General features: G+C 55.4%; 2 protein-coding genes and 1 pseudogene across 3 annotated transcripts; all 3 read right to left on the bottom strand.

The window, feature by feature from the left end:
- Window positions 1-20,059: 20,059 nt before the first annotated feature.
- Window positions 20,060-24,005, bottom strand: NCR1 (natural cytotoxicity triggering receptor 1). The gene is made up of 7 exons (XM_079118238.1): window positions 23,604-24,005; window positions 23,502-23,537; window positions 23,044-23,328; window positions 21,466-21,744; window positions 21,248-21,298; window positions 20,456-20,503; window positions 20,060-20,355 (listed from the first exon to the last, which is right to left on the bottom strand). Exons 1-7 carry the CDS (start codon window positions 23,635-23,637, stop codon window positions 20,141-20,143), a joined length of 948 nt encoding a protein of 315 aa, XP_078974364.1. The 5' UTR covers window positions 23,638-24,005; the 3' UTR covers window positions 20,060-20,140.
- A 4,614-nt stretch (window positions 24,006-28,619) lies between these two features.
- On the bottom strand, window positions 28,620-39,066 carry FCAR (Fc alpha receptor; the record flags this gene model as incomplete). Its single annotated transcript, XM_079118276.1, has 4 exons — window positions 28,620-29,193; window positions 30,939-31,226; window positions 33,467-33,751; window positions 39,039-39,066. Coding segments are annotated over 4 exons (816 nt in total), but the record flags the coding sequence as incomplete, so codon positions are not given.
- Window positions 39,067-46,069: 7,003 nt separating this feature from the next.
- On the bottom strand, window positions 46,070-63,049 carry LOC306648571 (leukocyte immunoglobulin-like receptor subfamily B member 3; annotated as a pseudogene). The gene is made up of 20 exons (XR_013766956.1): window positions 62,969-63,049; window positions 62,265-62,348; window positions 62,074-62,109; window positions 61,616-61,900; window positions 61,177-61,479; window positions 60,675-60,971; window positions 60,097-60,399; window positions 59,849-59,899; window positions 59,197-59,310; window positions 58,825-58,900; window positions 58,719-58,756; window positions 58,444-58,496; window positions 57,512-57,658; window positions 57,313-57,434; window positions 52,476-52,654; window positions 51,579-52,302; window positions 51,077-51,373; window positions 50,500-50,802; window positions 46,667-46,717; window positions 46,070-46,527 (listed from the first exon to the last, which is right to left on the bottom strand). The product of XR_013766956.1 is annotated as a leukocyte immunoglobulin-like receptor subfamily B member 3 (transcript).
- Window positions 63,050-63,849: the final 800 nt, after the last annotated feature.

The raw sequence follows: 63,849 nt of genomic DNA, 5'->3' as shown, positions 1-63,849 counted from the left end.
CTCCTCCAAGCCGGGCAGGTCAGTTCCTTAGCCGATCGTGCGGGAATCTGTGGATCAGAATCCCCGCCGGTTTCTTGCTGGTGGCCTCTTCCACTCACACCGCGAGCTCCTCTGTAGGTCGTCCTCTGGCTCAGGGAGGATCCTTAACAGATTTAAAACTCCTTAACTCACCCTCGTTCAGCCTCTGCAGAAGGGCCTGCAGGCAAACCTCTGGCTGCAAAGAGGCAGGAAGCAACTCGGTGGCTATGGCCTGGGACTGCAGCGCCCGTGGACACCACCTGGCTGCTCCGCCTTCCCTTCCCTCGAGCAGAGTCCCACAGGGGTGGAGCGTGGGACCCGGACCTGTGACCTCCGTGACTGCGCCACCCGAGTCCTGGGGAGCACCACCCCAGTTGTAGACTCAGCCCCAGCTCAAAGCTACAGCAGGTGCGTCCACTGCAGAGGGGCTGAGGGACCTTCTCTGGGAGGCGCAAGTGCTGTCTGATCAGGTGGGGGTGAGACTCGCTCCACTGGATAAACCTACTAGAAGTTACTCTTCATTTAAAGTGGGTGAGTTTAATGGGATAGAAGTTACAGCCTAGAAAACTCAGACAAATCAGTTTTAGGAGGAAAAACCTCAGAGGCGTTGGGGGCTCCCTCTCCAAATCTGTACTTACCAGGGAGAGCCCGGCCCCAGGCCCCTGCCAGTCCTCCAAGGCTCACAGCAACGCTCCAGGCTCAGGAAGTTCCAGGGCAGAATCCCACCAGCAGAGAGGTCAGCCTAAGTAACGCACCCGGCTGCCTGGGGCCAGGACCAGCTCCTGTGCCCGGTGCAGAGGATGGGGCTATATGAGGCCCTCCCACTGGCCTGGCTCTGCGATTGGCCCTGGGGTGGGGTGGGGTGGGGTGGGGTGGGGCAGGCCTTGCTGCCAGGGCGGAATGGGCTGGGGATAGAGTGGGTGGTCCTCAGCCTCTGATGGGGACTCATGGGAGGCACCTGGTCTGTCCTCAGCCGTTGTGACTTAATTGATCTGGGGATTGGGAATCAGTACCCCTACAAGACCACAGGTGACTCTAAGGGGCAAGCCCTTTCTGGATCACCTGGGTCAGGTGGACGGTCATGATACAATGGGAAACATACCCTTTGAGTCCTGTGCAGGGCCCCTGGCTCCGAGCTGCAAAAGCCCCTTTAGGATTTTCTAATAGGTGCATCTTTTGTTAACTATTTGGTCTTTTGTCCTCCCCCTTCCTGAAATAGCTCCAGAGGATGGACAAAGGTGAGAGAAGCCAGCCATGGTGAGCCAGGAGAGTCACAGGTTCAAGGCCAACCTGGGCAACTTAGCAAGACTCTGTCACAAAGATAAAAAGGCCTGGGTGAGGTTCAGCAGTAGAGTGCTTGTCTAGTGTGCAGGAGGCCCTGGGTCTGATCCCTGGCCACACACCCACACACACAAAGTGGACGGTGCCCGTTGCTCTTCGTTAACACGCTCCTGCAGGCACACCTGAGTTTGTGTTAATGGGTGGTATTTTGGAAAATCCCGAGGTATGCGTGCCACGGTGGGGGGCGGGGGCTTATGGCCAGGGAACCAGTGGTAGAAAATTGGGAAATTTCAGTCCCACCCATCTGGCCTCCAGGAAGGGCTGGACTCAATTGGTCACTAATGACCACTAAGTGGTTAACCAGGCCCACCTGAGGAAGCTCCAAAACACCGGTCTCCTTGCTGGTGAAAAATCTCACCTGCATCCAGGGGGTGCAGCACCCCAACTCCCTGGGCGCAGGAGCTCCAGGAGCCCCTTCCCGGCACCTGTCCCCCTGGCTGTCCACCGTACCCTTAAAACAGCCTTGTAAGAAGCGGGTCTGTGTGAGAACGTGTCCCTGAGTTCTGTGAACCAATCCAGCAAGTTAACACCAGGAGGGGTCACGGAAGCCCCCAGTTCAGAGGCAGGTGGTCAGATCCAGGTCAGAACCCGGGACCGGCGACTGGCATCTGAACTGGGGTGGGGAGGTGAAAAAGATTCTCTGACCAAACTTTTCAGGCCCCTGAACCTCCCCCGAGGCCTGTCTGTACTTCCTGGAAAACCCGGTTTTAGCAGGTCAGTCTAGCCAGAGCCCCACCCACGATATCTGCTCACCCTCCCTGTCCCATCCTCCACCCCCAGGCGACATGGGGTCACCCCTGCCTTCAGCAAGAACCCGCCAGCTCAATTTAGTGAGAACCCCCTGGTCCCTAATGCTGCCTCCTATTTTCCATCCACTGCCTGCCCCCACCCCATGGGTGACTCTAAATCCGCCTGCCCATGCTGTGGCCCCTGAACCTGTCAGTGGTCCTGAATAAAGTTCTTCTCTTCACATCTTGTTTGTCCCAGTGCTGCGGATCAAACCCAGGGCCTGGCACATGCTGGCAGGCGCTCTGCCACTGAGCCACGCCCCAGCCTACAGTCTTTTTAACAAAAGCAGAGACGGAGAAATTGTCTGTGCTCTTCTTCCTGACTTCTCTTCTTCCCAGGAATAGGGCTGAGTGTTAGGTAGCAAGCCCACATTGCACGATTCCCTGGGGAGAACGACAGGATTAAACAGACTTCTGCTGGGATAAGTGAGCTGGGATGGGGTAGACAGCCTGCAAGGATGACCGACTGTCGAAGAGGACAGTGTGGCCCGGCAGAGCTTTGCAGAACTGGTAAGAAGCACCATCCAAAGCAACCCACGGGCCGCGGGGAGGCTCGGTGGCAGAGCGCTGCGTTTCCAGGCCCAGCGGGCAGCTGGGCAACAGAGCGCCCAGGCCTTTGGAAGTTACCCAGCTCGGGGCTCCATGAGCAGGCGGCGGGATGTCCTGCCTGGAGGGAGAAGAGAAGCCCTGTCTAGACTAGGGTCTTAGACAGGCTCTGGAAGCCAGGAGCGACTCACGGGGGCTCTGGGGAAACAGCAGCAGCTGGGCGGGAGCCCCGAGCACAGGGTTCGGGTGAGATGAAGCTGTCCCCACTGTGTGCAGACCCCTGAGAGGGTGTGGGGCCGTGCCTGCCTCCCGGCTGATGTGACCCTGGCACATAGTAGGTGTGACCTATCTTAGGGGGTAAATAACCAAAAGCACACCGTCCTGAGTTTTTCTTTTTTTTTTTTTTTTAATTTATTTTAATTGTAAACAAATGGGACACGTTGTTTCTGTTTGTACATGGAGTAACAGCATACCATTAGTATAATCATACATTTACATAGGGTAATAGTTTTTTGTTCATTCTGTTATTTTTTTCTTCCTCCCACCCCTCTCACCCCTCTTTTCCCTCTATACAGTCCCTCCTTCCTCCATTCTTGCCCCCTTCCCACCCCCCATATGTGTCATCACCAGCTTATCAGTGAGATCATTCGTCCCTTGGTTTTTTGAGATTGGCTTATCTCACTTAGCATGATATTCTCCAATTTCATCCATTTGCCTGCAAATGCCATAATTTTATCATTCTTTATAGCTGAGTAATATTCCATTGTATATATATACCACAGGTTCTTTATCCATTCATCAATTGAAGGACATCTAGGTTGGTTCCACAATCTGGCTACTGTGAATTGAGCAGCTATAACATTGATGTGGCTGTATCTCTGTAGTATGCTGATTTTAAGTCCCTTGGGTATAGGCCGAGGAGTGGGATAGCTGGGTCAAATGGTGGGTCCATTCCAAGCTTTCTGAGGAATCTCCACACTGCTTTCCAGAGTGGCTGCACTAATTTGCAGCTCCACCAGCAATGGATGAGTGTACCTTTTTCCCCACATCCTCGCCAACACCTATTGTTGCATGTGTTCTTGATAATCGTTGTTCTAATTGGGGCGAGATGGAATCTTAGTGTAGTTTTGATTTGCATTTCTCTTATTACTAAAGATGGTGAACATTTTTTCATATATCTGTTGATGCTTGTAGATCTTCTCTGAAGTGTCTGTTCATTTCCTTAGCCCATTTGTTGATTGGATTATTTGTATTCTTGGTGTAGAGTTTTTGAGTTCTTTATATATTCTGGAAATTAGTGCTCTATCTGAAGTATGCATGGCAAGGATTTTCTCCCACTCTGTAGGCTCTCTCTTCACATTGCTGATAGTTTCCTTTGCTGAGAGAAAGCTGTTTAGTTTGAATCTATCCCAGTTGTTGATTCTTGCTTTTATTTCTTGTGCTATGGGAGTCTGTTAAGGAAGTCTGATCCTAAGCCAACAAGGTGAAGATTTGGACCTACCTTTTCTTGTATAAGATGCAGGGTCTCTGGTCTGATTTCAAGGTCCTTGATCCATTTTGAGTGAGTTTTGTAGAGGGTGAGAGATAGGGGTTTAGTCTCATTCTGTTGCATATGGATTTCCAGTTTTCCCAGCACCATTTGTTGAAGAGGCTATCTTTTCTCCATTGCATGTTTTTGGCACCTTTGTCTAGTATGAAGAAATTGTATTAATTTGGGTTTGTGTCTGTGTCCTCTATTCTTACCATTGATCTACCTGTCTATTTTGGTGCCAATACCATGCCATTTTTGTTACTATTGCTTTGTAGTATAGTTGAAGACCTGGTATTGCAATACCCCCTGTTTCACTCTTCCTGCTAAGGATTACTTTAGCTATTCTGGTTTTCCTATTCTTCCAGATGAATTTCATGATTGCTTGCTCTATTTCTGTGAGCTACATCATTGGGATTTTAATTGGAATTGCATTGAATCTGTATAGCACTTTAGGTAGTATGGCCATTTTGACAATATTAATTCTGCCTATTCAAGAACATGGGAGATCTTTCCATCTTCTAAGGTCTTCCTTAATTTCTTTCTTCAATGTTTTGTGGTTTTCATTGTAGAGATCTTTTACCTCTTTAGTTAGATTGATTCCCAAGTATATTTTTTTTTGAGGCTATTGCAAATGGAGTTGTTTTCCTCATTTCCCTTTCAGCTGTTTCGTCGCTTGCGTATAAAAATGCTGTAGATTTATGCGTGTGATTTTATGGCCTGCTATTTGCTGAATTCATTGATGAGGTCTAGAAGTTTTCTGGAGGAGTTTTTTTGGATCCTCTAAATATAGAATCATGTCTTCAGCAAACAGTGACAGCTTAAGTTCCTCTTTTCCTATTTGTATCCCTTTAATTTCTTTAGTCTGCCTAATTGCTCTGGCTAGAGTTTCGAGGACAATGTTGAATAGACGTGGTGAAAGAGGACATCCCTGTCTTGTTCCTATTTTTAAAGGGAATGGTTTCAGTTTTTCTCCATTAAGAATGATGTTGGCCATGGGCTTAGCATAAATAGCCTTTACAATGTTCGGGTATGTTCCTACTATCCCTATTTTTTCTAGTGTTTTGAGCATGAAGGGGTGCTGTATTTTGTCGAACACTTTTTCTGTGTCAATTGAAATAACCATATGATTCTTAAGAATAAGTCTATTGACATGATGGATTACGCTTATTGATTTACAGATGTTACACCATCCTTGCATTCCAATATTTTGTTAAGGAGCTTTGCATCTATATTCATCAAGGATATTGATCTAAAATTTTCTTTCCTTGATGTGTCTTTGCCTGGTTTGGGTATGAAGGTGATATTAGCTTCATAGAATGAGTTTGGTAGGGTACCCTCCTTTTCTGTTTCCTGGAATATTTTAAGTATTGGAATGAGTTCTTCTTTGAAGGTCTGGTAGAACTTGGCTGAGAATCCATCTGGTCGTGAGCTTTTCTTGGATGGTAGGTTTTTAGTGGCTTCTTCTATTTCATTGCTTGATATTGATCTGTTTAAATTGTGTATGTTCTCCTGGTTCAGCTTGGGAGGAACATATGTCTCTAGAAATTTGTCAATGTCTTCGGTAGTTTCTATTTTGTTGGAATACAGATTATCAAAGTAGCTTCTCATTATGTTCTGTATCTCAGTGGTGTCTGTCGTGATATTTCCTTTTTCATCACGAATTTTAGTAATTTGAGTTTTCTCTCTCCTTCTCTTTGTTAGTGTGGCTAAGGGTTGTCTATTTTGTTTACTTTTTCAAAGAACAACTTTTTGTTTTGTCAATTTTTTGAATAGTTTCTTTTGTTTCAATTTCATTGATTTCAGCTCTGATTTTAATTATTTCCTGTCTTCTACTACTTTTGCTGTTACTCTGTTCTTCTTTTTCTAGGGCTTTGAGCTGTAATGTAGGGTCATTTAGTTGTTGACTTTTCATTCTTTTCTGGAATGTGCTCCATGCGATGAATTTTCCTCTTAGTACTGCTTTCATAATGTCCCAGAGATTTTGATATGTTGTATCATCATTCTCATTGACCTCTAAGAATTTTTTTATCTCCTCCCTGATGTTTTCTGTTATCTATGTTTCATTCAATAGCATATTATTTAGTCTCCAGGTGTTGGAGTAATTTCTGTTTTTATTTTGTCATTGATTTCTACTCTCAGTCCATTATGATTTGATAGAACACAAGGCAGTATCTCTATATTTTGCATTTCCTAAGGGCTGCTTTGTGGCATAACATATGGTCTATTTTCGAGAAGGTTCCATGTGCTGCTGAGAAGAAAGTGAATTTGCTTGTTGATGGATGGAATATTCTATATATGTCTATTAAGTCTAGGTTATTGATTGTGTTATTGAGTTCTGTGTTTTCTTTGTTTGGTTTTTGTTTGGAAGATCTATCTAGTGGTGACAGCGTTGCGTTAAAGTCACCCAGAATTATTGTGTTGTGGTCTATGTGATTCCTGAAATTGAGAAGGATTTGTTTGATGTGCAGGGATGCACCATTGTTTGGGGCATAAATATTTACTACCGTTATGTCTTCCTGATTTATGGTTCCCTTAAGCAGTATGAAATGTCCTTCTTTATCCCTTCTGACTAACTTTGGCTTAAAGTCCACTTTATCTGATATAAGGATGGAAACCCCTGCTTTTTTACTGAGTCCATGTGTGTGGTAGGTTTTTTCCCATCATTTCACCTTCAGTCTGTGGATGTCTTTTTCTATGAGATGAGTCTCTTGCAGGCAGCATATTGTTGGGTCTTTCTTTTTAATCCATTCTGCCAGTCTATGTCCTTTTGATTGATGAGTTTAGGCATTAACATTTAGGTTATTATTGAGATATGTTTTGTATTCCCAGTCATTTGGGCTTATTTTTGGTTTTTAAGTTGGCTTGGTTTCTCCGTTGAGTGGGTTTTTCTCTAAGGTAGTTCTTCCCTTTGCTGACCTACATTGTTGTTTTTCATTTCCTCCTCATGGAATATTTTGTGAGAACATTCTGTAGTGCAGGCTTTCTATTGTAAATTCTTTTAACTTTTGTTATCATGGAAGGATTTTATTGCATCTTCAAATCTGAAGGTTAGTTTTTGCTGGGTATAGAATTCTTGGTTGGCAACCATGTTCTTTCAGAGCCTGAAATATGTTGGTCCAGGTCCTTCTAGCTTTTAGAGTCTGGGTTGAGAAGTTGGCTGCTATCCGTATTGGTCTCCCCCTATATGTAATCTGATGCTTTTCTCACGTGGTCTTCAAAATCCTATCTTTATTTTGAATGTTAGGCATTTTCATTATAATGTGCCTTGGTGTGGATCTGTTGTGATTCTGTGCATTTGGTGTTCTGTAAGCCTCTTGTATTTGATATTCCATTTCATTCTTCAGGTCTGGGAAATTTTCTGCTATTATTTCATTGAATAGGTTGTTCATTCCTTTGGTTTGTATCTCTGTGCCTTCGTCAATCCCAATAATTCTTAAATTTGGTCTTTTCATGATGTCTCATAGTTCTTGGAGATTCTGTTCATGATTTCTTACCATCTTCTCTGTTTGGGCAACTTTATTTTCAAGATTAAATATTTTGTCTTCGTTGTCTGAGGTTCTGTCTTCCAAGTGGTCTAGTCTTTTGGTGATTCTTTCCATTTAGTTTTTTATTTGGTTTATTGTCTCCTTCATTTCATGGATTTCCATTTGTTTTTTTTTTTTTTTTTTTTTTTTTTTTTTTGAGAATCTCTATCTCTTTGTTGAAATGATCTTTTGCTTCCTGCAGGTGCTCTTTCAGCTTATTGGTATTATCATTCATTGCCTGCATTTGCTCTCTTATCTCATCCTTTGCTCTGCAAATCATCTAATCATGTATAATCTGAGGTCCTTTTCTGACATTTCTTCTACCATACTGTCATTGGATTCTATTAATATAGAATCTAGGTTGCCTTTGTCTATTCCAATAAATCTTAAGTTTGGTCTTTTCATGTTGTTCCATAGTTCTTGGCAGTTCTGTTCATGGTTTTTTACCATCGTCTCTGTGTGGTCAACTTTATTTTCAAGAGTATGTGTTTTGTCTTCATTGACTGAGGTTCTGTCTTTCAAGTGGTCAGTTGGTGATACTTTCCATTGAATTTTTAATTTGGTTTATTGTTTCCTTCATTTCGAGGATTTCTGCTTGTTTCCTTTTTATAATCCCTGCCTCTTTATTGAAGTGATCTTTCACTTTATATTTTCTCTTTAATATCATCCTTTATTTTGAAGATCAACCTAACTATGTATTTTCTGAACTCCTTGTTTGATATTCCTTCTACTGTGTGTCTGTGGATTCTGTTGTTGGGACATCTTCGTTTGTTTGAGACGCTTTGTTCCCTTGCTTTTTCATGTTGTTCATGTGTCTTCTCGTCTAGTGGTATGGAGCTGAGGTGGTACAGATTCTACCCTGTCGTCTTTTAGTGTCCCTGAAGGCTTCTAGTACCTCATCTGCAGGTCCTGGATGTTGTCCCAAAATGGCAGCAGCCACGTGTAACCAACCCTGCAGGTTCTATGACAATGGACTTCCAGGCAACAGCGGGCAACAGGTGATCCGCTGGCCTTCTGTGGGCAGTCTACAGGTTAAGGGTGGGTGATCGGCAGGTGGACATCAGATGGTGGGTAATGCGTAGGTGAAAGGCCGGTGATGGGCAGGCAAGAGGCAGGAAAACAGGCAAATGGTGGATGATAGGTGGCAATCAGTGAGCCATCTGAACTCAAAAGCAGGTAGGCTGGCAGATGGTGGGTGATTGCAGTGGACCAGGGGGTAAGCAGTAGGGGATGGGCGGGCAGTGACAACTGCCTCACAGAGAAACAGCATTTCTTCTGCTTGAACCTGAGTCCGCAGCCACAAGGACTGCAGCCTCCCTCTAGTCCGCCATCTTGAATCTCCTAATTCTCACATAATTCTGCCTCCCAGTCAAGTCCACGTGCTGTGCGTGGTCTTCCCGCCTTGAAGGTCGTTCTCTCAGGTACTTCCTGCCCGCTCTAAGTAAAACCCGCACCCCCCCCACTCTCCTGCTGGTTCTGTTTCAACACCGTGGCCCCCGCTCCACGGCACACCCCATGGGGCCGATCCATGTCCCCATTTCTCACTGCTGACCTGGGAAGGCTGCTGCGCTTGGCGGCACCATGGGTTCTGGGAGGGTGAGCCGCTCTGCCCCTCCACAGGCTCTCGGGGTGCTCCCTCACCCCTCTGTACTGTCAGGGGCTGGCATCTGCCCTCGCAAGCAACCGGACGCTGGAGACGCTGGACCTGGGCCAGAACGCCTTGGGCTTGAGCGGCGTGGCTGTGCTCCTGGCGGCGCTGAAGGACGGCGGCGGGCCCCTGAGGACACTCAGGTACCCCTCGGAGAGGTCGGAGCATGGGGGCTTGGGCGAGCACGCCCACAGAAACCTCTCGAGGCACCTCGCAGCACTGCCTGGCCAGGGGGCTCTGTCCACTCCCCGCTGCTCCTGACTGCTCTTCCCATTGGACTGAGTATTGTCCAGCACTGTCGGGAACACTCGGTACTGGGCATGCGGATGGCTCAGAGCACCCTGGCGCACAGGTGGGTGCGACCATCACATGGATGACCATCACAGCCCAGCCAGGATGCGTTCCTGCTTTGCTATCTCCAGGGTTCCAGGGTTGCCTGGGTCTCCGCTGTGCAGAAGCTGGTTCTCCAGAACCAGCCCTGGCCCTCACATTTCAAGGTCTCCTTGAGGTGTGAACCTCCGTATCCCTGCAGTGACTCCATCTGTCTTTGGCTTCCTTTGGTCTTTTGCTTCGCGCTTCCAGCGGCGCAGACCTGAGTCATGCACTCTCACAGCCGTCTTCCTCCCTGCCACGTGGAGCAAGGGCGACCACGGGTCAGGCAGAAGAGGAGCGCCCGTTCCAAAGCTGATTTAACAGGCGGCAGGGCGGGGTCTCGCCTGACCCTGCTCTGGTCCTCTGTGCACCGTCCCACCTCCCTGCCACCTCGTTGTCAGGGAGACCTGGGGTAGGGACCTGGTAGGCGGTGTTCTGATTTCTTGCCACTAGTGAAGATGTGGAGCTTGTGACATGCCCGGTGGCCAGGCCACTGTCCTTTGCTCCAGGAATGCGACATTTACTTCCTTGGGAATGTCCCCATTCCAGGGAGTTTGGTTGCAGATATGGTGCCCACTCCACCTGGTCTGCAGCCGCAGGGGCGTCAGGAGGCTGGAGCACACAGTGGGTCCACAGTCCACCAGGAAATATGGTGGCTGACCTGGAGCCCGGTGGCCTCTTGCCTCGTGTTAGGGTCTGGATCTACTTCTGTCCTCTGTTGTTCCCTAAGTGACCCTCTTGCTTCCCCATCTCACATGCGTGGGGCTGGACGTGGCCAGGTGGATCCAGGTTTATCTCACCCTGGGGTCGCTTTGGCCTTCTCAGTGGACATTCTCCCCTGCACTGGGAATCCAACCTGGGGGGCTTATCCATTGAGCGACACCCCCACCCCTTTTCATTTTTTATTTTGAGACAAGTTCTCACTAAGTTGCTTAGGTCCTTGCTAGTTGCCCAGGCTGGCCTTGAACTTGTGATCCTCCTGCTTTAGGCTCCCCAGCTGCTGGGATTATAGGCATGTGCCACTGTGCCCAGTTCTGCTGAATGTCTGACTGACCAATACCTTCTTGGCTTTAGAAAAGAGTTCATTCACTCACTCAAATATTTAGTACTTTAATAGTACATGTTTGTGAGGTGCAGTATGGTTGGATATATGTATGAGGTGTGTACTGATCACATCTGGGTCTTTACTGTTCCTACCTCCCTGGACGTTTAAGCATAATCTTGATTGACATGTAACAGCTGCACGTGTTCATGGGGGATGCGACGTGTTCTGGGGTGCTGCGGATTAGTCCCGGAGGGGCACTACCGCTGAGCCACACGCCCAGCCCTTATTTGAAGCGGGGGTCTTGCCAAGCTTCCCAGGCTGGCGCTGACTGGCAGTCCTGCTGCGTAGCTGGGATTGGTGTGCGCCACCCACCGGGCCAGCAGGACACTGCACCAGCCTCACAGCGAGCGCCGCCCCACTCGGCACGGTTCGTATTTCCGGCTCCTTATTACTTGGCGTTTGAGCCTCTGGGCTCCTCTTCTGGTGACTGAAAACGCACGGCAGGTGTCGAGAACCGGGGCCACCTCCCCGAGCGTGAACACCAGGGCGCTCCCGCGCGGTGCGCTCTCCAGCCTCCTGTCCCCCGCCGCCCCGCCCTCGGGGAATCTCTATTCCACGTTCAGATGGACGCCCAGCCTCTGTGGGGAGAACCGAGGACTGGCCTGTCTGCAGCCAGCCCTCTCGCGAGGTCACCTGGCTTGGCGCGTGCCTCTCTCCAGCGGGCAGCGCAGGGCTGCTCCCGGGTGGACAGGAGTGGTGGGAGGGGCCGCCTGAGAACAGGTGTGCCTGCAGAGAGGCCGGTCCGCTGCGTGGCAACCGCGGGAACGACCAGCCAGGGGCCGCTGGCCGCCCTTCAGGCTGCGCACGTGTGCGCCTGTACTCGGACGTTTCTCGGGGTCCCTGTTGTGTGGATCCAGAAACGCTGCCTGCGTGATCCTGAGAGCGATTGCTGGGCACCTGGGCGGTCCGCAAGGACCCTGGGGGACGACGAAACTAGGTGTTCGGAACCACTGACGTCCTCTGGTCCTCCAGGCTGAAGATGGACGAGTGGAAGGCGAGGCTGCAGTGCTGCTGAGGGAGGTGAAGGAGAGCAACCCCAGGCTGACCGTGGAGAGTGCCCCGGGCCCCACGGCTCCCTCCTGCTGCCGGTTCTTCTTCTCGACAGCCTGAGTCTTTCTCCCCACTGACGTGTCGGGGGATGGGGTCTCTTAGTGGAGGTCAAGGGGTCAGGCCTGGAATGGGGTCGATGTCCCTGCTTCACGGCGAGTTCTGCGTGTCTTGCACCCGCTCTCAATCACGCACCTCACGGGTAATAAAGTGCTGAGCTCGCAGCTGCTTCTGCCAATGTGCACGTGGGCGAAAGCGGGTGTCGCTGGGAAAAGGGTGCCCAGGGAGCGCGCTCCAGGCTGTCGGTTCCTTCTGTTCCGCCCAATTCAGTCGCCGCCTGGTGAGTCTGCAGGATCCGTGTCTATATATATATATATATATATATATATATATATATATATATATATATATGTAATATATAATTTTAAATCTTGAAATTGTAGATGGACATAACACCTTTATTTTTATGTGGTGCTGAGCATGAAACCCAGTGCCTCTCGGGTGCCAGGCAAGTGCTCCACCACTGAGCCCCAGCCCCAGGATCAGTATATTTGTTACTTTTTTTTTTTTTTTTTTTAAATATCCTAACTTAGGATTTGGTGAATTTTTTTCTCAAAAGGCTAGGCATTGTAGGCCACATGGTCCTGCCACGCTGCTCAACCCTGCCCTCGAGCAGGCAGAGGCCATCCTGGGTCAACAGAGGGGCAGAGCCAGCTCCGGCGGTGTTCGGCTCTGGCCATGGTTTTCCGACCTGCTCTGGTCCGCCCTGTTACTTCAGAAGCACAGTTTGGCCATGTGGTCTCACTGGAAACCTCAGACTTGTCCCTGTCTGTCCCTCCCTGTCATGCCTCAGGGAGGCGAGATGGCCTGTCCTGTGCTGTGAGCTGTTTCTGGTAATTCATAGAAGACACATCAAGGCAGCTTCAGAATTAAAAGCTCAACATCCCTTTCAAGTGTTGGTTCCCAGGTGCTGACCGAGTGGTCCGCCCATATCCCCACTCAACTTCCACCAAATGTAAGTGGCAGGTGATGGGACTGGACAGAAACCTGAGATGGGACAGTGCCAAAGTCCATCTCAGAAGCAGTCGCCTCTCACCAACCATTTAGTTGAAAGACTGACGATTCTTATATCTTGAACAGAGGTGGGATGACTTGACTCGGCCACTCTGGCCACGGAGGACCCCGTGTCTTTTACTCTGAGGGCCTTCTCAAGTGCTCCACGAAGCTGTGGCCACTCTCCATGGTTGTGCTCAGCTGATAGGAACCCCGCCTTTGGGTGCCGGTGTTCAGTGGGATGCAGTTAGGCGAAGATGTCAGATCGACGGTTCACATCAAAGGAAAATACTTCAGAAATTCAGAGTCGGGGGGAGTAATCAAGTTATGAGACGTGGATCTGAGTCAAAATTCTGGGTTCCACGTGGGTACAAAGCTATCCCACGTACAACCCAAGTTATATTAAAAACAAAGATACAAGGTAGTGGAGCTAGCTCAAGATTGGGAATGTCTGGTTAGCCTTCTGCATAGTTTGAATATATAACATATATAATTTTGCGGCACTGGGGATCACACCCAGGTGCACACTGTGCGGGCCGGGCAAGCCTCTACCACTGAGCTACATCCCTGGCCCTTGAAATATGTCTTACTTAGAGCTTTGCAGAATTTCCCCCCATAGATACCTTATCTACATAAGTGAACAGCCTAGAGGACCCGCACAGCCCTTGGTCCTCTTGAGGTGGGTGTCCTCGGTGTGCGAACTGCTGCCTGCGGGACCTCCGGCAGTGTTTAGACCTTTTGGTCACCACACCCAGCCCAGAACGGTCCTGCCCCACAGCCTGGTGCTGAGGAGGCACAGGAGGTGGGGAGAGGTCCTGATGGACGTCACAGGGCTGAGGCCGTCAACAGCGCTACTCCTGCAGGGTGAGAAAAACCTCCTGCTAGGTCTTCATGTTCCCAGTGTGGACACTGAAGGAGGGGCTGTACCCTGAGGACGCTGTTCCAGGCAGGACCCCTCCCGGCTTCCCCTCCACCGCAGGGCTTCAACCCTGGAACGCCTGACACCAAGGGACAGGCCGTTCTTTGGGTGGGGTCACCTGTGCCCCACGGTGTGTGGGTGCGTCCCTGGTTTCTGTCCACTGGGAGCCAGGAGGACCAGTGATATTAAAAAAGAAATCCGAAATGGTCAAATGCATAGGGATAGATGGGTGTTTCTGGGACTGGGGGAGGGGATGCAGAGTGACTGGCTGGATGGCTGTGGAATTTCCCTCTGGTGACTTGAGTTCTGGAAGTAGAGGGTAGTGGGGGCTGCCTGTGATTACGAGAGTTAAATCCCACCCAATTCCTCCCCTAGGAAGGTCGCAGAGGGGAAACTGAGGCCGTGTGTGTTTTGCCACCACGCAGGGGTCCAGGCGTTACCTGGTGTGCCCTCGGGGGCAAAATCCCCCCTGGTTGAGGGTCTCCATCTTGTTCACAAGGACCATGCGGCCTGGGGCTCCTACCCATTGTAGCACCTCTGAAAATGCACTTTTGGAAGTAGGAGTGACTTTTGCACGTTTACAGGTTGCAGCCAGGAGAGGAGGAGACACACAGAGCGAGCAGAGTGGGTGAGCTGGGGCTTAGACTGGGGGGGGCCACGGCCACGGACCCGCCAAAGAGGTGCTGTCCTCAGGACGTTTGAGGGCGACACGTAAGGATATCTCCTCACCTTGACCAGGGTGAGTGGGTGGAGGGCAAGGTGAGTACATTCGGGAAGTTGGAAGCACCCTCTTACTGATGCAGGTGATAGCCTCCAGAGAGGGTGCTGGATATCGGCCTTTACAGCCACCCCAAGAGCCCCGCGGGGCCAGGACTGTGCAAGGTACCCAGCCCGCTGGTTTCCCTGTGCAGGCAGGTCTACGAGAAAGCTTGATTGATAAGTTGGGCACAGTAGGATCTACCAGCAATAAAACAATGGAAACCACAGGTCACGTGCACGTTCCACCCCTGCTCTGGCAACGCCTCAAACTCTGGTTCACTACAGTGATGTCTGTGGACCGTGGTTGCCTGCAGGGAACTTGTACCCTGGGAAGTGAAGCCCAGGACCAGGTGCTGTGGTTATCTGTGTGGATGGTGGCATCCATCCACTGGGGACAGGGTGGTTAGGGATTAGCTGGGTTTCCATGATGGGTTTTCCATCAGGAAGAAAATGAAGCAACTTCTACACCATCAACACACGTGAGGAAATGGGAAAGAGCAGACAGTTGAGCAAGAGGGGCGCGGATTCTGCCGGGGCTGGTGGGACGTTCCAAGGCCCTGCCGGATCTCGGAAGCCCAGGGTGCTGGGCGGGGTCGAGGGGCTGCGCCGTGGTACAGCCTTGCGTGGCACCTACAGGGTCTGGGCTCCCCCTCAGCACCAGGAAAACGCATTCACCAATGACTGTGCACAGAACGTGAGTGGCTGTTCCTACCACCTGCGAGAGGTACCCTGGGACTGAATGCACAGATGTAGAGGTTATCTACGTCTCTCTCCTTGTCGCCCGAGAATAGGAATGAGGATTGCCAAGAACCCTTTAAAATATTTACACAGAAGACGTTGGCCCGGGTTGGAGTTTCCCGGGCCCAGTAGACAGAACACTTTTTAGGAGGAATATGTCTCTACATGTGATCTTTAACGGTTTTCATTGACTCATTGTGATCATACAAAGCAGTGGGATTCATTGTGATAGATTTGTTGACACACAACAGAAGCTGGTCAGGTTCCTTCCCCTCTTCCTCCCTTTCCCTCTCATCCTAACTGATCTATTTTCATGAAAACTTCTCCCATCCTTTTTTCTGACTTGTACGGATTAGAGAAAACATTTCTGAGTCTGTTTTCCCCTAGCACGATGTTCTCCAGGCTCCTCTGATTACCAGCAATGACAGCATTTCACCCTCCTTCATGGCTGAGTAAAAACTCCATCGTGTGTATGAACCACATTTTCTTCATCCACTCATCTGCTGAAGGACGCCTGGGCTGGTGTCATAGCTTGGCTCTGTGACTTGTGCTGCTATAGAGTCTGTGTCACTACAGGATGTGGATTTGGGTTCTCTGGGGCAAGAACCCAGGAGTGGCACAGCTGGATCACGTGGGGTCCCACTTCCTACACACAGAAGGAGCCACCTGGCTTCTGGTTTGCATGAGCTGGTTTGTGTGGGATCTTCCAGCAGGGTGTGTGGGCAGGGGAGAGCAGAGTGTGTGGGCAGGGGAGAGCAGAGTGTGTAGGCAGGGGACAGCAGGGTGTGTGGGTAGGGGAGAGCAGAGTGCCAGGAGCAGGGCTGGGATTGTCCCAGCTGCTGAATTCAGATTGAACGAGGAAGCAGATCAAGTGCACTGAAGCTCTCGAGGAAAGAAATGGGGCTCAGAGAAGCAGATCTGGGCTTACGTCTTAGAGAAGAGGAAGCCATGGCGTTGGGTGCCGTCAGCCCAGACCAGCGTGCCCGGTGCCTGGACCACAGAGCCCTGAAGAACTGGCAATGCAGACTGTCTAACCAAGAGAGGGAGCTGAGGCTCCAGACCAGGAGACACTCAGGAGGGAGAAAGCCCGCCTCCTCCCATGCCCCGGTGCAGGACTGGAGCCCACCTGCCCCGGGGGGTCTCCCATCTGCCCCGGGGGTTGCCCACCGGGGCCGTGCCTGCTGACCCCTAGTGCTCACTCCCCAGCCCACTGGAGACGAGACGGGGTCTTGACCCCACACTTGCTTCCTCTGATGCAGCTTCTGTGGCAAACCCTAGTGGGCTTCCTGGAAGATGCACCCGTTCACGCCATTCCTCCATCCGCTAATTTGCCCTCTGACCACTTCCTCCTGAAACAGGCTCTCGGCTCCACTTGCTGGCTGGGTTCTGACGGTTGCCACGCCCTAGGTTGACTGGCCCTGTGGTAGGCCATCAGTCCGGCTCAGATGACACCAGGAGGTTCCCAAGAGGGAGGTGGAGGTTCCGGCGTCTGACCCAGGAATGCAGCCGTCGTGGGTGGTCTTCGGGTCCTCGTCCTCCCCTCCTGCCTCTGTGATGGATCTGTTGCACCACATGGGAAGATGCCCGGACCCATCTGCCCTGTAGCACTGTTCGTGAGACCAGGACTCAGGAGCAATGTCAGTGGACGGGGAGGAGAGAAGGGCAGCATGTCTGGCAGGCAGCGTGTGACACACTCTCGGCGGGGTTTCCGACCATCGCCACAGCACAGCAGAGGGGGCGGAGGGGCGAGCCGGACACAGGCACGCGGGGCTGCGTGAGGGATCTGAGAAGCCGAATTCTCAGAAGCAGAGAGGGGAGGCAGCAGGGGCACACCTTGAAGAGGTGCAGCTGTTTTCCAGTCCTGGGGATCCAATCCAGGGCCTTGCACGTGCCGGGAAAGTGCTCTCCACTGAGCCACAACCCCCAGCCCTAAAGGCACAGTTTGCATTTGTCAATTATGCTCCCAGTAAAGCTGGGATAAAATTAAATGCAGTGTGTGAAGAGGGGCCGCTGGTTTGTGTCTCTGTCTCTGCAAGCGGGTCCTCCTCTTGCTGCACCTGTCAGGGTCCATCATAATGTCGACACCACAGCAGCAGTGGGGGAAGTGGATCCCCCTTCCTCTGCCCAGTGGTCCACCCTGCACCTCCTCAGCCACCCTTCTAGGCAATAAAATATGGTTTCTGTGCCTAAACAGTGTCAAAGGGATCCACTTCTCTCTGTGGTCCTCAGGGTCACTGGCATAACCCAGGGGCCTTCTAACCAGCCGCAGGGAATTTGTTCTCTTCCAAGCTTGCTGTGTCACCTGAGGGCTCAGCCCCCATCTGATCCCATCTGTCGCAAGGGCCCTTGGGGGCCCCTCTCTGCCCCAGGAGGAGGCCCAGACCGGCCGAGGTCTGGAACCCAGCGTGATCTGCCCTCCACGCAGGTCAGGCTCCTTTCTCCTGCCGCGCTTCCCGGTGGGGGTGCACAAGTCCGCCTCACTCCCCAGGAACGTGAGCCTGCTGTTCTTTTACCTGCTCACGGAACTGCACCCCATCCTCTCTTCCTTACTCTTCTCCCTAGTTTTGAAAGTTCCCCGGGGGCTGGGGGAGGGAAACTGGGGTGGTGGACTCGAGCTCAGGAACCCCGTGGGCTTCGGAGGCAAATCTGACAGAAGCCAGTTTCAGGGCGAAGGCGGAGACTCAGGATCCTTGAAAGAGTTGTGTCTCTTGTTCCCTGTTCTGTGATTTTCCGGATGCTGTAAAGCCACCAGGAAGCAGCTCCCCCAGCCTACGACTTAGGCGCCCAGACTGGCGTCCAGCCCAGTAGGAGTTGGGGCAGCTACACTTCCACACACGGCCAGGGTGGGGTGGGCCGATGGGTCAGGGCCAGGCAGGTGCAGGGTCAGGTCCCACCTGTCACAGACTGAGTTGTGGTCCCTCCCTGCCCAGATCTGTGCAAACCTGGACCCCAATGTTACTTGGGGATTGGTCCATCAAAGAAGTAATCAAGATTAAATGGGGCCGCAGAGGAGGCCCTGATCCCATAGGCCTGGTGTCCGTCTAAGAAGAGGGGATCAGGACACAGAGGGACGACCATGTGAGGGCATGGGGAGCAGGGGGCATCTGCCAAGGACAGGGGCCTCGGGAGGAGCCAGCCCACCTGCACCCTGGCCTTGGCCTTCAGTCCCTTAGCTGTGAGCCAAGGCATTTCTGACAGGCTACCTCCCCTGCCACGGGTGTGGCAGCCCTGACAGACTAACACTGTCTTCATTTACAGGTTTGATATTTAATTCATCATGGACATTGTCTGCATTCATTTTTAATTTTAAAAATACTGCATTTGAATATTACCTAGCTCGGCAGCTGAGATTTTTGGTGTTCTGCCTCCTCATCCTTCATTTACTGCTGGGATATGGAATATGTTCAGGATTTCGAAACATGTAACACAACTGTGGCAACTGGCCTCACCTGTGATGTTTTGGGAGAGATTTTAATGGACTCGTGAGGGCACGGGCATCGCTGGTCAGGGCCCTCAGCCCTTGAGGACTGGCCAAGCCCCGCAAGTAAGCCTTGGGACATAAGAGCTTGTACCTTATGCATTACTTTCCTTAAGAGTCTCTCTTGCCATATTTTAGAATATAAAATAGTCCAAGTCTCACAAACCCACTCCAAACAAGTCCCTCTCATCTTGGGATGAAGATGCTGTTGGGAGACTAAAATTTGATATGAATTTAGAAATTCTTGGACCTTAGAACACCTGGCCAATGAGGAGCAGAGGAAAGAAAGTTCAGAACTGGGACCCTGGTAATGAGGAGAGCTGGTCCAACCTCCCATCGCCTATGATACAAAGAATAATGGTCCTGGCCATGCAGTGAGCAATGTGCACGCTGGAGCCTTGGCTGGGTTCTTACTAGTCAGGTTGTCTCTGAGCTTGGACTTGCTATCCGCTGATATTCAACAGGAAACTCAGATTTAGAAAATTCCCTTGATTCCATGAGGAGCCAGAAGGAGTGGAGCAGAGGCCCTTCAGTGTATCAGTGGTCCACGGGGGAAGAAGCCCCCACAGGAGGGGAGGGGCCCAGGCTGCACTGCAGGGCTCCGCTTCTCCAGTCCCAAGCTGTCAGTCAGCCCTGCTCCTGCATCTGCTCACACAGCAAGTCCTCGGGAAGCTCCCTCGAGGTGGGGACGGCGGCACAGCCCTGGAGCTGGCCTGGACGTGATCGCTCGCCCACATGGGGATGGTGTCTACACAGCATCGTGCATGCTCAAACACTATCATAAGGAAAAGCCGGGAACCTTGGGGGACATGTGGCATCGTCTGGAGGATTCGGGACGCGCTCCTGGAGGAGACGATGCCCACTTAGGGCCCTGGAGAAGGGGCGTAGGCAGAAGCACTGTTTGCCCAGGGCCTGCATTCCACGGGCGACTGTGGCCTCAAAGACTCCGGAGCGCTTGGCAGGCATCCTCAACACTGGTGGGTAATTATGTTGAATGCATCCTGCAGAGGAGGGAAGCAAGGGAACGCCGGGAACACAGTGGTAAGGACCGCTCAGGGCATGCTTCTGAAGGAGGAGACAGGCTTTCAAAATGAGAGCAGCAGGCGCCACGCCTGGTTTGCAGCAAGACGGACCCGAAGATGCATCCCAGAGGATGGTGCCTGCCTCCTCCCCTCCTCCGGAGCAGCCACCTCCTTGATCCCGGTTCCCACGATGACCCTGTCTTCCAGGGTCCAAGGCAGAGCTCACAAGGCCTGATGCCGAGCAGCTGCCTTCAGGGCCACCGGGGGCACTGGCCACTTGGTCCTTCTTCCGGGGAGCTCTGCGTTCTCAGCCTCCTGCATTTGCAGCGAGCAGCCCTGCGGGTCCCCGGAGCCCTCCTCCTGCCCAGCCAGTCTTCAACCAGGATCCCCGCTAGAGCCACCAGCACCAGGGAGGCCAGGCCGATGCGAAGGAGATTCTGCGCCCTGGGGTCCCAGCGGGTGGGGTCTGCAGCGAGGAGAGCAGAGGGCTGTGGGGAGCGCACAGGACCCCCGGCCTCCTCCCTCCTCCAGGCATCTCCGAGAGCCACACCCCGCTGCTCCGTTACCTTTCTGGAATCCCGACCCTGTGGTCACCAGCTGGGGGTCCCAGTAGTCTGTTGGTGACATGGGAAGGGAAGGAGTGAGGCGGCCGGCCCCTATCCCACGCATGCGCCACCGTTCTGTAGGTTTCCCAGGTCCCCGCCCAGGCTCGGGTCCCCGGGGCCTGGTCTGGCAGGTGGCGCGGAGGAGTCAGAGACGGGCGCCCCAGGGCCAGTGCAGTCGGACTAACTGCGCTCTGTGGGCCGCTGCCCCGGGCCTGCTTCCCTTGTTACATCGACGTCCCCTTCTGGCGCACAGGCAGGCGCCACCTCCACCCCTCCTGCCCCTGGTGAGTCAGCTGCCGCGCCCCCACCTGGTTCCTCCCTAAGGTCCCTCCCAACCTGACCCCATCGCCGGTCCTGTGTCACGCTGGCCACCTGCCCGCCTGGAGCTGTGGCCCCGCTCTCCCTGGAGCCTTCTCCCTCCACGGACTTGGGACATCTCCCTCTACTCTTTGGGGCATTTTCTCAGACCCCTCCCTCTGTGAGCCACCAGCCCCCATCGCTTCCAACGGCTCTGCCGCTTGCACACCCTCATTCCCTCCGGGTTGTGATGAAGAATTCCTTTATTCATGCTGACTTCCCTGGTGGGCTGTCCCTGGGTCAGTGCCACGGAGGCAAGGTTGTTTATCCGGGTGACTGACACAGCAGTCCCGGACTCGCACTGTGTGCTCAGTGGACATCCTGACATGGTCGCCCTTTCAGAGTCACCGGGAAGCCTTCAACCTCCCCCTTTGCTCAGAAGTGCCCCTTACACACCTGGGGAAGCATCCAGCTCTGTGGGTACAAGGCTGCTGTTTCCCGTGTCTCCTGGAAAGGGAGAAAAAGAAAGGTTTGGGGTCTTCCCATCTCTGTGCCTCTGGTGTTCTTGTGAACGACCATCGGGTCACTGGTAAATGGATGTCCTGTTGACATTGCCCCATCCCTACCTGCAGTTCCCTAGGCTCCAGCAGACTGGGAGGTTGGGGTGTCCTCACCTCTGACCAGGAGTGTCACGGGGTCGCTGGGGCACGACCATGCGTGGTCATTGTAGGAGCCAAAGCATCTGTAGGTCCCCTGGTGAGCCGCGGTCACCGGGCCCACGGGGAACTCTGCCTGGGCTCTCCCGTGGCTGCGCTGTGTACGGCTGGGCCGTCCTTCTTTGAGCAGAAAGAAAGTGCTGGTTGCCATGTCTAGGTGGCAAAAGAAGGTCACGCTGTCCCCCAGGGCCACCTCAGGTCCTGGCTGAACCGAGAGGGTGGGCGTGTCGTACATTCCTGGGAGGAAAGGTGGCTGGTGGGTGGAGAGCGCGTGGCCTTGCTCCTCCACCTCCCGTCTCCCTATCCTTAAGGCCACAGGCCACTCTCTGGAACCTGTGCCAGATCGGTGCTGGCCATGGCCTCGTCCTACCTGTCTCTCCTTCAGGACGGAGGCTCCCAGTGCCCAGCTTCCAGGACCCTGGTCTGAATGCTCTGGCAAGGGCCCTGTGCCCGTGCCTCTCGGGGTCTAGGGGCGGATCAGCAGGCCAGCACCCCTGGAGCCTGTTGGCTGTGCCGGTGCCCCAGTTCCACCCTGGAGCCACCGTGTCCGAAGCCCAGGGGTGGGACACTCTTTGGTGTATTCAAAAAATACTATTTTTCCATTGCGGCCAGATGTTCCCAGCGTGACTCCCACCTGAGCCTTGGTGTACAGCTGGGAGCCACTGCGTCCTCAGCACCTGCCTCCAGTGCTCCTGTCCTCCTAGATGGGAGCTCCGCCCAGCTCAGCAGTGACTCCTCGGCCCCCTCCAGACTCTGGCACCACATCCTGCTCTCTGGGGATTCGCCTCTAGGCCCCACGATGGAGTCCTGCGGGACCCGTCCTGCTGGCACTGCCCATCTCACGCAGGAGTGCCCTCCAGTTCACCCATGGAGCAGGGGACGGATCTCCTTCCTTCAATGCTCCATTGTGGGATGGACCACACTTTGCTTGATGATTTATCCATCCACGGGCACGTGGGCCGTTTCCACCTGTTGGCTCCGTGACTAGACCGAGGCTACTGTGCACCCTGCACAAGCTGTTCCTGAAGCCCGCCGGGCCCACTGACCTTGCTGAAGTCGGAGGACCACCTCCTTCGGCTGAAGAGGGCTGCCCACCCCAAGGCTGGCTCCCCGCCCAGGACGGGTCAAACGTCCATCAACTGGGAGTCCGTGAGGCAGTGGGCAAAGGCTGCAGACCCTGCTCATGTTTTGGGGACACCCCCAGGGCCCTCCCAGGGCCGGAGCCTCCACGTGCTGGCGGATGGACTCCATCCCCGTTCAGCGCCTCTCCCAGTGCGCCTCCTTCACGAGGGCGTCCCAGGCGTTTTGATGACCCTCCTCAGTAAACCCCTGGGCACAGTGACCCACGGCAGAACCTGTTCCCTGGAGATCTCAACCTGAGACAAACCTGCTCAGGCGACAGACTGAGCACCCCCAACCTTCTGCCAAGTCGAGCAGCATCTGAGTGGGGCTTGGAGGAGCTTTGGGGTTAATGCACGATGATCCTCCCCAGGGTCCAGGCCAAGAATGTGACTCTACCGCTCGAGAATGGGTTACCTGTCACCACCAGGTCCAGGGGGTCGCTGGGCTCTGACCAGAGTTCCCCGCTCCGATAGAAGCAGCTGTATCGCCCTGCAGTGCTGGAGGTCATGATGGGGATGAGGAACTTGACTTTGTCTGCAGGTCCGGGAGGTTTTGGTCTCTCCTGGGCAGCAAGCCCTCCCTCAAAGTGCAGGCGATACTCGGCAGCCTCCCGGATCCCCCAGCACCACAGGGTCACCGGGCTTCCCTTTGGAACCAGGAAACTGGGCCTGGCCCAGATGACAGGTCTCGAGAGGACCTCTGGAAGGGGATCAGAGACTGTGGGTGCAGGCCAGCCTCCTGCCCCATCCCCACTTCCCGCCCACCCGCTGGCCTCAAGCCCTCCCAGCAAGATAGAGCCCGCCTCTCCCAGGTGTTCTCGGGTGGACAGCTGAACCCGAGGGTGACTCTGAGGCTTCGAAGGACGGACTCACCACCCTGGGTGCTGGTGCTCAGGCTCAGGTGCAGCCCTGGAATGAGGAAGTCTGAGCACCTGCCCTCCACCCCCTGCTCAGCCTCCCGTCCCCGGGACTCACCGAGGCACAGCAGAGCGGCCGGTGTCAGTGGCATGGTGTGGATCCTGCAGCTAAGGCTGAGCAGCGGGTGTGGACTGGGCTGGCAGTCCAGGGACCAGTGCAGGATGTGGTGGGCGTGGCCGGCCCCATTGCTGTGGGACTTTCACATGAAGTATCACCAGCACCTCACAGCTCTTCCTCCACCTGTGACCACAGGCCTGTGGAGTCCTCCTGGGCCCCATGACACTTCTGACCGCATGTGTGGTCTGACCAGGGCCACCCAGGATCCTGGGCCCAGCCTGGAACTCTTCTGGGTCCACCTCTGACAGTGTGAGTCTTGCCCGGGGAAGGCATGGGGCAGCTTGCAGAGCAAAGTCCTGGGAGGTGCTTGAACCCGAGGCTTTGACTGGGTGCCCTGTGTGCACATCTCGACAGAAGGTCAACACTGAAGAGCGTCAAGGATTTGTTACTCTCTTTGAACTAAATGCAGTTTCTTTCTAATGAAATATGTTGTATTTCTTACATGAGTTCATTTGACCTGTTATAAGACAGAAATTAAATATTGAAATCTTAAATATTTTAATATATTTTCACATCAAAAGGCCAAGGGTTTCTTTTAAGCTCTTTTTTCCCCAAAGGGTCTGAGCGGTTTTGGGACGCGTGCTGTCCCGGTGTGCCCGCCTCACATCCTGTGCAGAGACCTCCTCCAGCCTGTTCCCTTGGTTCTTGTTTTATTACCCTTCACTCAGTGCAGTTCGCCACTGTGCGCGGCTGCCCGCGGCCCTGGGATGGGGTTCCGGCCAGAGTGCCCAACGGTTCCAACCCCAGGTGGTGGGAAACCTCGTGCTCAGTGACAGGTTGCCAGCAGTGACCACCTGGGGAGAGGCGGGGACGGTCAGGGCTTCACACCTGGCCTGCAGCCCAGGGCGTCCTTGGTGCTCTCTGTGTGCAGAGGGAGCTACACCAGACCCAGAAGCCTGGCACTCCGGGGCCTCCCGGGGGTCCTGTGCTGCCCACGTGGGGGGTGAGGGGGGCTTCCACGTTGCCCACCTGAGCGTCCAGCGGCCCTGGGGACAGCAGTTGGTCTCAGTGTTCAGCTCCCTCTGTCCTCACCGAGGCAACATGAGACTGGCTCTGTTTTCTTTGGCAGACGGATGTGCTGATTCAAGAAGTGTGACCGTGGCGCTGCCCCTGCGGGCCTGGGAAGATGGCAGGGCTGAGATGTCACCCTCTGGTGACCCCCATCCCGGAGTTAACGGCAATGGTCAGTTAATGGCAGGGGAGGGGTCCTGCCTCTGCAGAAGAGCTGTGTGCCCTCACCCGCGAGGTCTGAGGGGCAGCGTGCACAGCCGGGGGAGAGCCTTGTTTCCGTCACCCACTGGGGTTGGTGGCTGGATGGCAGAGGAAGCCAGGCAGGGCTGCCGCTCAGGACCAGGCGTGGTCCATCTGCGGAGGTGGAGGGCCCTGGGGGCGAGGAGCAGTCCAGGGACTGGGGTCCTGTGCCACCTGGGCAGGGCTTCTTGCCCTCTGCACCAGGGACATCCCAGTGGATGGCCCCTGGGCTGCCCTGTTGGAGGGTGGCCAACAGCCCCAGCTCCTGATGCCCACTGCTCTCTGCACAGCAGACGCACCGTCCTCCCTTGGGCTCTGCAGTGCTGCCAGGGGCCCCCACAGCTGGGGCTGGACTCATGAGGTCTGGGATCCTGCGCTGCTTAGGAGTAAGTTTTCTATTTTCACGCTTTTATTTTTTATCGGTGCATTATACTTACAACAGAGGGACTCATTCACACCCGCAACTAACTACGTTTGCTCCTTTCAGCCCCGTATGGCCGCCGGCCCTCCCCCACCCTCCTCTACTCTACTGGTCTGCCTTCTTCCTCTCTAGCTCGCACGCAGGAGGGGAAGCCTTCTACCCTCGACCTTCCTTCTGAGCCTGGCGTATCTCACTGAGCATAAGTATTCTGGTGGAGCTTTGGGTCTTCTAGATACAGGATCATGTCATCAGCAGATGGTTTGGCTTCTTCCTTTTGTATTTGCGTCCCTTTAATCCGCTTCTCTTGCCTGGCCCTCTGGCTGGGGCGTCAGGGCCCGTGTTGCACAAGAGTTGTGGGAGTGGCCATCCCTGTGTGTTCCTGACTTTAGGGAAATGCTTCAGTTTTTCCCCGTTGAGTCTGGATTTCTCAGAGGTGGATTTTGCACCCAGACTTGGTGACACGAGTGAGCTTTCTCATCAGTTTTCAAGGTGGCCACTGGAGCGACTCCAGGCTTCCTTTCTCAGGAGGGAAGCCCTCCCCACGACTGGCTTCCCTCCAGTGCTTTTCCTCCACAGTCCGGGCGCTAGAGTGGTGTGGTCATGTGAACTGCATCTGTGTTCTCTGGAAGGTGCTGGAACCACAGCCCCAAGCCCTCAGAGGTGACAGGCTCTTGGGTGGCCACCCACTGACCGCCAGTTGCATCATCAATTTCATCAGAAAGTTTTTAACGTAGCTTTCGGTTCTGGGGTGATTTCCACTTTTGCTCCTTGAGAGAGATGTTTATTCACTTCTTTCTAATTGTGTGTCCCCTCTGGACACACAAGTGCCAGCGTGCTGTTGGAACACGGATCAGGCCTCTTCCAGGCTCAAACCTTTCTGATTGTAAGAGCTGCACACACCAGTGCCTCACAGATGGCCAACACAGAAACTGTGATGAGTTTAACACCCGTGGACGAACCCGGCTGTGGGCATCTTCACACCGGTTTCCTTGCTGGTTCATTTTCTACGATACCAATGCAGCCCTGGCCTCCTCAGGGTCCCGTCTTGAGGCATTTAAGATGGATTCTGTCACCCCGATTCCCTGCTCAGTTTAGGTTCTAGAAGTCCTGGGACCCCAAGCCCTCTTCCGTTCATACAGATCTGTCCTTCCCGGCACCTAACCCTGATGCCCGTCCACCCCTGGACACAACCTTCTCCCCACCCGCCGTAGCTCTCTGCACCAGCACATCCACCACGTACACGCCTTCCTGAAGGTTCACTCTGGTCTCCTTTCTAGCTGAGCTCTGATGTCACCTTGGGAACACTGCCATCTCCCGGGAGCTTCTCAGGTAGTCACTGCGTCCCTCTCCCTTCCTCCTATCAGAGAGTCTGGGAGTGTGGGGGTGAGATCGCCAGTTTCAGAGCACTGTGCTCCTGCTTTGTTCCCAACACAGCACTGAAGCCCATCAGTGACGTCAGAGCACACGTCTCCCTGTCCCAGGCAGCTTCGAGAGCTGGGGCCAGCCTGCTCCTCCCGTGCTTGGTCACAAACGAAAATAGAGCATTTCTACCAAATATATTTATGTTCGTCTTTTAAATGGAGATGACACAAAAAGCGTATTTCGAGCATCATAGACATGGGAGGAGGAACAAACACAGGGCCATTTTTGCACTCCACCATGCTCCTCATCCAGGACCTCCTCTGGCTGGCCATGGGATGCCCAGGTTTGTCCCCACTGGCCCCTGCCCCTGTCATCAAAGCCTGGCACCTCCTGTATATCTGCCTGCCAGCTCTTCTGGTGATTCTTCCTCCTCCCCTGCTCAGGAGTTCCCTGGTGCAGACCTTGGTGCAGCAGGACCCTGGCAGAGGAAAGCTGGCTCCAGCAGCAGGCAGAGACCTGGGCAGAGAGCTGCCTCCGGGCTGCCTGTGCTCACCAGACTGTAAAGACACTTCCTGCCCATCAAGCCCCGCTCTGAGCAGCTTCTGGTCATGACATTGAATCCTCATGGTAATCCAGTGAGGTTGGCCACATTATTTTGCCACTTTGCAAATAAGGAAACTGAGGCTCCCAAACTTAAGCACATGTGGAGGTTTATCCAGCTAATGCAAGGCATTTGGGGGGACCTCCTGGGGAAGTGCCTCCAGACGTGGAGCATCTTTCTGGATGCCCAGCATCAAGACCGGCAGTACGCGCCCCTCCCCTCTGAGCTCATCTCTGGTTCTTACTGAGTCTTCTGTGTCTACCTAGTCCTGCTCCAGGTTCTGCCTCTGACCACACCTGACCCTAGAGCTGTCCAGATGCAGGCTGTAGGACATGGAGGGGATGGATTTCATGTCATGAGCCAACCACTTCAATCACAAGTGATACCAGAGATGGTTTTGGTGATGTAATTTATTTTCTGTTCATTTCTGCCATTTATTTTATTAGTGCATTATGATCTCACATAGTAGTGGGCTTCGTTGTGACACATTTGTACGTGCACACAGCATAATTTGGTCCATTTCATTCCCTAGGCCTCCCCTGCCCCCTGTCCCTTCTACTCTGCTGTTTTAGTTTAGAGGTGAGGTGTCCCCCAAAAAGAGATGATGCAAGAAGGTTTAGAGGAGGGTGATTGGCAGCTGCGGCTGATGTTAGGGCTTTCCCACCTGCTGTGCGTCCCTGCTGTCAGAGCTCCAGGCACCCCTGGTCTCCCTCTTTCTCCGTAGACCACAAAGTACTTTTAACAATTGTGAAATATGCAGAAAAATACAGAAAATATACATAAGATTTTCCATCTCATCACTTTTAAAATTTGTTTGTTTTTAAACAGATACATTAAGAAAATGAAAGTTGTAGGTACTTCTGGGGTAACGTGCATTGTGCAAGGTCCAGATCAGGTTAAAGGTAAATGTCTCCTCAAAGTGTTGCCCTTTCTTTACGGCAGAAACCCCCGAAGCCCTTTCTCCCTGCTGCTGAAGTGCAGTGTCCACCACACTGACCGCAGGCCAGCGGTGCCCAGCGTCTTCACGGTTATGAAGCAGACGCCCAGGAGCTCTCCCTCCTGCAAATGAAGCTCTGTGCCCCAAAAGGCTGGGCACCATGAACCGAAGGCTGGGCGCCGTGGCACACGCCTGTAATCCCAGAGGATCAGGAGGCTGAGGAGGAGGATGGTGAGTTCAAGGCCAGCCTCAGCAACTTAGCCAGGCCCTGAGCAACTTTATTTAGAGACCCTGTCTCTAAATAAAAAATAAAAAGGGCTGGGGATGTGACTCAGAGCTTAAGTACCCTTGGGTTCAATCCCTGGAATAATAATAATAATAATAATAATAATAATAATAATAACAACCACCGAGTTTCATTCCCTGCTAGAGGGTTGTGATTTTTAGTCCTGCATTTATTTACTTGATTCATAGATGACTGCAAACAGACCCTCAAGACAGAATGGGGAGCTGACCCACGTTTTCAGCATGCGTACTGGTTACTTATACAGTGTGGACACATTTAAAAAATATGGAAAGAAGGAATAAGAGGAAATACGAAAGATACAAAAATCAGAAGCCAGACAAAGATGGAAATTAAATGTTCAGAAAAGGAGAGAGAAATGCAGCAGACCTCCTCACTAGGCACTGTCCGGACACCCTGCCCGCCCGCGCCTCTTGGTTCCCTGCATGTGGCTCCGGGTTCACCTGTGGCCACTGGTGGTTGGCCGGAAGGTCCCTTCTCCCCCACGCTCCTGGGTGCTCCAGGTGGGGCCCGCTAGGTGCTGCTGGCCATCCTCGGGTGACGCCCTGCGGCTCTGCCAGTTCTCGCCCAGCACGGCCAGGAGGGCCAGGAGGACCAGCCCCGCCAGGCCCATCCGGATCCAGTTTCCCGTTGTGTAGTCTTGGCTGCTGGGGTCTGGAGAGTCATAGCAAGAGATGAGGATGGCGTCGCATTCGGCCCACCCCACGCCCCAGCTGGGCACCGCAGGCCGCCCTCAGGCGTGGAGTCTGCAGCCACCGGGCACAGCTTCCCTGTCCTCCCCTTGCCCGGCGTTGCCTGGGGGTCTCGTTATTTCTGCAGCACCTCCCTGTGCTGCACCCCACCCCTGCCTCACCCCCGGCCTTCTGCGCTGTGGGTTCCAGGGTGGGGTGGGGAGACTCTACCTCCTCCCGTGTGCGTGTGAGCGCCAGTCCCTGCTCTCTGCCTCTCCCTCCTTTCTTCTTGCCCTATGTGGAGGCAGGAGCTGTGTTTCTCTGGGAGACATCACTCTAATGTGCCCTTGCAGCGCTCAGAAACCCGGGAGCCCCCTCCGCCTGCAACCCAGAGATCTGTTCCCAGTGGACGAGAGAGCCAGTTGCAAAATGCAAGCCATTTAGAGAAGATCATGCAGAAAAGAATCCTTTTTACACGGGGTAAGGCGTGGTTTCTAAAGTGAGGACCAGTGACTATTCACTCTAAAGGAAAAGATTCATAAATTCAACCAAACTGAAGTTTTAACGTTTAAATCCATCAGAAGAAACCCTGGGAAGAGACAGAAAAACCAACTGTGGGTCCAACTGACGATGAAACAGAGTTATCTTTGAACCAGTGGTCAAGGTAGGAGTCGGAAGACTGGACAGCGAGGGTCAGCGTCTCCCAGAGCAAGGCGGTTCCAGCAGCAAACCAAGCACTGCGCATGGCCAGTGAAGCCCACCCAGCACGTGCAGAGAAAAGGGCTTGGTGACCGTGAGGGTCTCGATGGCTGACGGCGGAGGAAGGAAGGACGAACACAAAGGGAGGAGATTTGGCTGGAAGAGGTGGCATCGGGTGGCAGGTCAATGCCCTTTTGCCAACCGATTTGATTTACAGGAGTTGTTAAAAAAAATTAAAAACAACAACAACAAACCAACAACAACACCTTGCTTCTATTTCTTACTCTGTTGAATGTGCCCTGAAGTCATTTCTCCCTTCTTCGTGGTTTCTTCTGATGGGCATAGATTCTTGGATTCGATCTCGGGGCCTGGGAACGCGATCTTGTTTTAGAAGCCGTCCCCTGCGCCTGCATTGCCCTGGCCCTCTTCTGAGGTCTCTCGCTGGGGAATTTTGCATTTTGCAGTTGGCTCTCTGACCCCTTGCACAGAGCTTTGCCCTTGATTTTGTTTCGCTCCTCCTACTGGATGCCCACTGCGCTGTTAGCTGGAAAGACTCTCCCAGTGGAAGGTTCTCAGCCTGCGGGACCCCTCTGCGCGGGGGCCGTGAGACGTGGGTGTGGTCACCCTGCTCAGCCACGTGCATGGACCTCATCCTCTCCCTCCAGGCAGAGTGACAGGAAACCAGGCTCTTGAAACAGTCTGCGAGTCCTTCCCTGAGCCTCGGATGCCTCATTCTGGAGTGAAGGTCACGTATGCACATCCAGCTAACCCTAGCCTGTGACAATGAGACGTGCGGAAGTCTAGGTGCTGGCCCGTGTCTGAGTGCTGGCCTTGCCTTCCCCAATAGACCACGTTTTCAAATCTGGGGGACTCCAGAAGGACGCCAGGGACACGTGGGGGGCAAAGGGGAAGCGCGCCTCCCCTCAGGCCCCGGTGGACCGAGTCTTTACTGCCTAGTCTGCCTTCTGGGTGCTCCTCTTCTCTGGGGAGCAGCCCTGGGGGAGGCAGGGCTGTCTGGGATAGACCTACCTGCGATGACGAGCTCCAGAGCGTCACTGGGAGCTGACCACACATAGGGGCTGCTGCTGTGCCAACCATAGCACCTGTACTCCCCTGCGAAGCTGGGGTTCACAGGACCCAGGGTGAAGTTGCCTTGGCTCTCCGTGTGTTGGTGCTGCGAGGATGAAGCTACTCCCTCCTTAGCCAGTGAAAAGCTGTCAAATGGGATGTGTGGTGAGCCACACCAGAGGGAGACGTAGCTTCCCAGCGCCAACACTGGGCTCTTATCCGTAGAGAGGACGGGCTTTTCGTACAAGCCTGAAACACAAGAGGCGAGCTGTGAGCAAGAGGTTTTTCTTTTAAAAAAATTATGTATTCTTTTTCTTTTTAATGGCACCAGAGATTAGACCCAGGGGAGCTTACCACTGAGCCACATCCCCAGCCCTTTTTATTTATTTATTTTTATTTTGATACAGGATCTTGCTAAGTTGCTGAGGGCCTGGTCAAGTTGCTGAGGCTGGCCTTGAACTTGTGATCCTCCTGCCTCAGCCTCCCCAGTTACTGAGATTTCAGGCATGCATGATTGCACTCAGCTATATTCATTTTCTGAACTGATAAAAACATTGTATGGGGGGCTGGGGTTGGGCTCAGTGGTAGAGCACTCACCTTGCGCATGTGAGGCACTGGGTTCGATCTTCAGCACATTAAAAAAATACAAATAAAGGTATTGTGTCCATCTACAACTAAATAAAATATTTTTTAAAAGTATGTATTTGTCAGGTGTGTGACACACATGTTAATACATGCACACACTGTGGGATGGCTAGCCTGAGCAACTCACACCTTACCATAGGTACCTAAGTACTTAGTTTTTTTGACAGTACAATGCATTTATGCATTTTGATAAATCATACATAAATGGAGTAATCTCTCATTTTTCTGATCATACATATTGCAGGATGACATTGGTCATGAGTCACACATGTACATGAGGTAATAATGTCTGTTTCACTCTACTATCATTCCTACCCCATACCCCTTCCCCTGCCTTCACTCCCCTCTACCTGATATAAAGTAACTCTATTCTCCCCTAGGCACGCCCCCCCCCCCCCCCATTGTGACTTTTTGCAGGGAGAGCTCTTGTAAGCCCAGCAATTTTCAAACACATGATACATTGTTATTAACTGCAGCAGATCCTGGTGGTGCATTGTTCTCTGAAGCTTTTTACTCCTATGTGGTGTGAGTTGGTGTCCTGGATGGGTGTCTGGTGACTGCACTGTGCTATTTCCTGGGTGGTGCACTGTGTGAGGTTCACAGAGGAGCTGCGGTACTCTCTCTCAGCGCCTGGCTGGGCCTACTTAATACCCTTCCTCCAGGTTCATCCACCTGGATGGGGGGAAGGACAGGATTCCCTCCTCGTTTGTCAACTGGGTCCCTGTGTGTGCCCCTTTCCTCCAGGACGCATCCCTGGATGGACGCCTGGACTGATTCCCTGCCCAGCTGCCCAGGAGTGCTGATATCTAAGTCTCTCTTTACCGTCTGTCTCCGCCCTGTGCGTCTGTGCAGGAGAAGGGGAGATGTCCTGGGGCCAGGAGCCGGGGCCACACTGTGCTGCCGACAGGTCTGGGCAAACAAGCAGGCATGGGGCAGACGCCATCCCTGAGAGATAAGCTCGAGTCTCTGAACGAGAAAGTGGGGGCGTCCACATCTGGGGCCATGTCAGGGCCACAGGACCCTCTGTGCTGTGGAGAGCAGCCATCTAAAGCACGGTCTGTCTGACTCTCCTGGCTGCGTCTGCGCTCGGAGCTGCCGAGCGAGGGTGTGGGTCAGGATGCCCCTGTGGTTATGGTGACGCTAGCCCGGGGGTCTCTGTGCAGAGGCGCACAGCTGACTGGGTTTTGGCCTTGAGGTCAGCACCAGCTCCCAGGAACAGAGGGTTCTGAGCCTAACAAGACCACCAGTGTCCGGCCAGCCCTGCGTCCTTCAGATCGCCTGCTCTGCCGAAACCTTCCCACCATTAGCCTTCTGATGACGAAACCTGCACAGTGGCCTCCTCCCCGTCCTCTGCCGTCTCCTGGGTTAAGGAGGCCGGCTGCTGAGAGCAGAGATGGGAGACCTCACGCTGTGCAGTGGTGGTCCAGACCACCAGAGTCCCAGCACCCATCTGAAGCAGGGGCGGGCTGCAATGGGGGCCGAGTCCCCACCCCATGACCCTTGGCCCGGCATAGCCCCCAGATGAGCATCAGACCCCGGGCGGGGAAGTCCTGGGAAGCGCTGGGTCAGTGCTGCTCAACCCGGGGGAAGACGCCGCCTAGAGGAGCTGCGGAGAGTGGCAGCCTGCGGCCAGAGCGGGCAGGCCCCAGGCGAGCCGGCGCGGGCCGGGAGGGAGGCAGGCCACACAGCCATGGCCGAGCCACGAGCCAGCAGCCCTCGGTAAGAAAGGCACCGCAGGGACACAGCCGGGGATGCGGCGGAGCGGGGAGCGGGATGCAAATCTCTAAATACAGGCTGTTAAAAGTAAGGAGAAACCCAGCGCGGCTGGAGCCCCGACGGCTCACCTGTCACCACCAGCTCCAGCGCTGGGCTCTGCTCTGACCAGCGGAGCTGCTTCCGGTACTGGCAGCCGTAGGGCCCCGCGGAGCTGGCGTCCAGGCCGGCGAGGAGGAACTCGGCCTCCTCCTGGATCCCGAGCCTCCGCTTCACCACCCGGTGCGTGGCGTTCCCCAGGAACAGCAGCAGGTACAGGAAGGCCCCAGGCGTTCCTCGGCAGCGCAGCCTCACGCTGCCGTTCCAGGGCACCACGGGGCCGGGCTCCGCGGCTACCACGGGGATGGGGAAGTCCCCTGGAGAACAGGAGCCAGTCAGAGCCTGCTGTGAGACGCCTCGTCCCTTCTCTCTGGGGGACACGGCCAATCCAAGAGGGAGGACCCGAAAGCATTCCCTGTCTAAAATCTCTTTTTTGGCATGGTTCATACATGAAATAGACATGAAATAAAATTTGCCATTTTAAACACTGATTCAAGGGTATTAATGACATTTGCTGTGCTGTGTGACCATCACCACTCTCTGTTCACAGCATTTTTATTACCCCAAACAGAAACCCTGGATTTTTTTTTTTTTTTTTTTTTTTTTTTTTTTTTTTTTTTTTGTAGTACTGGGGTTTGAACCCAGGGCTTTGCATGTACTAGGCAAGCACTGCACCACAGAGCTCCATCCCCAGCTCTTTTTAATCTTAATTTTATTTCCCAGACCTTTTTTATTTTATTTTTATTTTAAGACAGGATCTTGCTAAATTGAGGCTGTCCTCAAATTTGTGATCCTCCTGCCTCACCCTCCCAAGTAACTGGGACTTATAAGTGTGCATGGCTGTGCCAGACTAAACCCTTTAACCCTGAAGTTGTAACTTGCCACTCTGTTAACCTCCCAGCCTCTGTTAACCTCTAATCTACTTGCTGTCTCTAAAACTTGACTCCTCTAGGTACCTCATACATGCAGACTCATTCATTGTCTGTCTTTTTGCTCATTTCTTAGCATAGTCTCTTCAAGGTTCAGCCATGTTGAAGCACAGGTGGGAACCTTGTTCCTTTTCACAGCTGAGTAATATTCCATTGTGTGTATAAACCATCATCTGCCGGTGGACACCTGGCTTGTTTCCACCTCTGGGCTCTTGTGTGAGCTGCTGCTGTGAGTATGTGTACAAATGCCTGTCTGAGTCCTTGCCTTCGATTCCCATGTTCATCCGCGTGGTGGTAGAAAGGAGGAATCACTGGTAATTTTTGGAACTAAATTCCTTCCTTTTCAGGTGCTTATTTTTTATTGAGGTGAATTTCACATAATGCAGAATCAACCCTTTCAAACTTCAGTGGATTTAGCACACTCCCTGTGCTGCGCAGCCACGTCTGTATCCATTCCCGCCCTCTGAGGGCAGCCCCGCCCACTCAGCTGTCACCGATCTGCCAGGGACGGTGCTGGCGGCCTGTGCTTCCTGGTGCCTCAGACGCCAATCCTGCACTGCGCTCTACAGCAGGCGCTGACTCTCAGGGTAACAGCGACAACTGCTGAGACTCGGACTCAAGAGGGGACCGGCTGGCGGCGGAGCCCGAACACCCACTCAGCCCCGCGCTCTGCTCTGCACTGGGGGCATCCGGTACAGAGGATGGCGTTTCCATGGAAACCAGCCGCCAGGAGCAGGCTTTGAGGCCGAACGTGCTGCGGTGCTGGGTTCCCATGAGCCTCCTGGCTTTGGCCCCTCCGTGCTGACCGCTCTGGACTGGGGACTTTGGTCTTGGAGACGCCTGTTCTCAGCTCTCCCCTGCTGACTGGCAGCGTGGCTGGCAGCGTGCCCACCTGCTGCTCCGTGCGGGGGGGGGGGGAGGGGGTGCCCTTTCCGCAGGGATGGCCGTCCAGTGGCCGCGGAAGGCGCCCACCACACTCAGAAGCTCCAGAGGATCCTTTATCACTTGCCACCAAAATATCCCTCGTTCGTCATTCCAGAATAAGTGGAGGAGTTTCCAGGTCGGCCCAGATGTGTCTGGGCATGCATCTCCTGACCTGGCCAGCGGCTTGCGGTGGGGCATGGTTTCACTTCCGGGGACAGCCAGCGGTGTCTGGAGAGGTTTCGGCGTCACAGCGGGGTGGTCGGCACCACTGGCACAGAGTGGTAGAGGCCCGGAGCTTGCTGAGCCCCCACACCCCCGAGTCAAGGCCATCCGCCCCAACACCCCTGGTGCGGAGGCTGAGGCCCCGGTGGGAGCAGGGCTTGGGTGCCTTGAAGGAACACAAGGACGCACAGTCCAGGAGGCAAAAACTGCACCCGTGCCTGAGCTTCCCTCACAGGGGTCGTGACAGAGTGGACAGGGGAACCGTGGTCCACAGAGGCCGGGGAATCGTGGTCAGGGGCTGGGCGGGGTCAGAGGAGGCGGTGGGCGCCCGTTCCAGGCTCCCAGGCAGGGACGGCCTGGCTCACAGCCCAGTGGTCCTAAGACCAGCCTGTGGGAGGGGCTCGGGGTCTCCCAGCCCGGAGGAGCAGGGCCGGCCACTCAGCACGGTGCAGGCGCACGCGGAGCGGCCTGGCCACGAAGAGCGCCCGCGCGGTGCGCCGAGGGTGCTGGAGGCGCCGCATCGCCCACCGCCCAGCGTGACCCGCAGGCATGGCGCGTTGCGCTGGAGCGCCACTCCGGCCCGCTCACGCACACCACTGAGACAGTGAGGGCAAGACCCGCTCGGGTGTAACCGCGCACTCACACCGGGGACCCGTGGGGAGGAGAGGACACAGCCGCACCGCTGCGGCTGCGAACCAGCCCAGCCACCTCGAGGTCGGCAGGGAGGCTGCTCAGAGGACCGGGGTGGACCCGCCGCATGGCCCCGCTGGACCACGCCTTGGTGTTGGTCCTGAAGGATTGAAGTCCTTCGGCAGGGACGCGGACACGCCCTTACGGCAGCGCCATCTCCACAGCCACACTAGGAAGCAGCCTAGGTGCCCATCGGCGGGGGACTGGAGGAAGAAAAGGGGTTCTGTACGCACAGTGGAGATTACTCAGCCATAAAGAAGAGCGAAATGACGCATTTGCAGGAATGGATGGCACCCGAGAGCATGGTGTTGAGTGGAATCAGACTCAGAATGTGTTCTCTCCTGTGTGGAAGCTGGAGAGGGAAGAGGGAAGGAAAGGTGGGTGGGGGCAGTGGTCTCAGGAAAAGAGGGGAGATCTGAGAGCAAAGGAGCAGGGAGGGAGGGGCCGTGGCCCCCCATGCCATCACCTCCTGTGCCAGCTCCCCACCGCCAGCGACCAGTGAGAATGTGAGGGGAAGAGAACTGGGGTGTGAGGTGCACCTGGGGGTCAGCTGCGGGCATGTGGGGATCGTCCAGGCACGTGGCAGCTCAGGAGGCGCGAGGAGGGAGCGGCCACGGAGGGGAAAAGCCCAGGGTCGATCAAGTGCAACAAACCAATGAGGAACCACACTGAGGTCGTGTGGGTGAAGCCCAGAGCCAGGAGGGACAGTGCAGGGTGCCAGGAAGGGAGGACCAGCCAGGTGGGCAGTGCTGAGGCACCCAGGGAGGTGGGCGTCCCAAGACCGACTCCTGAAGAGTTTTAATAGGGAAATAAACAGAGTTGTAATTTAAACACACAAATATCCCAGCTACAGCCCTTAGAAAGAGCTGGAAGAGAGAGGACGTGGATGGACGTGGGGTTCACATCTGTGAGGCCAAGGCAGCAACTGGGGGCAGAGAATATACAATGGTTCCTTAGTACCACATAGTGCACACCTCAGTACTACTCAGTGCTTATCTTAGTACAGCTCAGAGCTGACCTTAGTCCCACTGTTTAGCACTGTAGTAGGATATGGAGAAGGGGCAGTAGGATTGGCCTCCCTTTGAATGCGTAAATGGACTCTGGAGAATCGGGTTGTCAAACAAACAGAATCAACTCCAGGAAGGATGTTGAGCAAAGACGAGTCCTGACTTCCTCATCCGTGCAGTTGGGAACGTTCAGTAAAACCCAGGCCTCGTGGGACACACAGCTCAAGGGACCGACACCAGTGCTGGAGGGCTTGGGCACGACCAGGCGAGGAGGGACGTGTGCAGGGGAAACGCAGGGGTGGCTGGGGCAGGGCTCCGGCAGAGGCCGGGTGGGAGCAGGCTTTGGACGCCTCCCCACTCCTCCTTCCCGAGCCGCCAGAGGCTCGCTTACCTTCCTGCGCCTGGATCCTCTGGCCCAGGCAGAGCACTGAAAGAGAGAGCCAGAAGCAGAGTTAGCCCCGACTCCTGCCTCCAGCCTCCTGCCCAGGCCTCCCTCAGGGTGCTCGGAGGGAACGTGTCCATCCGGGAGCACGGTTTTCCTGCACGGTGGCCACCTCCCCAGGACTACCCTTCAGTCTCGGCCCCTCCTGCATCTGACGTGGCTCCCTCCCGTTAGGGCTGGTTTGGACCTGGCTGAGGCGGTCACAGCTTCTTGTGCAGACCACCTTCCGGGAGGGGATCAGGTCCAGCCACTGACCCTGCTGAGCCCTCGTGCTGGGGGAGACCCGGCCACTGTGGAGGCTGGCCTCCCTGCCTCTCACCCACAGCCATTGGGGGACTCACCCAGACAGAGGAGGGAGCACTCCCTGGGGACCATGGTGCCGAAGGCCTCCTGCTGGTGCACAAGGCAGGCAGCCAGCACTGGTGGGAGCCAGGCCTCAGGAAGAGTGAGGCCAGGACCTACTAGAGACCTTCTGCTTCGCCTGCTCCCCAGGAAAGAGGAAGCTTCTTGGTTCTGGGCCGAGCTGGGCGGGGTCCAAGAGGAGACCTGGAGGACGAGGGAGTGTTTCCCCAAACCACTGTCCAGTGGTGTCCAGACCCTCTTCACATCAGATCCCAGTGCCCATGGACGGGCCTGGGGCAGGTGAGGGGCACCAAGCAGGTGCGTGTCCGTCCTCCTGTGGGATCCCTTGGGCTGGATCCGGCACTCAGTCTGCATACACCTGGAATTGTCTCGATGCCAGAATGTAGAGAAATTTTCTCTGGAGCTATTTTTATCTTTAAAGAAAGAACTTCCCATTTTTATTTTGTTTTATTTATTTTGTGTTACCAGAGATTGAACCCAGAGGCGCTTACCCACTGCGCCACCTCCCCAGCCCTTTTAAAAATATTTTATTTTGAGACAGGGTCTTGTTAAGCTGCTTAGGGCCTCGCTAAGTTACAGAGGCTGGCTTTGAACTCTCAATCCTCCTGCCTCAGCCTCCCGAGCCCTAGGATGACAGGCAGGTGCCACGGCATCCAGCTTATTTTATTTTTTGCTCACAAACTTTTGGCCATACGTGATTCTTCCAGTGGGAAGTGGACCCTGCAAAACAGGCTTGCTCCTGGCTAGTCTGCTTTCACCGTGAGGGGCCCTCCCTCCTACCAGCCAGCATCAAGTACTTCGGAGTCCTTCGTCCTGTCTGCCAGGAGGCAAGGTGGCCCCAGTTGGCTTGTGTCTTTTTTCACTATTTCATTTGCATTTGACTCCTGTCACCCAGAAATCGGGGAACGCTGACTGCGTGAAAGTCACCACACCCAGCACCCTTCCCTGCGGTTTACACTTCACTCATTCCGTGTCCTCATGTGAGCAGGGGCTGTTGGAGGGGACAGGGGAGGTACTGTGCTCTTACCTGGGTGTTTGAAATGTGTGGAGCAGCCCTGGTGTGGTGTCTGTACACACGGGAGTTCTACTCAGCCCTGAAGAAGGAGGAAATGATGGCATTTGCTGGTAAGTGGAGAGCATGATGCTGAGTGAAGTGAGCCAGACTCAGAAAGTCATGGGTCATACGTGGGAGAGACTGGGGTGGGAGAGAAGGAAGAGGAATTAAAAAAGGGATCTCACAAAAGTAGAGGAGAGATCAGTGGAGAGAGGAAGGGGATCCAGGTGGAGGGAGGAGGGCCTGGGGCCCTAGGCGGGGGCTGATTAGGTCACGTCCTGGGCATGTGCAGACGGGCATCAGGAACCGGCTCCTGCTTGTGGTCACAGCACGCCCACTCAGGCCAAGCTGGGGACAGTGGAGGACCCGTGGGCTCCGGAGGTCAGCTGGTCAGCCGTGGTCCCGACTGCTGAAGCGCCGTGTGGCTTTCCGGAGGGAACACACTTGCCCCACGCTGCTCACCAGCAGAGGCTGCCGAGTTGGCCAACCTGACCCCGGAGGAGGCCACTGCTTCCTCCTTTGGAACAGGGATGTGCGCTGGCCTGGCATCTCCTCGTCCTGCTCTGCTCTCCCTTCTGGGCTGCTCTGGCCCATGGTCCCAGCAGAGTGTGTCCTCCAAGTCCAGAGGACTGAGGCGGGGCCTCAGGTGCAGGCCGGCTTGGGGTGGATGGAAAGCTCCGGCCTCTCGGGGGCGCCGGGCTCTAGCACGGGCAGCAGGCCCCGCCCAGACCACACGGCAGGGGCCTGCGGGCCAGGAGCTCCCTGCCACCACTGGCCAGCTTGTCCACGGTGTCCTGAAAGCAGCCCGCACTGCAAGTGAGTGCAGGCGTCTGTGTTCCAATAAAACTTTATCAACAGAAATGGGCGGCAGGAGGGCGCTGGCCCCAGGGGAGGGACTGTGATCGTTATAATTGCAGCATTATATTTATAACATTAAACGATGATGCATGATTGTCAGGCTGTATAGTACATAATATCGTACGTGATAATATGACATTATCATATGATCGTCAGCGTCATGTTATGATAATTGTACGATATATGACTTTTAGCACTGTCACTGTTACGTTAACACGTGAACAGCGAAGTCACCTCAGCTCGCATTCCGTGTGACTACATATGGCCATGGCATCCTGCCGTCGTAAGGAAGCCAGGGATACGCTGACCACCGCGGGGCTTTGGTTCTTCCTAGCGCCCCCTGGTGCCCGTCGTCACCTGCGGACCCCAGGAGGCGGGCCTCATGGAGACCCCTCCCGCGGGCGCCTCCCACTTGACGAGATCCTGGCCTCGCTTGCGCTGAGACGGCCAGCGGGGCTGAGCTGGCCGCCGCCCCTCAGCCGTCAGGTGAGCCACCCTGCGAGCGAGCCTGGCTTCCGCCTGCTGGGTCTCTCCCACGCTCCCTGTCGCAGAGCCACCCCTGCTGTCCGCGGCTGCCAGGAGGGGAGGACACTGCGGGCGTCAGAGCTGGTCTGTGAGCTGAGGGAGCGAGGGCTGCCTGGGCGGCTCCTGCCGGAACACTGTCCTCCTGGAGCTGCCCCGCAGGAGGGGCTCTCTGTCTAGGGCAGACTCCGCAGCAGGCACCGGACCAGCCAGGAGGGAGGGCAGGGGTGGTGGTCAAGAGCACAGGAGAGCCGCCCAGAGAGCAGGGCCACAGGGCTGCCCTCAGAAGGGGAGGGCGTGAGGACGCCCCCAGGGGCAGCAGCTGCACCAGGCTGTCCCCCGGGAAGTGCTGGCCAGGGCTTCAGGCTGCAGGGAAGGGTGTCGGTGGCCACGGGAAGGGTGAGGACACAGGAGCAGACCCCTGCAGGGGCCTGGGTGGCCGTGAGTCACTCGCATCTGCAGCAGAGGTGACACACCCCCTAAGGTACATGAAATACAAAAGCCACACGGCCACCTGGAACTCAAAATGGGGGGTGGGGTTGAACAGGGTAGAAGTAGAGGGGTGTCTTCTTCTGCAATTAATGTTGAGTTGCCATCAACTGAAAATAACCCATTAAAAGGCTTTGAAAAATATCCTTTGTTGCCCGGCACAGTGGCGTATGCTTATAATCCCAGCCACTTGGGAGGCGGAGGCAGGAGGATGTGAGTTCAAAGCCAGCCTCAGCAACTTAGTGAGGCCCTAAGCAACTCAGCGAGACCCTGCATCTAAATAAAATGTAGAAAAGGGCTGGGGACGTGGCTCAGTGGTTAGTGCCCCGGGTTAAACCCTGGTACCAATAAATACATAAAAATAAAAATTAAATATTCTTCGTGGTGATCACAAAACAGAGAAGTACCTGAGAGGACGTGAAAATCTCCCGAGGCCGCTGAGGCACCGGCAGCCGATTTAGAAACTCATGAGGTGACCAGCCGGCGTCAAAATGCTCTGGACCTCCTGGGGCCAAGGTCCAGGGTCCCCGCCTCTCCCGACAGGATGAGGATGCACACTCTGCAGGGCTGCCCTCGGGGACACACTGGTTCCTGTCTGGCCCTCAGAGCCTCCAGCTCTGCTGCCTCCCTGCACAGGTGACTCCACCTGCCCAGACAGCTGCTCGGGGCCAGGGAGGGTAGCATGGCTGGGAAGGCCTCTTCGACAGGACGGGAACAGGTGTCCAGGCCCCGTGCTCCTGTCACAAGTGACTCTCCCACGGGCTCCCCTCAGCCCAAGCCCTGTGCCCCAACCCTCCTGCTAAGGGCCGCCCTTCTGTGGGGTGGAGAGTCTGGGGACAGACTCGCCCATGTGTGCCCAGATCCCCTGGACCAGGAGGAACCCTGGAAGGAAAGAGTCAGGGTGGAAGGCGCATCTCCTTACAAACCTTTCCCTGTCCTTCCTGCCCTACCTGTGCCGATAGCTGGGCAGTCATGGCCTGGCTGGTGAAGGCCAGCTTGGCCTCAAGGCCCTGCGGGTGGAAGAGGGCTCTGTGCTGTGGACAGCAGGACACCCTCATGCTCTCTCCCTCCTCCAGCAGACACCAGGATGCACCAGGCTGAGGAGGGCGGGTCACATGCCACTGCCTCTGCTGGCCCAGCAGGAGTGCCAGGCTACCGTGAGGGTACAGCTGACCACAACCACCGGGCTCACATGCCCATCTCTTTCCACCTGGCCTGCAACAGGGGCGGGGCCTCACTGGAAGGGAGAGGTTTCCTGGAGTCCCCTGGTGGAGAGCTGCCCCCCCCCACACCTTCGCCACGGCTGGACGTGGCCACCACTTGGTCCCAGTCCCCGTTACCCATGTGATTGCATTCTGGACTTGCGTTAAATGCTTTCGGTGCATTTTGATGTTTTAATCTGAGGTTTTGTTCTTCCCCAGGTACAGAATGCACCATGACACGTACTATATGCTATTACTATGACAACCATCTCGCGTCCATCAGAAAGTGCTGACCCAGAGCTGGTTATGATTATTTAATTTCCCAGGTGATTATATATTTATTTAAAATCACTGAATTCCACTTTATTGTCAAAAAAACAAAACACGTAAATTCTACTTAACCAAAATTTATTTATGACCCAAGAATCCAAAGTCATTATCCTCATCCTCTTTCTCTCTCTTTCTCTGTCTCTCCTCTCTCCTTTCTCTCTCCTTTTCTTTGCTTTTAAAGATTGTATGTTAGTATACAGAGACCCCTTAACATAAAGCTCTAAGAAGCCAACTTGCCAACAGCAGTTAGGAATGTCAGGGAAGAATCCCTGGAGCTTTCAAGAAAGAAAAAAGAAACCAGGACGTCGTGACACCCAAGTACCCAGACCCGCACGTGTTCTGTGCGATTTCAAAGGTGTTTTAATCAGTCCGCTAACGAAGGCGTGGCGTTCATCCTTCTGAGCACGCCCCCAGGCCGGCGGGCCGGCTGCAGCCAGGGCAGTGCCCTCTGCACTGTGTTTGCAGGAAGGCCTGTGCGGCCTCCGTCTCCGTGCTCCCGGGAGGCCGCTGATGACACTCCGTCCTCTTCACTTTCCGGGGTGCAGAGCTGCCGCAGACACTCCTGTAGCTGTCCCTGGCTCACGGTGCCATCCTTCTTGTGCCGTTGCTGCTCTAGAGACAACATCAACCTGCAGCCTCACAGGACACTGGGATGCTCCCTAGTCCTGGCACCAGATGAGACCCTGACAGCCGTGGGCAAGAGATCTGCTCTCCTCTCTCCACCCTCCTCCGGGCTTGGCCTTGCTGTTCACTTCCTCTTGGCGAGCCCAAACTGCTGCCTGCTCCTATCACACTGTCCTTAAATCAGGATGTCCCCGTGGGTGATTGACATGGGAAACCCTGCATGGTGATTGACAGGGGAAGCCCTGTGTGCTGATTGACATGGGAAGCCCTGCATGGTGATTGACAGGGGAAGCCTGTGTGGTGATAGGTGAAGCCCTGCATGGTGATTGACAGGTGAAGCCCTGCATGACGATTGACAGGTGAAGCCCTGAGTGGTGATTGACAGGTGAAGCCCTGCATGGTGATTGACAGGTGAAGCCCTGTGTGCTGATTGACATGGGAAGCCCTACATGGTGATTGACAGGGGAAGCCTGCGTGGTGATAGGTGAAGCCCTGCATGGTGATTGACAGGTGAAGCCCTGCATGGTGATTGACAGGTGAAGCCCTGCGTGCTGATTGACAGGTGAAGCCCTGCATGACGATTGACAGGTGAAGCCCTGCATGACGATTGACAGGTGAAGCCCTGCATGGTGATTAACATGGGAAGCCCTGTGTGCTGATTGACAGGTGAAGCCCTGCATGGTGATTGACAGGTGAAGCTGTGTGTGCTGATTGACAAGTGAAGCCCTGCATGGTGATTGACAGGTGAAGCCCTGCGTGGTGATTGACAGGTGAAGCCCTGCATGGTGATTGACAGGTGAAGCCCTGCATGGTGATTGACATGGGAAGCCCTGTGTGCTGATTGACATGGGAAGCCCTGCATGGTGATTGACAGGTGAAGCCCTGCATGGCGATTGACAGGTGAAGCCCTGCGTGGTGATTGACAGGTGAAACCCTGCATGGTGGTTGACAGGTGAAGCCCTGCATGGTGATTGACATGGGAAGCCCTGTGTGCTGATTGATATGGGAAGCCCTGCATGGTGATTGACAGGTGAAGCCCTGCATGGCGATTGACAGGTGAAGCCCTGCGTGGTGATTGACAGGTGAAACCCTGCATGGTGGTTGACAGGTGAAGCCCTGCATGGTGATTGACATGGGAAGCCCTGTGTGCTGATTGACATGGGAAGCCCTGCATGGTGATTGACAGGTGAAGCCCTGCATGCTGATTGACAGGTGAAGCCCTGCATGGTGATTGACATGGGAAGCCCTGTGTGCTGATTGACATGGGAAGCCCTGCATGTTAAGGTGAGCAGCTGGGGAGTTTGACAGAAGCTTCTCTCAGGGAATTATCAGTTCGGCTGTGCCAGACACGCATGGCCCGAGGAGGTTCGGGCTGCTCTTCCTCGCAGGATCATTGTTGCTTGGTGGCAAGAGTGCTTCCCACAAGCTCTGCCCATCAAGCGTTAATGTTAGTTGAGGTGGAGTCTTGCTAGTTCTCTGGGCTGGTTCCAGCTGGTGGGCTCAGGTGCCCGCCCGGCCTCCCGAGTGGCTGAGACCACAGGGGGAGCCCCACAGCCAGCTGAAGACTCCAGGCGTTAGGATGGTGCTGCCACCCAGAGGCTCTGTGCTGCCCGGCGGCTCTCTGGGACGCTCCGCTGGCACAGCTGCAACTGCCCCTGGGATGGGCCTCTGCACGCCCCGCCTGGCCTCTGCACGCCTGGCATCCCCTCCTGCTCCGCGGTCTGTGGACACAGCCTCGCTCTCAGCCTCCAGCTGCCCCGCCTGACTTCCCCGTGTCTGTCTCCTCCTCTCGCCAGCGCTCGGCAGCCATGGACTACATCCTGCCTTTGTGAGGACACCAGCACCAGTCACGAGGGCAGAGTCCCCGCGTCCTCTCACTTCCCCAAAGGGCCCACATCTCACCACCACTTTGGTGAGGCCTCTGTTAACATATGCACTGGGAGGGGCCTTAATACCGAAACCCGGAATGTCGTGCCTGTGCCCACTTCTGCATCTGGGCCTAGTTCTGTAAGAAAGAAAGAGCTCGCAGAAGGGGACGCTGCCCAGTGTCGTCCCCCACTGCCTGTCACGCCCGTGCTCAGGAAAGCAGCCATGCCCGGCCAGGTACGTCATGTGCACATAGGTCCCCACACCACAGATGGCATGGCTGCCGGGACCCAGCACGGAGAAGCAGCCGTGGGGATTCCCTCTGAGCTAGCCGAACACTCTGAGTCCTCAGACAGGGGCTGTGAGCCAGTCCCACGCTTAGGAAGGAGGATGTGCTGTCACCTCCTGATGGGACCTGTGTCCTCAAGTACCCACCAGGTGGCTTGATGTCACACAGTAGCGTCACAGCAAGAACTCTCTGGAGCTCACTGCTCGGACCTTCAGCCGCAGTGTTGGCTAAATCATCCCTGGTGAGAGGGAGGCACTTGGGCTGGGGCCTGGATCTCCTGCATTCCTGCAAATTCAGCTCCATTCACAGGTCTGCACACAGGGGTACTGCATGCACAGGGTCACTGCATGCACAGGGTCATAGCATGCGTGGGGTCACTGCATGCACAGGGTCACAGTATGCATGGGCACTACATGCAGGGGGTCACTGCAAACAGCTGGTGAAGCAGGGAAATATGTCACGTTGCCCCGTTGGTCCTTCGCTCCTGCCAGTCGTGGCCTGCCCTTGCTCACTGCTGAGGCATGTGCACCCCGTAACAAGGAAAGGCCCAGGTCAGGACGTGGTTCTTTCACAGGACAGTTGACCAGTACCGTCAGGTGCCCCTCCAGCACCAGGTACCCCTCCGGCACCAGATGCCCAGCAATGGTGTCTCTGGGGAACCAGGAGTGGCACCTGGTGAAGATGCAGGGCTTCTGAGGACAACAGGGGGCGCCACCTGTCAGTGTGGACATGTCTTGTGACATCTGGAATTTTCTGCCCGTCTATTCAGTTAATCCAAATCCATGTCAGAAAGAGAGAGAGAATCAATGGTCCATATCAAAGAGTGTAGTCACTAATATTTTAATAATGTATCACAGGAAAGCAGCCCAGAGAATGGGAACCAAAAACAGTGGGCATCCTGGGCTGTGGGGTGCACTAGGCGTCCTGGGGTGAGAGAAGGGGGCAAGGCGGGTTCTGCCTCCACCTCCTGGAGGAGGATCTCCACGGCCTCCACCCAGACACGCCCCTTAGGGGCCACGTCTGCTCACCATGCTCAGCCAGCTAATCCCAAGGCACACCCCACACATCCTCTCACAGTCTCCTGGGAATGCTAGGTGTGTTTCCAAAGCTCTGCTTTGCAGAAGGGCGCTCTGCTCTCTCCCTGTTCACCTCCTGCCTGCTACTTGGGTCCCTCTCTGGCTGTGCTGAGACAGACACAGCAGGATCCCGAGGACCACCAGGACCAAGCCAGCCATGCCCATCCGGATGAGGTTCTCCACTGTGTAATCCCTGTGGCGTGAGGCTGAAAAGTGGGCAGAGGATCATGGAGGTCAGGGCAGACCCAGATCACCCGGGACCCCTGCAGGTCCACAAGGGCACCACCTTCTCTTGATGGGACTGACCCCTGAGTACAGCTCCATAACAGGATGATCCTTACTCACCAGTGCTGGGGTCTGACTGGTTGTGTGACGGGCTGTTGGTTTCAGCTGCTTCTAAGACGCGACAGAAAAACAGGGCGTGGAAAGGGTTGCAGAAGCTGGCCAGCGCTCCCCTGGGTCCTGCTCATTTGCCTCCACTGCTCATGGCTGCTAGGCAGTCCCATCCCAGTAGAACAGACACACATGCATTTAAAATGTATGCATTCACAAATATCAGGTGGACACACAGAGGGGTAAATCTTTAAATTCAGACCTATAATTCATACATATGTTTGTGAAATGAGAAAAATACTATATAATTTAGAAATTGATAAATGAAATTTCCATTTGTCTGGAGTTAATATAATTACATTAACAAGTAAGAAAATAAGCCCAAGAAATAAAACCAAAATCAGTAACTCAGATGGTATCAAATCAAAAAGCTTCACATCAAAACAGACAATTAAGAGCAAGAAGAGAGAGGCTGCAGAATGGAACGTCTTTGGCAGCTGCTCCTCCAACTGGGGATTAATATCCAGAATAGATGAAGAACTAAAAGAGCTTAAACCAAAAATACAAATAAATGGGCAAAATAGCTAAACAGACGCTTCTCAAAGGAACCAACGCAAATGGGCAAAAATAGATGAATAAAATGTTCAACCTCTCTAGAAATCAGGAAGATTTGGATTAAAGCTCCATGGAGATTTCATCGCACTCCAGTCAGAATGGCAGGTATGAAGAATTTAAATCATAATAAATGCTGGCGAGGATGGGGGTAAAGGGACACTCATGTGTAGTTGGTGGGACTGAAAATTAGTACAAGCATGTTGGAAAGCGTGTGAAGATTCCTTGAAAGACCAGAATGGAACCACCATGTGACCAAACCAAGAGATAGAACAGCCCAGGTGCCCATCAACAGATGAATGGATAAAGAAAATGGGGCATAAATATGGAGTTTTACTCAGCCGTTGGGAAGAATGGAATTATGTCATTTGCTGGTAAGTGGATGGAAGTGGAGAACATCAAACTACATGAAATATACCCGACTCAGAAAATCAAGGATCAAATGTTTTCTCTTTATGTGGAAGGTAGAGCAAAATAAGGGGAAGAAGGAGGGGAGACTCATTAAAATACAAGGGAGATCAGATGACTTGAGGAAGGGGATTGATGGAGGGGAGCAGGGATGGGAAAAGGGAGGAATGGTGGAATGGAATTGACCACACTGTGCCATGTACAGCTAGGAAGAGACCAAGTGATTTTACCTTGATGTATGTATAAATGAAGAAAAGGAAGACCAGTAGAGTAGAAGAAGGGAACAGCGGGAGACAGGAGGGAGGGCAAGGGGAAGTACTGGGGACAGGAGTGGAGCAAGTTATATTCCATGCTTTTATGATAATGTCAGCATGAACCCCAGTGTTATGTATAACTATCACAGATGAATAAAAATGTAAAAGCAGGCAAAAAAGAAGATATCAATTGGAAAACAATTAGGAGAGCATCCATGGTAACTTCATAGGAGCTAATGTTACTATACCCAGACCAATAGTTTTATAGGCTTATCATTAACTATTTTAGAAGATGGAAAGGAACCAAAGAACTAACTCATAAATTATTAAAGCAGAAAAACTGTTTTAGAGTAGCCAGGAGTGTATGAGTAAAACTCCAAAACTATTGGGCAGTGAACTAAGAAACCTGAATTTTAAGTGTCCTGAAGACAATATTAACAAGATGTTATTGGTGTTCCCCCTGGAGTACCTGTGAAGAGATGAGCTGCAGCTGGGGCATACGTGAGAGGAGAAGGAAGGAAACAGTGGGACAGAAACCACCACGGCCAAGGGCAAATGGAGGGTGGGCGACAGGAACAAAGGGTTTCAGCAGGACCGTGAAACATGACCAGGTGGGAAACGGCAGGCCTCCGCTTCCATGGTGACCCTGAGTCCAGTGGATTGAATTCTCCATTTAAACACTCGGAGGGGCTGGCCGATGAAAGCAAGGCCCAACTGTGTGCTGCGTACAAGACACTCGCCTCACCTGCAGGACACAGAGGGTGAAGGCCAGGGGAGGGCAGAGGCGATGCCTGCAAACATGACCACGGGCAGCAGCGACTGTCACCTGTGTTAGAAATGCAGACTCCAAGGTGACCAGTGTAGAAAGACACAGAGAAGGGTCACCAAGGAGTCTCTTCAACCAGAAGATACAGGTGTGAATACACCACCCAACACCAGAGCACCCCTTCTCTGTGAAGCAAACATTCCCAGAGTCATCTGTCCTGAGGGTGAGTCCAACTCCTGTCCTTACAATGGACTGGTCATCCAGGCACCAAGCCAGCCAACAGCCGAGGATTGAAACTGAACCGTCAGTCAGATGGACCTCACAGCATTTGCAGGATGCTTTCCCCAACAGAGTGCGTGTTCCTGTCCACTGCACATAGACGGTCTCCAGGAAGAGCATGTTGGCCACAAGAAGGAATCAGAGGTGGTAGGAGACGGACATTCCAGCAGCCACCTGCTGCACACACTGGGACATCAGACAGCAGTACCAGCAGGAACTTGCCGTCTTACAAATACAGGGACCTAAACCACAGACTCCTGAGTAACCCAGCAGGCCAATAAGGAAATGAAAAGGGAAATTCAAAGGTCTGTTGAGAGAAACAAAACACTGAAAGACAGCCTAGGAAGCCAGTGCCCTGCAGCTCAGAGGGTGCGAGAGAAAGACGGCAAGGAAGATCTCAAACGCTCCATCTGCCACACACCTCAAGGAACCAGAGAAACAGGAGCAAACCAAATCCAAAACTAGTAAGAGGAAGGAAATTAGAGCTCAGAGGAGAGGCAGATGAGTCAGACAATGAAGAGCAACATAAGAAGAAGAGTTCATTTTTTGAACAAAAAAAATTGGCAAACCCCAAGTGTCCTCTCAACTGTCACCACCAGCTCGAGAGGGTCACTGTGCTCTGACCAGCCAGCAGGGCTGTGATAGTAGCATTGATATCGCCCTGCATGGTGCTGGGTCATGGTTGGGATGGGGAACTTGGCCTTGTTCCTGGGCTCCTGTGGGATCTGTCTGTCCCAGGGCACTGAGCTTCCATCTTTATCCAGATGGTATACCTCAGCCCCAGGTTCCCTCACACCAGAGGGTCACTGGCCTCCCCCAGGTGATCACAGAGCCTGGCTCAGCCCTCAGGGTGGGCTTGGGGAGGGTCCCTGCAAGGGAATGAGAGGCTGGGTTCCAGCCCAGCCCCTCAGATCCCAGCCCCCAGCCCAGCTCCCTCCAGGCTCCCCAGCCTCAGCCCACAGCTGCTGTTCTCCATCCGCTGCCCAGGGTGGCCCCTTGTTCAGGCGAGTGCTGCTTGATGCGCTCAGGTCGGGGGTCGGCCACGGGCCTGCCAGAGACTGCAGAGCAGCTGGGAGTGTGTGGGCAGGGACCCAGGGTCGCCAAAGAGCAGGAGCACCGCCTCCCGCGGCTCAGGTGTGCAGTGAGGATGGAGCCGCAGGTGAGCTCAGCAGGGCCCGGCCAGAGGCCCCAGCCTGAGGTCTGGTGGCCAAGGAATGGGTGTAGGGGCGGGACCCCCAAGGTGTTGGTTCTGAGATGAGACATCAGGAGGGCAGGGTGGGGCTCTCCTATCCCAGCCCGATCCCACCACCTTGAGGGTCACCCAGGTCCATCGCAGCCCTGGACTCCTATTCTGCTGGCTTGAGGAGTGACGTGCCACATGGGAGGACCCACCAAGATACATCCCCTTAAGGGCAAGACCCTGCCCATGGTCACCCCACTTTTCTCTCCTCATGTCCCAGAGCTGTCCTGGGCAGGGCCCTGAGTGAACCCCTAGCTCACAGAGGATGGGGTCAGGGGTCACTCACCTGAGATCACCAGGGCCAGGGGGGCACTGGGCCATGACAGCAGGTAGGGGGATGAGCCTTGAGACCCATAGCACCTGTAGGTCCCCGTGAGGGCTGAGGTCACAGCTCTCATGGAGAATTCTGCCTGGAACTCTGGAGCTCTGGACTCTGGTCTCAGACGCAGGGGGGCATCAGCTGCCCCCTCCTTGACCAGGAGGAAGGTGTCCCACTGGATCCATGATTGACACAGCAGGGTCACGTTCTCTCCTGAGGACACTGTGGGACCCGGCTGCACTGAGAGGGAGGGTGTGGCAGGGAGCTGTCCTAGAGAGAGGAAGGAGGGGTGAGGGGCCCCAGCTTGTTCTGAGCTGAGACCTCACCAGGGCCTATCTGAGGACCCTGTGCTCTCTGTCTGGCTCAGGGTCTCTGATCCTCCTCTCCCTGTGCCTCCCTGTCTCTGTCTTCTCTGCCCCTCCCTGACCCTCCTGTCTCTCTCCCTCCTGAGACCCCACACCTCACCCTGCCCATCACTTCCTGGGCCTCCCACTCAGGGCTGTGCAGAGTCTGGGTCACTGACTGCACACACTGGGCTCCTCACCTGTGACCAGGATGTCCAGGGGGTCACTGGGGGCTGACCACTCAGAGGAGAGCCTGTGTCCACCGTAGCATCTGTACCGACCCCCATGGGAGCCACTCACAGGGCCCAGAAGGAAGGTGGCCTGAGACAGCCCAGCCTGGAGCTGCTGGCCAGGGAGCTGGGGGAGGTCCTGTCCCCCCTCCTTGGACAGAGCAAATCTGTCATAGCCACTGTCTGAGCGACACAGGAGGGTCAGGTTCTCTCCAGGGTCCAGGACTGGGCTGTGCTGGGTCAGGAGGGAGGGCTTCCTGGACAGCCCTGGAGGAAAGAGGGGCCTGGGCTGAGGGAGGACCTGCCAGCCCTGCCTCCCCTCCTGCTGCAGGTCACTCCCTCACACCTGGGTCTCTGGCCATGTGGTCCCAGGTTCCCTCACCCTTTCTCTCACCTGGGGCTCTCTAAGAGAAAGGTCCTCACAACCTGCTGGGTGTCCCCAACTGTGTCAGGGAAGGTGGAGCTTCCTCACCTGAGACCAGGAGCTCCAGGGGATCACTGGGTTCTGACCACACCTGGGGGGTTCTCCTGTAACTGCCATAGCATGTGAATGTCCACCTGTGGCTGGGGGTCACGGGGCCCACAGGGAACTGGGCCTGGAACTGCCCACTGGGGTCTTGCTGTGAGTCCAGGGTCCAGGTGAGCTTGTGTCCTCCTTCCTTAGTGAGAACGAACTGGCCAAATCCCTGCCATGAGCCACACTGGAGGGTCACGTTCCCTCCTGAGGTCACCACAGGGCTGGGCAGGGCAGAGAGCCTGGGTTTGCTGTAGAATCCTAGCAGAGAAGGAGGCAGGTGTTAATGGGCTCCCTCCTCCACACCGTCCCCAGCTGGGCTGTGACAGGGACACCTGGGAGCAGACCCCCTTCCTGAGGGCAGAGCCAGGGGCTGGGACCCCAAGTGTCCTCTCACGTGTCACCACCAGCTCCAGGGGGTCACTGTGCTCTGACCAGCCAGCAGGGCTGTGATAGTAGCATTGATATTGCCCTGCTTGGTGCTCAGACATGATTGGGATGGGGAACTTGGCCTTGTTCCTGGGCTCCAGTGGGATCTGTCTGTCCCAGGGCACTGAGCTTCCCTCTTTATCCAGACGGTACTCCTGGGCCTCCAGGGTCCCCTCACACCAGAGGGTCACTGGCCTCCCCCATGGGACTACAGAGGCTGGCTCAGCCCACAGGGTGGGCTTGGGGAGGGTCCCTGCAAGGGAATGAGAGGCTGGGTCCCAGCACAGCCCCTCAGATCCCAGCCCTCAGCCCAGCTCCCTCCAGGCTCCCCAGCCTCAGCCCACAGCTGCTGTTCTCCATCCACTGCCCAGGGTGGCTCCTGGTCCCCAGGGAGAAGCAGGACCCGGGCCAGCTGGGGACACTCACCTTGCTGCCCTCGGGTCCCGGGGCCCAGACTCAGCCCTGGAAGAGAGTTCCTGTGAGAGGGGAGCCCTGAGGCCTGAGCAGGCCCTCTCCTCCCTAGAGCCTCCTGGGCCTGTGTCCCCTGATGGCCAGGGCTGGCTGTGGGCTGAGGTCCCTCCCAGAACAGGGTGTCCCCTCCCCTTCTTCACATCTCACCAAGGCAGAGCAGGGCCATGAGGGTGGGGGTCATGGCGTCTCCACCCCAGGTCCTGGCTGTGCAGATGGAGGTGGTCACAAATTCTGGCAGGACAGAGGGACACAGAGTGTGGCCACATGGAGGCTGGGTTCTGTCTGTCATGGGGTGTCACACAGCAGCCCACAGAAAGGGGAACTGCCCTCCCCCTGAGATCGGCACAGCACTGTGTGGGTGGGGCCTGGGCTCCCTGCAGGCAGCTCAGACAGCAATGGAGCCTGTCCTCACTCCTCCACTGTCTGCCTGATCTGTCCTCATCCCTCCAGGGCCAGGAGGCAGCAGCCAGTGCACCTGGTGCCCTTCTCAGCCAGCCCCTTCCAGGTGACGGTGACCTGGGGCTGGTCCTCCCTTCTCAGGGGCTCCTTCAGTCCATTCTTGGTGCTGGGTTCTGGGGTCTTAGCTGGGGCCATTGGTCTCCCAGCCCTGGAGATGGTTTAGGGAAGACGCAGGTCCCCCCTCAGGTGGGCACAGAGCAGCAGGCCCTGAGCACCTGGCTGTGCAGTCAGCTGGAGCTCTGCTGGGGGCACAGAGAGGGGCAGGGCCCAGGGAGGGCGCCTGGTGGCCCCTGGCCTATAATAAGGGTTTCTCTCTGCTGCGAAGACCCTTCTCACACCTCCCTTCCTTCTTATGAGGGCGTCTTCCTCTCCTCTCCTTGCGCCACCCTTGAGGGTCCAGGTCCAGTCTCCTTCCTGGAACGCTCTTCCCATCCGTGTCCTGCCTTGTCCTTGAGGGACAGTGATGGTCCACACTCTGATTCTGAGGTGAGCTGGCTTCATTGAACGTCCATCTACTGTCCGCTGCCTGTGTGACCTTGGCTCTGAGTGCTGGGACCACCCTGAAGGAAGAGGCCCGTGACCTCGCTCCAGGTGTGTTCCCTCACCACCATGGGCGCCGTGGTCCTGCTGACCCAGCCAGAGCTGCCAGGCTGGACAGCACCCTGACAGCTCCCAGGTTGGAAGGAAGAAGAGATCCTGCTTTGGACCTCATCTGTCGATACCGTGAAACTCGATCAAGAACTACTGTTGCAGCTGGTCACCGAACTCAGAAGTGCCAGGGTGCAGAATCAGCAGTCCATGGGCATCCTTCTCTCTGTTGCCTTGCGGGGGTCCGGCCCAGGGCTTTGCGTGCGCTTGGCCAACGCTGTGCCAGCGGGTACAGCCCGATCCAAAGTAGTGAGTTCTACACTTCAGCAGCAAACTGTCCAAAAGGAAATGCAGGAAACAGTTCCCTTTATACTTGTGTCAGAAAAGAAAATACTTGAGTAAATTTCACTAAGGTGGTAAAAAATGTGTTCGTTGAGACCTACAGAGTGCCCGACCGAAGCTGCAGGTGGTAAACCAGCGCAGAGGTTCCCCACCCCCAGGGACCAGAGGGATTGAGGTGAAGGGTCTGCAGTTTCCAGAGCCATCCACAGCCAATGCTGTCCCCACGGAATCTTCAAAGACATGTTTTTGTTTTTTGTTTTGTTTTTTCTCACAGAAATGGAAAAAAATTGAAAAAATTCACGTGGAATCACAAGAATAGCCACAACCCTGGGGAGCAAATGGAGGAGCTGCAGGCATGCTCCTGCCTGGTCCTGCTCTGCGACAGGGCGGGAGCAGCGGGCGGAGTGGACCTGGCCCGGGAACAGACTCCACGCTGCCGGAACAGGCCCGAGCGACTGGAGATGAGGCCAGGCGTCTAGGACTGATGACTTTTTTTTCCAGTGCTGGGGATTGATCCCAGGGGCGCTTCACCACTGAGCCACACCCCAGCCCTTTTCAGGTTTTGTTTAGAGACGGGGTCCCACTGAGTTGCTGAGGCTGGCTTTGAACTTGCCGTTCTCCTGCCTCGGCCTGACCGATGGATTTTTGACAAAACTGGCAAGAACACACAGTAGGGGGAAAACCCAATCTCACTAAGTGGCGCTGGGAACCCTGGATACCCACGTGCAGAGGAACGGATGTGGACCCCACGTTACCCCAAATGGAAATCTTCTCAACACAGATCCCAGAGCTAAAGAGAAGGCCTGACTTGTCGCTTAGTGCATCCCTTTCTCTCCTCTTGCTTTTCCACTCCGAGACAGCAGGTTAAAGGATTAACATTTTTAGCAACTGCACAATTACTTTAAATCCTTCACTGCTTCCGCTGCTATTCAGATTTATTCAGCATCATGAACTCAGTAGGAATTCAATTTAATAGCATATGAGAAAAGGCCAAAAATTCTTAGCCATCATTATAACAAAAATAAATAAATTTCCTGACATTTCACCAATAATATGCTTTGTCATGGCTATGTAAAATTGTCATTTTATTTGAATTATTCCAGACTATCCAGAAAAATTGGAAATTATTTGACTATAACTGATGAAAAACCACAACTGAAACACTTTATTCAAATATATTATAATGTTCCCATAGATTAAAATCTAAACTTTGTTATATTAGCAAGCCAACAGTCTTCCAGCTAAAATAAAATTAGTTTTCATTAGGAAAAAAGAGAAAAAAAAAAAAAAAAAAAAAAAGATCTGAGCTGGACGAAACAGCTAGTTGGGAGGCAGGTGGATCGCAAGTTTAAGGCCAGACTGAGCAACTTAGCAACAGGGCTGGGCCTGGATCTCAGTGGCAGAGCACCCCTAAGCACTGGGAGGCAAAGATCTGAAACCCCCAAACTCGGGTGAAAACGTGTGGAAAGCTCTGCCAGCCATCGTTCTGGGTGGTGATGTGTTAGAGGTGATCTCAAGGGCATGGACGACAGGAAGACGCACACACAGGAAGACATCGGACTAGATTAAACAGCAAGGAAGCAGCCAGCACAGCAAAGAGACACCCGGTGTCCGAGAGAAAATATTTACCAACGAAAATTCACAAAGGAATCAATCTCCAAAATATGTAAAGAGCTCAGACAACTCAATAGCATGAAAACAAATAACTGATTGAAAACTGGGTGAAGAACCTGAGTAAACATTTCTCAAAGGAAGACATTCAGATGACTGATGGGTGCACGAAAAAAATGCTCAGAGGTTTGTTGGCATCTCCTGAGAAGAACGCTTTCTTTATTCTGTTCCTGAATTCCCCTGATTGACGTTTTGGATATTGTTACCCTTGCCTCCACCGGCAAACCAGCCAACCAGCCAACCAGCCCAAGTGGTCACGGCAGGCTTTGTGATACAGAAACAAGTCCTGTTGGTGAATTTGTGTTCAGGGGTCACACCAAGGTCAGGGGGAGATCTTCAACGAGGTCCAGTCTTGGTCTTCCTACCGGCGTTGCAGCGTGGATGGGATGTGTTGGTCTCCTTCCTCTCTTATCAGGAGGCGCCTAAGTTCCGGTGGGCGCATCTGCAGGTGCATTTCACAAATGCAGGAGTGACGGAATCTGCCTCCTCCTTTCTCTTTTCTGAAGCCTGGGGAGGGCACCAGGTGGGCCTAGGCTGAGCTGCGGCCCCCACCGCCTCCCGTTGGAGACAGGGCCTTGCTGAATTGCTGAGCGGGGCCTGGCACTCAGCTCCCCCGTCCCGGCCCCACAGGCCCTGCTCAGGTCGCCTGTTCCTCCTTTGGACGCGGGTGCTCGCAGGGCACCTGCCCCTGTGCTGCCAGGGCCTGGTGCCCAGGAGCGCCAGCCGTGGGTTGCAGCAGGACCGAGGGCTGCTCCCCAGGCCCTGGGTGCAGTGGCCTGGCCACCCAAGGTGTCTTGGCTGCTGGTGTTCACGGTGTGAAAAACGGGCCGAGGACCCTCTCAGAACACGCATCGCCGAGCAGCTCTGCACGCAGGGCGTGGGAGATGATCCCAACCATCTGCTCCATCTAGCATCTGCTCTGCAACTTGTGGGTTGGGAGTTCTGTCCCTTCATCTGCAGTTGCCAGTCCATGGGCATAAGATGGCACACCTCGTGCTGCTATTCTGCTTGAGGTTGTGTGTAGGGCCGCTTCCGTCTCGCCCCGCGCCAGTGTGCGCTTGCTCTCTCTCTGCCTGGCCACTGGCCGAGATTTATCAATGTCTTTAGAGTCCTCAAGATCAGGGAGATCAGTGGAGTAGAAACAGGGACTAAGGGCAGGAGCAGGGGAGTGGGGAGGGGAGGAGGGGGAGGAGGGAGCAGGGGCGAGGAGGGCGGGAGGTGTTGGGGATTGAAATGGAGAAAGCTGTCATAGGAATTCACGAATCTGTCAGCAGGATCCCCACTGCCAGTGTAACTGTAATGCGCTAATGAAGAGGCTGGATGTTTTGAAGTTCCTCATTCTTCTGCTTTTCTGTGTCCTCAGTAGTAGCTGCTGTCACTGAGCCTTCACCTGGAATGGTTTGTTATTCTTTCTCCGCTCCCCCTAGGGTCCCTGAGGCCCCTGGTGTTGAAGGCTGCCTGTCCTCCAGGGGCCATGGTCCTGCATGCTCGGGTCCTGGTGAGGATCCTTGGCTCCGCCTTCCCCTCCGGCTGGGCTCCTCACTCCATCCTTGACTCCTCACAAGTCTCTCGCTCCCTTTCCAGAATCTGGGGCATCAGTCATCTGCCATCTGCAGCCGCGGAACAAGGTCCCAGAACATCCTGCTGGCTCTTGAGGTATCTATGGACCCTGGGGTCACTAGTGCGAGTCCTCTGGGGCAGCCCCCGGGTGAGTGGGGCCAGAGCAGCATACACACTGGGCCCCGCTGGGGGCTGCTCTGCCTGGGAGGAAGGCGGGGCAGCAGCCCCCCGTCTGAGGGTCACACTGCACAGCTGGGCGTAGGTCACGTCCTGGGGACCTTCAGGTGCAGCAGCCTGCAGTGGGGAGATGGCGAGAGGGAGGGTGTGTGCTTGGCAAGGTGAAGCCGGGGGCCTGGACAGGAGGGACCCACCTGAGAGTCCATGAGTCTGTCCTCTGCATCCTCTGTGCCCAGGAACTGCCCCGACAGTGGGGGAAGAGGGGAGTGCCCGTCCCTCCTGAGTCCTGAGTGCTTCACCTGGGCGCACGTTGCTCCCTGGGGGTCTCCGTCAGGTGGGCTCTGCAGCAGGGACACAGCGAGACAGAGTGTCCCCTTGCGTCCACTCAGGGTCTCCCCCAGCCACATTCCACTTGGTGACCAGAGAGACCCCTTATCAATCACAATCAGATTATGCGTCACTCCTGATAGGTCTCCAGGGATTTCCCGAGGCCTTGGAGGACTGGCAGCCTCTTCCTAACACTCCTGCCCTGCCCATGAGGCTCCAGCCACACTGCCCATCTTCCAAAGAGCTGCCTCATGACCTTGGCACCTGCCCTGTCCTCTGCTGCAGCTGCTGGCCCAGGTTCGCGTGACCCTGTGCATCCAGGCTGGTGCTGAAGGCGGCTTATCCGAGCCCTCCCTGTGCCCGTCCCTTTCTCTGCTTTCTTTCCCTAAGGGCTCTGCCCCTGAGGCTGCGTGACTTCACATCATCCCCTGGTGAGCGCAGGGAGTGGGGCTCTGCTCCTGCTGCATCTGCAACTCCCACTTGGAGCCGGTCAAGAGGGGCTCCCTGAGATTGGCTGGATGGACGAGGGCAGGGGAGCCTCAGGGACGGGCGGCTCATTCACTCCTGGTCCTTCTGAGGCCCCAGGACACAGCAACAGCCAGGGCCAGGAGGGCACCCAGGTGGGCCCAGGAAGCCGCAGGAAAACAGGGAGGGTGGGCCCAGCAGGGGAGGCCGGAGCTCCCAGAGGGAGGGGTCAGCCTGGTCACCCCTGAGGGCCCCTTGGGGAAGACAGCCAAGTGGCCGGTGGGTTGGGATGGGAAGGAGGAGTTCCTTGTGCCTGGACAGGGCGGGGTCTCACCCGACTGTGCAGCTCCACCCCGTCCTCGGGCTGCCGGTCCTTCACAGCAGCATCTGCGGGGGCAGAAGGGGGTCGTCTCCTGGACAGAGTTGCTGGGGTCTCTCAGTCCCACAGGCCCTGCCCTGTCCCAGATAGGGACACAGAGCCAGGGAGTGGTGGTGACGTCCCAGGTCCACAGCGTGGGGATCAGTCCACGCAGCCTGAGCCCCAGGCCTCCCGCCCTGGGAAATGGGGAGCCCTGGGGCTCCACCCCACCCCAGCCCTCTTCCCCTCACAGAGGTGTTGTTCCTGGGCGGCAGCGGCTGGGCTGGACCTGGGGAGACAGGGGGTGTCAGGTGGCAGTGAGGACGGTGGGGGGTCTGGGTCTGGAGCAGGAGTCACCTCTTCTGCAGGTCGCTGTCCTGGGGCTCTGCCTCTGTGGCCCCTGCAGGTCCCTGGAGGCCAGCCTCTGTCTGTGCTGTGTGAGAGGAACAGTCTCAGCCCCAGGGGAGCCACGCACCCCACAGGCCACCGCAGGGAAAGGGGGCACTTAAAAACGCCCCTCCAAGGTCTCCTGAGATGGGACGGGTCAGCAGCCTGAAATCTGTCTGCATGTGGTGAGCAGGGGTCTGCTGTCCTGCTTTTTCTGTGGAAGTGTTTCCTAGTGGCCTGTCCCCAGGGGCAGGTTTCCCTGGGGCTGCTGCCCTCGCCCACCTTGCTTGACCCACGGGGAGCCAATGGCCTGCGGAGGCCCAGGTCTCCACTGCCACTCACCCGCCTTCCTGCGTCTGCTCTGATGCCAGAGGAGGAGGAGGAGGAGGACCAGGAGGAGCAGCAGGAGGAAGGCCACTGAGACCCCAACCAGAACCAGCAGCTGCCTTCCCAGTCCTGAGCACAGTGACATTGTGAGTAGGGGCCATGCTGCCTTCCTGAGCACCCACTGCGTGCCAGGGCTTCCCACCTGTCAATCATGCCACCCACCACCAGTTACAGATGAGGAAACTGAGGCTGAGAGAGGGCCACCTGCCCAGTCACCCAGCAGGAGCAGCAGAGCTGGGGCCTGAGCTGGGGGAGTCTGACTTCCAGTCTCCTTCCCTCCACCAGAGCTCAGCCTGAGCTGCAGGGAAGGAGCCTGGACAGCCTGATGTTCCCGAGCCCTCCCTGCACAGGTCACTGTCACTGCACAGAGGGGACAGTGCCTGCAGGTTCAGGTCCTGGGCTTCCCTGGGTGCCTCCTCTCCAGCAGGGCACAGCCAAGGTCAGCACTGAGGGGAACTTGAAGGTCAGGCCAGGCCTCTCCTCTGCACTTGGGGACTCTGAGCCCAAGGGGAGGGGCTGGTCCAGGTCAGCATGTCCAGAGGAGGCTGCTCCACCCCAGCTCAGCCCTGTCCTGGGACCCCACCTCCTGCCAGAGCCCCTCACTTACCCCTCTGGGGTCCTGGGTCCGTGGGGGTGAGGGGCTGCTCCTCAGGGCCTCCTGGGGTGGGTGGGAGGTGAGTGCTGGCTGCCTGCTCCCCACTTCAGCTGGAAGACCCGGTGACCCCTCCTCTCTGAGGGGTGGATCCCGCTGGCTGACCCTCCCAGGGCCCCTCACTCCCACCCACCCAGAGCTGTCCTGGGCAGGGCCCTGAGTGAATCCCTAGCTCACAGAGGATGGGGTCAGGGGTCACTCACCTGAGACTACCAGGGCCAGGGGGGCACTGGGCCATGACAGCAGGTAGGGGGATGAGCCTTGAGACCCATAGCACCTGTAGGTCCCCGTGAGGGCTGAGGTCACAGCTCTCATGGAGAATTCTGCCTGGAACCCTGGAGCTCTGGACTCTGGTCTCAGACGCAGGGGGGCATCAGCTGCCCCCTCCTTGACCAGAAGGAAGGTGTCCCACTGGATCCATGATTGACACAGCAGGGTCACGTTCTCTCCTGAGGACACTGTGGGACCCGGCTGCACTGAGAGGGAGGGTGTGGCAGGGAGCTGTCCTAGAGAGAGGAAGGAGGGGTGAGGGGTCCCAGCTTGTTCTGAGCTGAGACCTCACCAGGGCCTCTCTGAGGACCCTGTGCTCTCTGTCTGGCTCAGGGTCTCTGATCCTCCTCTCCCTGTGCCTCCCTGTCTCTGTCTTCTCTGCCCCTCCCTGACCCTCCCTGTCTCTCTCCCTCCTGAGACCCCACACCTCACCCTGCCCATCACCTCCTGGGGCTCCCACTCAGGGCTGTGCAGAGTCTGGGTCACTGACTGCACACACTGGGCTCCTCACCTGTGACCAGGATGTCCAGGGGGTCACTGGGGGCTGACCACTCAGAGGAGAGCCTGTGTCCACCGTAGCATCTGTACCGACCCCCATGGGAGCCACTCACAGGGCCCAGAAGGAAGGTGGCCTGAGACAGCCCAGCCTGGAGCTGCTGGCCAGGGAGCTGGGGGAGGTCCTGTCCCCCCTCCTTGGACAGAGCAAATCTGTCATAGCCACTGTCTGAGTGACACAGGAGGGTCAGTTTCTCTCCAGGGTCCAGGACTGGGCTGTGCTGGGTCAGGAGGGAGGGCTTCCTGGACAGCCCTGGAGGGAAGAGGGGCCTGGGCTGAGGGAGGACCTGCCAGCCCTGCCTCCCCTCCTGCTGCAGGTCACTCCCTCACACCTGGGTCTCTGGCCATGTGGTCCCAGGTTCCCTCACCCTTTCTCTCACCTGGGGCTCTCTAAGATAAAGGTCCCCACAACCTGCTGGGTGTCCCCAACTGTGTCAGGGAAGGTGGAGCTTCCTCACCTGAGACCAGGAGCTCCAGGGGGTCACTGGGTTCTGACCACACCTGGGGGGTTCTCCTGTAACTGCCATAGCATGTGAATGTCCACCTGTGGCTGGGGGTCACGGGGCCCACAGGGAACTGGGCCTGGAACTGCCCACTGGGGTCTTGCTGTGAGTCCAGGTTCCAGGTGAGCTTGTGTCCTCCTTCCTTAGTGAGAACGAACTGGCCAAATCCCTGCCATGAGCCACACTGGAGGGTCACGTTCCCTCCTGAGGTCACCACAGGGCTGGGCAGGGCAGAGAGCCTGGGTTTGCTGTAGAATCCTAGCAGAGAAGGAGGCAGGTGTTAATGGGCTCCCTCCTCCACACCGTCCCCAGCTGGGCTGTGACAGGGACACCTGGGAGCAGACCCCCTTCCTGAGGGCAGAGCCAGGGGCTGGGACCCCAAGTGTCCTCTCACCTGTCACCACCAGCTCCAGGGCATCACTGCGCTCTGACCAGCCAGCAAGGCTGTGATAGTAGCATTGATATCGCCCTGCATGGTGCTCAGACATGTTTGGGATAGAGAACTTGGCCTTGTTCCTGGGCTCCAGTGGGATCTGTCTGTCCCAGGACACTGAGCTTCCCTCTTTATCCAGACGGTACTCCTGGGCCTCCAGGGTCCCCTCACACCAGAGGGTCACTGTCCTCCATCGGGTGACCACAGATGTTGGCTCAGCCCACAGGGTGGGCTTGGGGAGGGTCCCTGCAAGGGAATGAGAGACTGGGTCCCAGCACAGCCCCTCAGATCCCAGCCCTCAGCCCAGCTCCCTCCAGGCTTCCCAGCCTCAGCCCACAGCTGCTGTTCTCCATCCACTGCCCAGGGTGGCTCCTGGTCCCCAGGGAGAAGCAGGACCTGGGCCAGCTGGGGACACTCACCTTGCTGCCCTCGGGTCCCGGGGCCCAGACTCAGCCCTGGAAGAGAGTTCCTGTGAGAGGGGAGCCCTGAGGCCTGAGCAGGCCCTCTCCTCCCCAGAGCCTCCTGGGCCTGTGTCCCCTTATGGCCAGGGCTGGCTGTGGGCTGGGGTCCCTCTCAGAGCAGGGTGTCCCTCCCCTTCTTCACATCTCACCAAGGCAGAGCAGGGCCGTGAGGGTGGGAGTCATGTCTTCTCCTCCCCAGGTCCTGGCTGTGCAGATGGAGGAGGTCACAGAGCCTGGCAGGACAGACAGATAGGGTGTGGCCAATTCAAGGCTGGGTTCTGCCTGTCACGGGGTTTGACATCAGCAGCCCACAGGAAGGGGAACTGCCCTCCCCAGGGCCTGGCTCCTGTTTCCCCAGCACTGTGTGGGGTGGGCCTGGGCTCCCTGCAGGCTGCTCAGGTGGCTGTGTGGGCTCCCCTGAGCCAGGGCTGCTGGCTGCCTGGCCTGAGCTCCTTCGCCCAAGAACCAACACATATTTCTTGCACTGCACATCACTGAAAAAGATAGATGGGAGCCCCAGCTTCAGAGCATAGGTCGGTCCCAGCACCAGATATCCTGTGCACTAGCTTTGTAGTACAAAGCTACACTCTTTCTGCGGTAAGAGTGGCTTTAAAAAACACAGATTCCAATGAAATAGACTCAGAAAACCTCAGATCATTCTCACATGTGGCAACCAGAGAAAAAATGGAAAAAGAGTGTCAGGGTCGCGTGAGGAATTGAGAAGGGAATCAGCAGGCAGAGGAGGTGTCGGGTGGGGAGGGGAGGGCAAGACTGGGACTGAGACCCACCGTCATGCCGTGTGCCGTGAACCGAACGCACAGTGACATCTCACCAGCTAAACATGGAGGCTCACGGTCTTACAGCCGGGGGCGTCTTGGGTCCCTCTGGCCCAGCTTGTCAAGGTCTCAGGCTGTGCCCCTCTGCTCACCTTCCCTCCAGGCTTCCCGCTCCTTGGCCTCTCCATCCCCTTCCTCCCCAAATCCAGTGACCACGCTTTCCAACCTCTACTCCTGCTGTCCGTCTGCCGTGCTGACCTCTGCCTGCGCTTTCCCTTTCGAGGACTTAGGATTATATTGGGCCCCTTTGGGACCTGATGACTGGGCGACTGATGGCCAGGGCTTGGTCTCTCCTGGAGCCCAGTGGAAATCAGAGGGTGTTTCCAGAGAGAGACTAGCTCTCTGCAGAAATGGCGCCGGGCGACTCTGGGCTGCAATTCCACCGCCTCTTGCCGGCTGTGGTCTGCTGGGCCCCGTGGCGCATGCTTTCTGCAGCCTGCTCCAGTTGCGAAGTCTTCCCCTGTCCTGAGTCCCACCCGAAGCCGCAGCCTTCCCAGACACCTAAGCAACGGGCTGCGATGGCACGCCTGAGGTGGAGAGTGTCGTCAGCAGGTGCCCAAGAGGTCCAGGGGCTTTTTTCTCGTTACAGAAGAGCGGCTGGAGCAGCGTGTCTTCACTTAGGATGGGAAGCTTAACACGCCTCAGGCAGCTGGATTCCTAGGAGCTGGATCAAGACAGCAAAAGCCTGAAGCTGCCTGGAGTAGCTGCCTTCCTGCGAGGTCCAAGCAGCACGACGTCAGCATAAGGGCCTGGGATGTCCTGTGTAGCCACCGGGGCTACAGCTGTAATCCCAACCACCTGAGGCCGAAGCCACAGGACGTCAACTGAGGCCAGCCTGGGCAACTTAGTGAGGCCCTGAGCAACTCAGCAGGACTCCGTCTCAAAATAGAAGAAGTAA

The sequence above is a fragment of the Sciurus vulgaris genome, assembly GCF_902686455.1.
Source record: "Sciurus vulgaris genome assembly, chromosome: 17".
Lineage (NCBI taxonomy): Eukaryota > Metazoa > Chordata > Mammalia > Rodentia > Sciuridae > Sciurus > Sciurus vulgaris.
The sequence above is the reverse complement of the archived record's forward strand: the minus strand, read 5'-3'. Positions and strand labels throughout refer to the sequence as shown.

Excerpts from the sequence above, each read along its gene's own strand:
- NCR1 (XM_079118238.1), bottom strand. The coding sequence starts at position 23,637 with ATGCCACTGACACCGGCCGCTCTGCTGTGCCTCG. Across the intron at positions 23,538-23,603 it reads GGCCGCTCTGCTGTGCCTCG|GGCTGCACCTGAGCCTGAGC; the intron begins GTGAGTCCCGGG and ends TCCTCATTCCAG. Across the intron at positions 20,504-21,247 it reads AGAGCTGGATGCTTCCCCAG|ACTACTGGGACCCCCAGCTG; the intron begins GTGTGTAAGGGG and ends TGTCACCAACAG.